Consider the following 71,475-nt stretch of genomic DNA (forward strand, 5'->3'; position numbering starts at 1 on the left):
TCAGAAAGGGAGACAGAACATGAAGACTCCTAACTCTGGGAAACGAACTAGGGGTGGTGGAAGGGGAGGAGGGCAGGGGGTGGGGGTGACTGGGTGGCAGGCACTGAGGGGGGCACTTGACGGGATGAGCACTGGGTGTTATTCTGTATGTTGGCAAATTGAACTCCAATAAAAAATAAATTTATTATTTAAAAAAAAAGGAGTGGTGAGAGGGAACACTTTGCCTTGTTCACGATCTGAGCAGGAAATTTTCTTATTTCTCACCAGTAAATATGATGTGAGCCATAGATGTTTTATTTTGTTGTTTATTTTTGGCTGAAATTGAGTTTATATTTTCAGTTTTATTTTTTTAATTTATTTTAATTAAAAATTTTTTTATTGGAGTTCAATTTGCCAACATTTAGCATAACACCCAGTGCTCATCCCACTAAGTGCCCCCGCTCAGTGCCCATCACCCAGTCAGCCCCACCCCCCACCCTTTCCACTACCCCTTGTTCGTTTCCCAGAGTTAGGAGTCTCTCATGTTTTGTCACCCTCACTGATATTTTCACTTATTTTCTCTCCTTTCCCTTTACTCTCTTTCACTAATTTTTATATTCCCCAAATGAATGAGACCATATAATGTTTGTCCTTTTCTGATTGACTTATTTCACTCAGCATAATATCCTCTAGTTCCATCCACGTCAAAGCAAATGGTGGGTATTTGTCGTTTCTAATGGCTGAGGAATATTCCATTGTATACATAGACCACATCTTCCTTATCCATTCATCTTTTGATGGACACTGAGGCTCCTTCAACAGTTTGGCTATTGTGGACATTGCTGCTATATAAACATTGGGGTGCAGGTGTCCCAGCGTTTCACTGTATCTGTATCTTTGGGATATATCCCCAACAGTGCAATTGCTGGGTCGTAGGGCAGATCTATTTTTAACTTTTTGAGGAACCTCCACACAGTTTTCCAGAGTGGCTGCACCAGTTCACATTCCCACCAACAGTGCAAGAGGGTTCCCTTTTCTCCGCATCCTCTCCAACATTTGTGGCTAGGAAGCAGGAGCCTTGTTAATTTTCCCCATTCTCACTGGTGTGAGGTGGTATCTCATTGTGGTTTTGATTTGTATTTCCCTGATGGCAAGTGATACGGAGCATTTTCTCATGTGCTTGTTGGCCATGTCTATGTCTTCCTCTGCCAGATTTCAGGTTGTACTACAAAGCTGTGGTCATCAAGACAGTGTGGTACTGGCACAAAAACAGACACATAGATCAATGGAACAGAATAGAGAACCCAGAAGTGGACCCTCAACTTTATGGCCAACTAATATTCGATAAAGGAGGAAAGACTATCCACTGGAAAAAAGACAGTCTCTTCAATAAATGGTGCTGGGAAAACTGGACATCCACATGCAGAAGAATGAAACTAGACCGTTCTCTTACACCTTACACAGAGACAAACTCAAAATGAATGAAAGATCTAAATGTGAGACAAGATTCTATCAAAATCCTAGAGGAGAACACAGGCAACACCCTTTTTGAACTCAGCCACAGCAACTTCTTGCAAGATACATCCATGAAGGCAAAAGAAACAAAAGCAAAAATGAACTATTGGGACTTCATCAAGATAAAAAGCTCCTGCACATCCAAAGAAACTGTCAACAAAACTCAAAGACAACCCACAGAATGGGAGAAGATATTTGCAAATGACGTATCAGATAAAGGGCTAGTATCCAAGATCTATAAAGAACTTATTAAACTCAACAGCAAAGAAACAAACAATCCAATCATGAAATGGGCAAAAGACATGAACAGAAATTTCACAGAGGAAGACATAGATGTGTTATAGATGTTCTTTATGAAGTTGACAAAATTTCCCCCATTCCTATTTTGCTGGAAGGTGTTTTCTCTTTCTTTTCTTTCTTTCTTCTTTTTCTTTCTCTTTTCTTTTACTTTTTAATCATGATGCATGTTAGAATTTGTCAAATACTTTATTAACATGATCATACAATTTTTCCTTAGTCTGTTGTGATAGATTGTATTAATTGACTTTTGGATGATGAACCAGCCTTGCACAACACTGGCTCAGGGTGTATAATTACTTTTATGGATTGTTGGATTTGATTTGCTAACATTTTGTTGAACATTTTTGCATCTATGCTCATGAGAGATATTCGTCTGTGGTTCCTTTGTAATGTCTTTGCTGGATTTGTATTAAGGTAATGCTGGCCTCATAGATGTGTTAGGAAGTGGGTGACATTACTATTCTGGGCAGTGTAATGAGGTAGGGCTGAGCATGTTCATGGCAGCAGGTCTTGAACTGTGGGCATCTAGGGTCAGGGTGTGAATTCACGAGGGCAGAGCACTTACTCTTCCAAACCCAGAGGTCAGAGTGCGCTTGGACAATATGCAATGATCTCCCTTCTCATGACCTAAACACTCCTGCCAGCACACAAAGTGCGGCTGCAGGTTCGGGCACCTCCCAATTTGGGTTTGTCTGGAGGGATAATACTGTTGCTACCCAGGGTATCTTGTTCCACTCCCCCAGCAATTTCTCCAGTTCCCTCTGTGACACCCTTTGTCAGGGCCATGTGCTGTGGGGTCAAGCCACTTGGGGGAGAAAGGTCGTCTGGGTTTAGCAGCCAGCCTCCGACTCCAGAAGGAGACCATTTTACTATGAGATGGGGCATAAATGGGTGGTTTTAGATCTGGACCCTGAGCAGCCTTTGCTCGTCCAGGCCCCAGTCTGGGACCTGAGACTCCTTCCCTTCTTTCCACACAGTCCTCCTTGCAGGCTCGCTCCTGCTGGTCACTTGGAATCTCACGTGCAGAGCGCGTGATACCTGCCAGTGGCGTCGGTGCCATTGTGGGGTTGCTCTGTGAGCCCTTGGAGCAATGCCACACAAGTGGCCAGATGTGTTCGATTAGTAGATGAAGCACTCACTCAGCACTTGGAGATGCTGCTGGAGCTTAGGCCTTCTACCTGTCCCCATCATCTCATTCCCCAGCAGCACCTCTCAGAGCTATTGCCACATCTGGAACCAGCATATTACATCCATTGGAAAACACAGCCTGAGGTCCCAAGAGTGACATCCAGGGGACGTCATGAGGCTGCACATTCCTTGCTCTCCCTTGTTAACCTTAAAAATAAAATTGTTACTTTGTGAGCAAAAATGGGTGTATTCAGGGATAAGAGAAGGGCAATTTTTTCAGGACAGTAATGGTTTCTCATTGGCTGGACTGCCGAGGTGGGGAATTTCTGATAGGAGCTGCAATGCACACCTTGTCTTTTTGGGGCCTGTAACTGATGCTCTTCTCTTGGGGTTTGTAATGATAGCTCTTCATGTGAGGGACGCCGAGTGGTAGGCATGCCCTTTTGACTGCCCCCACCCCTCCCAGGGCAAGTGCCCCAGTGCTTCAGAACAAGGGTCAGCCTCACTGACCTCCTGCACCAGCTGCATGGCCAGGCAAGGGGGAACAGCCACTGGGGGCGGGGGGGGGGGGGGCGGCCTGGGACAGTGGTGTTGGGCTGGTGGAGCACTTTCAGGAAAGCCTGTGAGGCCCTGACTGTTCCCCACATACAGCTGGGTTTCTGCATCCTACAACCAGATGATGGACACAAGGCCTTTGCTCCCGTTAGGAAAGATGCCCCTGCTGTAACTTTCCCACCTTCCAAGCAGAAGGGTCAGCTGAGGAAAGCAACTCACCTGTTCTTCAGCTCACACTTCTCTCCCTAGGATGAAAGGAAAAGGCAGAGGTGGGGACAGGAGATGCTGAGCAAAATCTAAAGGACCCTGAGGAACCTGGTGGGGGAAGGTGCCAGAGCTTCTCTGAGGTCCCGCTGCCTGCAGTTGTACGTGATGGGACGCCAACCATGCTTTGAGGACATGCCTGTCCACACCTGCAGGAGCTCCAGCACACAGGTCAGGCTGGCAGAGCAGTCTCCACACTCGTCACCCCCGGCTCCTGCAGCAGGAGGGTACAGGGGCTCCCGTCCCTGTACCACAGCCCTCCACTCCTGATAACTGAGAGCCTGGCCCCTGCGTAGCTCTCCAGGGCTGGGAGGAGCCCCTGGATCTGCAAGTCAGTACCTTCCCTGCTGAGGAAACCCAGGGAGGAGCCTGAGGGCCCTTCTGGGAAGCAGGACCACCCTTGCCTCCAACCCTGTGGCTTTTCATTTTCAAAATGAATCAAGGAAATTACCTCCTCAACAGGCTGACTGCTGTTCCAAGTTTCCAGATGGGTGCCAAAAGTCTGAAATATTATGTGGATGTGGAAATCAGTTGCAAATGTGAAAACTGACTACAATTTGTGTGTCTTTCAAGTTTTACTCCAACCTATAGCTAATAATTACACTGGCAGCAGTGAGAATGGAGGGGGTCCTCACAGGTGAGGCTGGTAGTCTTGCGCCAGGGTTGATGCCCTAACCTGCAGAGCTGCCTCCAAGAGAGCATTTTATCAAACTCCAAACCCAACCCAACCCAAAGCCCCAACCCTCACTGACTGCACAGCCAAGTGTTTCTGTGGTGTCTGAAAATGTCTCAAGCATGTTTGTATTTTCCTCTCCTAAAATTTCCATGCATGATAATTTGGAGCCTGTAGAGAAAATCATTTGTAGAAACCATCATCAGTCACCCTCCTCCCCTCTCCTAGCTCTAGGAGGAGACTATGTGCCATTACTGCATCTGTGAACCTGGGGATGGGGTGTGGGCCTCCTGGTGACGACCCTGGACTCAGCTGCAGTCACCTGCAGTACTGCCGTGCTGTTGGCCTCCTGGACAGAAGGCCAGGTATAGCCTCCTAAGGAACACACACCGCCTGTCCTACAGCTTGCATGCATAGAACGTGTCTAAAATTCAATTAGTTCAAAGAATAAAATCAAAACAAGAAAAACAGGGACGCCTGGGTGGCTCAGCAGTTGAGCATGTGCCTTTGGCTCAGGGTGTTATCCAGGGGTCCCGGGATCGAGTCCCATGTCAGGTTCCCTGCATGAAGCCTGCTTCTCCCTCTGCCTGTGTCTCTACCTGTGTGTCTCTCATGAATAAATAAAATTAACAAAAAGAAAACAAGAAAAACATTTCCTAACACATGAAATAAATGACACTCAAATGTCACAGGCAACTTTATCTGAAGACATCAAGTCCAGGCTGTGGTCTTGTAAACAGCACACCTCAGATGTTGCAACAGACATCATATGGTTCAAAACAGGAAGCAGTGAATTCTGGGCCTTTTATAGAAGTCCGCCCGTCCCTACCCGAAACAAACTGATTAACCTCAGGATTGTTTTGTCCTGATTGAAAAGCAGCAGTATCATGTCACCACAATGCTGATTTGTGCTGCTCTAAGATTCTTGCATTTTGTCCAGTTATGTTGAGTAAAACTGAATTCGAGACATTTTGTGTTTTAGGAAGCGCAAATACCTCACATGGTGACAACAGACTAACATAATCCAACCCCATCAGTGAAGAGCAAACAGATTTAGGGGCAGGAATAAAGCACATGGTGACCTCAGCCCCCACATGGACTGAACGGCAGTGTCAGAGGTCAAGGCCCATGTTAGGAAACTGAAACAGGAAGGAGGAGATGCCACAGGCTGCCTTCAAACAGCCAGCTGCTACTGACAACGGTTGCAGAATAGGGCCCCTGACACTGTCCAGATAATCTACTCACCTGATGCAGAAGAACCAGGCTCCAGCCATCCCACCACTGCTGGGGCCACCTGAGGAGCACAGGAGAGGTCACTAGCCTGACTACTCACCTACTTCCCCTGGTCCAGCATTCAGGAGAACTCAGTGTGCACTCCCAGTTACATTCTCTACAAGAGTCCAAAATGCAGAGGCAGAGCCCATCCACCCACACTAGGGAGTAGTACGAGGAGGAGTGAATACACAAAAGGGAAGAGTAGTAAGAGATACAGTTAGAGCACCTGGGGTGGGGAGCAGTGGGGGGTAGAGTTAGAGCACCTGGGGTGGGGAGCTGGAGGGGGTGACCTCAGGGCCCTCAGGGGATCAGAAAGGCATCAGCACCCTTGGGGATTCACAACAGCTTCAAGGGTGGGGCACGTTTGATTTCCCCTTGGCTGCTCAGGGCTCTCCACACAGGGATGTGGAGAGAAAGACAACGGGTCTGCGGCCCTCGCTTTGCCTGCTCCTTAGAAATACTTGAGAAGCATGTTTCCCATAGACTTTGAGGAGCCTGGGGTCAGTGTGTGTACACGCACGCATGCACGTACATGTGGGTAGGCACACGTGTGTGCATTTTCTGAGTCCCTAGTGTAAGGCCAGAGCACAGCTGTCACTCAGAACCATATGCTCCATGTCTGGGAATGTCACTCCTGGGGTGCTGTGACAAGTGGCAGCTTCTGGGCACACAGCCTGCCCACCTGCACTTGCCCTGGGCCCAGGGCACGGGCTGCCTTTCCTCCAGCATTCTTCCTCACTCCATAGGATACCATCCAGCCAACACCTCTGGGCAGTACATAACCTCTCAGTGACTGTGCTTGTTGACACATCTACACATCTGCTGTGCCCTCCCTGCCCTCTTCAGCACTGAGCATGAGCAGAAGAACTGCATGGGGCTCAGATCTCTGGAGTGGCTGTGAGCTCTGAAAGCTCCATCCTCATCCTGCCAGGAAAAGTCAGGAGCAACCACTCACACACCAGCATCAGTCAGAAACCTTGACGGGACAGGTGCAGCGGAGGTTGGGAAGTCCAGACCAAATAATGCAGCTAGAGACTAGGAACAGAATTCACCAAGAAGTGAAGAATTAGAAGACCCCTGTGAAGGATACTTTTTGGAAGTGCTACTTCTTGTGTCTTTTTTTTTTTAAAGATTCTAAAGATTTTAAATATTTTTTAAATATTTTGAAGATTTTATTTATTTATTCATGAGAGACACGAAGACAAGCAGAGACACAGGCAGAGGAACAAGCAGGCTGGAGGGAATACGGGACTTGATCCTGGAACCCCGGGATCATGACCTGAGCCAAAGGCAGGTGCTCAACCACTGGGCCATCCATATGCCCCTTCCTGTGTCTTCTCGAACAGGTCAGCTTCCAGAAGTCACAGCACTCCAAAATTCACATCCACACCACACCTCAGAAATGAGACCTTAGTGGAAATTGTCACACGATGCAAAGGCTGATCCTGGCTCAGGGCGAGCCAGATGTCCTTATGAGAAAAGGAGATTTGAGATGACCATGTGGTGACAGAGGTAGAGACTGGGGAGACATGGTCATGAGCCCAGAATGCCTGGGGCCCCTCCAGGTGGAGAGCACGGCCACGACACCTTGACTGCAGACTCCTGGGCTCCAGACCTGGGAGGGGACAGAGCTTGGTGTCCCGAGACCCTCATTTATGGTATTTCATTAGCATCCCTAGAAAACTAGCACTGTGCCTGCCCACTCACTCTTCAAACCGTCCAGGACCCAGAACGTCAGCACGGGGCCTGCCGTGCAGTCTGATAGGGACACCTTGGCAAGGCCTAAAGGCGTCTCTGTGCACAGCCCTCCTGGATGCTACTGCAAAGCAGTCTGCAGGTGGCCTATTTGGCTGTGATAGGGGAAGGGGTCTCCCACTTCTCCACTTTGGCCTCGTCCTTCCCTGAGGGGCCCTTTCACTAAAACCAAGTTTTAGTTTCACCAAAACTAAGCAAAAAGCAGCATGACTGCACATCTTCAAAATATATTCTAAACCATGATTTCTCTTTTGTTTCTGGATAGAAATAGAGCAGTTAAAGAAAAAAAAATCAACACTTTTTAAAAGAGGTGCAGTATGTATTATTTTCACACTTGGCTACAAACTGGACAAGAATATTCTAGGTGTTCACAGAAAGACCTACAGACGTACTGGAGGTCACAGTAAAGCAAAAGACATAGGCCCGTCTTCCAGAGAAGAATGGAACGAAGTGACATGAGAGGGGCCCATGCAGAGCAGCCCACAGAGGTGAGGCAGATTCAAAAATCAGCACATTTCTTTCACAGAGTTTTAAATTGCCCTTTTACACCTAGCAAGAACAGAGAAAGAATGAAAATTCAGCTAGTGGGGATGCTGGCCATGCAAAGCAGCCACTGGGTGCAGCCAGCTGTGCGGGTAAGAGCCTTCCTGTTACTGTGGACCCTCTGAAGGGCTCCAGTAGGAAGGGGGAGCCGAGGCCTGGGGGGAGCAGGGAACTGGGACCTGAGGGGAACGGGGGAGCAGGGGAGCTGGGGCCTGTGGGGAGTAGGGGAACAGGGGAGCAGGGACCTGGGGCCTGGGGGGAGTGGGGGAGCAGGGCCACCATGGCAGGGGCTTGGGGGACTTGCTGGATCTGCAGGCAGACCTCCCTCTCCTGGAGCTCCCCCTTCCCTGCATTATGGCAGGAATCACATCACAGCAGCCCTGCACCCTGAGGCAAGCCCACAGCTCCTGGCACAGGGCCTCCACCTACTAACTGGCCCCTGGGACGACTTCCCAGATTTTTATGTAGGAAGCATGCAAGTGTTGAGGACAAAGTCCTCAGGGAAGCCACTGTCATCAGAACCAGTCACCTCTCTGCTATCCAGTCCTAGGTCAGTTTCTTCGTACGTTGGTTATGCTTGTCAATGGTTAAGGTGGTCCGGTCAATGGCTGCGGTGATGCCGTCCAGGACGTCATCCTGCCTCTCCAGCTCCGTCTCAGTGTCCAGTGCGAGACTCTTCAGCTTCCTCAGGATCTGCAAGAGCAGCATACATGGCAGGAGGGGCTGCCTTCTCTTAAGCTCTCAAAAATAGACACTATTTCTTTCCATCACTTTTGCAGTACTTAGGAAATTCTGTGAGTCAGTGGGGATGACAAACCCTCTGCCCTCCAATCCCGGGTTTGGGTCTCAGCTCTGCTGCTGACCAGCACTGACCCCCAGGGCTGCGGAGCCTGCCCTCTGGCCAGCTCCAGCCCCCTCCCTCCTGACGATGCCCCGGGGCACTGCTGTTCCAGCCACATAGCAGGGGAGGGCTGGCTCAGGGCACAACCAGGCTCCGGCTCTGACCAACCACTGTCTCTATTACCTGTATGCACCCACTAAGCCAAATCCCTTTCTTCCTGTTTGAAACATTTCACAGATACATACAAATAGCCCGAGGCCTGGAGCAGCCTCAAAGCACAGTCCGTGGGGCCCCTGTAAAAAGAGGTGGGCTGGCCTGGAAGCATAGGCCCCAGGGCTCTGGGAGGCCAACATCTTTGGGACTCATGTCACATGTCAAAACGTCTCATACGCTGGTAAGAGCAGCCACTTTACTGCAATCCTACTGAGGCCACTTGCATTGAGAAATGTGCTTTAACTACATGCATGGTGAGCCTGCATTTAAAAATTTAGTATCCTCAAGGTAACAACAAAAAGGAAAGATTTTAAGAGAGATCTTAATGACCAACTACTTGCAATAAATGTTAATACCTCTTTTAGGGAAAGTTTCAGATCACTGGTTAGGTCAGGACAAAGGAACTGCAGAACATGAATCATCAGAGGAGCCCGGGGGCCTGTTCCCCATGTCAAAGGCCTCTGTCCCTTAGGGACGGATGTCAGTGTGGGCAGCCTGGGTGAGCATGAGAAGGGCCCCAGATCTAACTTTACTGGCACCACACCACGCCGCACACAGAGATCACTGTCGCAGGCACAGCCAGGGACACTGCAGCCTGAGACCTACTGTCATCATGGAGACCACACAGCACCCCAGGGGAAGGCGTGACACTCCCTGTGCATTCACACAAAGTGACCCTGTGCTGCCCACCCTGTGAGAGAGCTGCTTCATCGGATACAGGAGGAATGGAAGGGAGGAGGCAGGGAGGTGGCTTGGAGTGTAGTAAGATCAACTCCTTCCTCAGGAATGGTGAGGCTGCAATGAGCTCACAAATGTGAACAAGCTGTGAAAACTATAAAGTGGGATGTGAGGCGCCCCCGCCAAGTCCTGGAAGGGCTCCGCTGCAGGAGGGACCCGGTGGTGAGGAGCGCTAGGGCCATCTGCAGTCACAGGCGCTCCTGACAGAGGCAGGACTTACCCCCCATATCTCTGCACACAAGCATCATCCCTGGGAGCTCCGTCTAGGCGCGGAGGAACAAATCCTGACCCAAGGTCGCAGGCTCAGACACCAGCCTTTTGCACCCTCTGGGAGCCGCTGAGTCACTGGAAAAACTGGACGGAGCTCTGGAAAGTATACTGTGGGGTCAGTCAGCTCTGAGGGACGGGCTAGATGACCTAATACAGGAGGTCTTTTCCATCGCGTTCCTATGACCTCATATGGCTGAGGCCCAAACAGCATAATAAACAGTCGCTGCTCACCATCACCACCGTGTGAGGCAGGTCCTCGCGCTCCGTCTTCTCTGCTCAATGACCCCTCCCAGTTGGCCTGTACTTTCAGTGTTCTAATGAGGTTGCTCCAGCAGGTACATTCACATTATGGCCCTGAGGAGACTGGCCTTGGCCACATGTTTGGTTATACCTGACTTCACACTCAGGAGTGGTACCTCCACCCCCCTGCCTTGTGCTGGGCAATGAGGCCACATGCACTGTCCACCACCTCCATGTCCTTGTCAACCATGTAGTGTCCTTCAGAACCACCTGGCTCTGAACTGTGAGCAGTCACCACCATAGCTGTGTGGATGGCCGGGTGCAGCCTCACCACAAGGCAACAGATGCTTCCTTCAGAGCGGGGCATCCACTGTCCTGTCCTGTTCCAAGACTCACACCACAGATAGAAAATCAGGACATGGGGCCAGAGAAGAAAGTAAAACCTGTCCTGAGCCTAGATGACAAGCACCGCTGGTGATGCTGTGGCACCTGTGTGAATACCCATACCCATACGCTGGCCTGGGGACATGACACTGGGGGTAGAAGTGCATATCCACGCAGCTGTTTCCTGGTTTCTCATCCACAGTCATCCCTAATGAGGGCATGTAATGTCTCTGTGAACCCTTGCACTAACTGTTGCACACACGGGGCTGAGAGACATGTGCAAGACCCCGGGCTCTGCAGCGAGTGTGCACTGTGTGGCCCTGGTGTGATGAGCTCGTGGACGACAGGTGTCACAGTACCAGTGACACTGACAGGAACTCCACACATTCCTTAGAAAGGCAAAAGGGCCCTTGCCAGGGATCAGCAAGCCATTCAAAGAGCCGTGAGAGGAGGGCACCAGCCCCAGGCCTGCTCTTGGAGCCCTGAGACGCTATGGCAAAGGTCCCACATAAGGAGGGCCACACCTGTGACTTTAAATTTTTTAATGCTCACATTTTCAACAGTAGAAACAGTAAGCATTTTTTTATTTAAGTAATCTCTACATCCTGATATGTGGCTTGAATTCACGACCCCAAGATCAAGAGTCACAGGCTCCTCCAACTGAGCCATTCAGGTGCCCTATAAAAAATGGTGCTATTAATTTGAACGCATCCTGTTTAACTCAATTCAATAAAAATATTATCATTTCAACATAGAATCAATATAACGAATTATTAACAAGATATGGTCTTCTATTATGTGAAGTTGTAGCAAGCTGCTGAGTGGTATCCTCACAGCACATCTCCACACCCTCCCCCTGAGCACCGTCCCCCATGCCAGCCCCTGTGTGGGCATCTCCCCTCCCTATCATGGCAGCAGCAGCGGGAGGAGTCTGTGCCTCCTATGCAGAGATAACAGACACACAACTTACTTCGTGAGCAAGACCAACTGATGTGCCTATGCAAGTTGAGCATTTTATGGAGTCTATTGTGTAAACACGGGCTCGTTCCTGTTGAACTGTCTGATTCTGAAAATGTCTCACCGAGACCCCTCCTCTGTGGCCTGTGGAGAGCCCGGCTGACCCGCCAAAACTGCGCTTGAAATGAATACTACAAAAACACGTGTGATCTGCGTAGCTACCAAGTCTGCAAAGAAAATCACCGAGCAAGTCTTCAAAGTAGGAACCTCAAGTCCTGGTCCAGTGTTTTTCTCTTTAAGGAATGAATGAGAGAAATTAAATGCCATCATGTGCATGCCATATAACACGGGGTGGAAAGAATGGGGAACAGGAAGTCTGGCCAGACCTTCACACAGTTGTTACTTCTGCGGCCCAGGATGACAAGCTGTCTAGTCATCGGTGTGTCTTGCCGCCAGCCTCTGAACTATCAGCTGGCTGTCCCTGGGCTCTGCCTCAAGCCCCTGCCACACCAGTAAGTCAGCCCGGTGACCAGCCATCTCTGCAAGCACGTCCACCCGACACAGAAACTGTCCAACTGAGCTGAGGAGAAAGTGACTTTTATAAACTCCAAAGAAATACACAGGCACAGGTGAGACACAAATGTGTGCCGGCATGGTCCGGAATACTCAGCGATCTGCAGCCCGGAGGGGCAGAGGTGCTCAACTGTGTCTGCACAGCAAGCTCCGTTCTCCACGGGCAGGGTGCAGGTGTGTCCGTGACCCGGGCTGGCAGTAGGAGGCACCACGTGCTCCCCAGGACACAGCAGACATCACTACGTTCTCCTCTGCTCTGGCCACATGCCCTGACAGCTTCTACCTCCTGGCACCACAGATCTTGGGACAGCAGCACAGATACGAGCAGAGACGGACATGTTTCCACCTTGTTTATAAAAACGGAAAAACAGCTCATCCAGCAGAGGAGGTCCGCTGACCAAAGCAGATGCATCTCCATGTATGCACCTCACAGCAGCCATCAAGATGTGGGAAGCAGGGGGTCGGAGGCCCAGCTCTGCTGCGAGCTGTGCCACCAGGACCCCAGGGCGCCCAGCCTTGTGGAATCACTGCATAATGGCAGCAGGGGAGTGGCGGTGCACGGAAGCATGGGCCTTGATGTGTCCAAAACATCTTTTATGTACTGGTGGCCTCATGTAGGGTCTGAAAGAAAAGAATGTTTGGTTGTTCTTCATGATAAAGCTCCAGGATTCTGAGTATTACTGTATTAATACGAAGCACCTAAAGTGAGGTTAGTATTAGCTAGACTGTCTGCCCTGATCTTGTTATTAAGCTGACTCACTGAAAAACTGTGAATTTTCTTGCAGTGAGAAATTAGCAACCATTTAAGAACAGAGCTGGGATAAATCAAGCTGTCTGCAACTCCAAATAGTTCTTCCAGTTGGGGCCATTAATATGCTATAGAGAAGGTAAAGAGGGAAAAATTGGCTTCCAGCACAGCCACAGCTCTGGAGGCTGTAAAGAACATTCTAGGCTACAATCTGTCACATTCAGCACATACAGACCACCCCCACGTCCCACCCTGTCCCTTCTGCTGCATTCCTTGAGGCCCCAAGGGCTATCTGTGGATAGCAGCACAGGATTCTTTTCTAGGGAGGCCCCCACCACGGTCCCCACCTCAAGATCTGCAGCCTAACTGCGAGACCCTGAGAGCCCTCACTCACAGTTGGCTGATCAGCCTCCAGGGGCCTCTCTAACTCAAGGTCCAGTCAGGGCACATGCACGTGAGGACCCACAGTGCTGTAGGGGGACCCTGGAAACCAGCCCACTATCAGGTCACGATGGGATCCAAATAGGGCTCAGCCCAGAACACAAGCAAATAGAGGTAAAGGCCTAAAACCCACACATCGCATTGAAAGAAATTAAAGACAACCTAAATAATGAGGGATGTGCTGTGCTCCTGGATGGCAGGACAACAAGACGCCCCTAAGTTACCTACACATTCAATGCAGTATCAAATTTCCAGCAGCCTTTTATTCCCCCAGAAACAGAAAAACGGATGCTCAAATCCATATGGAATTGCATGGAGCCCTGAAGAGCCAGAGCAATCCTGAAAAAGAAGAATGAAGCTAGAGGACTCACTTCCCCACATCCGTGCCGTCAGGAGCATAAAATGGTATGGCCGTTATGGAAAAGAGTTTGGCAGCTCATCAAAAATCTACACCTAGAATTATCCCGTGACCGAGCAATTGCACGCCTAGCTAGCATATGCCCCCAAGGAGCAGACACAGACCCACACAGATTCTTGTGTGAATGTTCAGAGCAGCACCACGTACTGCAGGCACAGATGAATGGACACACAAACTGTCGGCCATCCACTCAGCTGTGAAAAGGAAACACAGATGAGCTCTGAAAACACAGTGCAAAGCGAGGGGGGCCAGCATGGAAGGACACACACATGACAGAGCAAGGACTGGAGGGGCCAGCACGGGGCTGGCGCTGCAGGGGACTGTCTGGGGGCAGTGGCACTGCAGGGCACTCTGCGCATGATCAGTGCCACTGAACTACACACTGAGAGTGGGCGAGATGGCAACGTTTACACCATATACATTCCCTACAATAAAAAACAGCCAGGCAACTCAGTAATAAACGACCAAACCCCCTAACACGGCAGGGGCACGTCTAGGCTGACTGAGAAGACGGGAAAGTGTCTGCCCCTGGCCCTGGTGCTCCTCTGTCTGCACAGCACAGCAGCTGCCCTGGGAGATGCTCACTCAGACGCTGGCACGTCAATGGACAAGACCCCGGGTTCCTTATCCGGCATTCCCGCCCTGTTCATGTTTCCGAGACAGCGGAGGGGGCAGAAAGCATCTGCACCGCCCAGGTCTGTCCTTTCTGAGTGCGGGTGAGGGGCCCTGCCAGCCCCACCTGAGCCACCACTGCCACAGACAGCATGGGCCAGCTCTTGACTGGGGCCACAGCCAACGTGTGAGAGCGCAATGGGCTGTCTAGGATCCCAGAGGAGAGCACGAAGGGCACGTGAAGCCACAGAGAGGCTGGGGAGGGGGTCCACAGTGGCAGCTCATGTTTGCCAGTGATGCAGTTCACCAGCAGAGTGTACAGAAAACCCATGGATAATACATAAGGTGGGGCATGACATTCTCCTGTGAGTCAGCTTTCCTGTCACTGTGCTCATTTGTGCAGCAGGTGGAGGGTTCTAGGGTCCCTCCTGCCCAGAGCCCTTGCTGTCCAGAGGCGGGGGCCAGGGCCAGGGCAGGCGTGCAGCCCACCCGGGACTGTGGGGCCAAGAGCAGGGCCGCACCAGTGCCAGGACCAGACGGCCCAGCTAGGGCAGGTCCCCTGATAGACGTTTGCTCCCCGAAATGTCACCTGCCATGGATGTGAGAAGTTACTCAGCACCTCTTTCCTGGTACCAAGTCCCTTCTGCTGGTTTAACAGATGACATAGGCTTGATGTATTCAGGAAGCTTTGTTAATAATTTACAAAGTAACAGATGCCCAACTGGGCCTAAGTGATGGCCAGTGTTTGCACTGGTATCAGGCCAGGAAAACAATAGCATATAACCCCCCCGCTGTGGGAACCCTGACCTGCACCCCAGTCCACACTCTGCACGCCCTGCTGTGGGAACTGTAACCTGTGCCCCAGTCCACACGGGGCACCCCCACTGTGGGAACCGTGACCTGTGCCCCAGTCCACACGGGGCACCCCCACTGTGGGAACCGTGACCTGCACCCCAGTCCACACAGGGTACTCCCACTGTGGGAACCGCGGTCCACATGCTGCACCCCCCTGCTGTGGGAACCGTGACCTAAGTCCCACCCAGTTCACACACTGCACCCCCTGCTGTGGGAACCGTGACCTGCGCCCCAGTCCACACGCCGCACCCCCACTATGGAAAAGGTCAGCAGCCCCTAAGGGGAGCCCCTTGGCAGTGCTCACTATTCATCCTGGTCTTGGGTGGGGAGAGGGGGGAAAGGTCAGGATGGACAGTCTGGGGAGCAGGGTGACTGACGGAACCTCAAACTGCATGGACCTGGCAGTGGACACAGATCTGGTGACAAACAAGCAGCAGCTCGAGCGAGCAGAGGTCAGCACCTCAGATGGGAGCCACGGTTCAGGGCGCTCTGCCAAACCTATCCCAGTGAATCTGCTTCCTGGCCTGGCTGCTGCCACCACAGGCCCTCCCCATGGACAGTGGACGCCGCAGTGAGGGCTGCTCCGGGGCCCACGTGCAGTGGTAGTTGGCACAGGGTGCAGAACCCTTCTGTCCTGGGGCAACCACACCAGCCGCGTCTCTCAGCATCCACTGTGGGCTAAGTCACCGAGACCCATTTCCACGTAAGGACGGTAATCGCATCTGCCACAGAAACCACAGCTGAACGGGAGGAGTGGTTCTCGCATTTCTGTTTTCCCCAGAAATTTACCTCATTCCTACTTACGCTGGGGCTTCAGCTACACAGCTAAGAATTCTCTAAATAGGAAACATGTGTTTTACCTCCAGAAAACGTTCTCTGGTGGACCCAGGGTGCCTGCAGGGAGGAGGACCGGTGGCTGGTGTGAAGCCCTGCTCTTCCGCAGCGGCTCTCCCCAGGCTCACCACTCAAGGGTCACCACGTCCCCACCCTGTGGCCAACGTCCTGACTCAGCACAGCAGCTGCTGTTCCCAGCACGGACACCACAGGGCTCACTAAGCTGCTGATGATGCTCAGGACCAACCCCACAGACATGCTCTCACGTGGAAGGTGGGTGAGGAAGCTCATTCCATTCCCAGCTGCTGGCATCTTCATCATGACCTCTACCATCTTGGCTTCTAGGGCAGAGGCTGCTGGTGTGAAACTGGAAGGGCCTTCTCACACTACATGGCCATCACCAGAATTAACATAAAATCCCTACATTTCCCATCAAAAAGCTGTGTCCCTGTCTTGGTCTTAACACAGCGGCAGGACAGCTTCACACGAGGGTGGGAGAAGGGTCTCAGATCCCAGCAGCCTGAGGTGTGTGGGCTCGCATCCATTCTCAAGAGAATGGGAGTGTTTCCTTATAGGATGGGGGTTTCTCAAGTCCTGAAGCCATATTCTGGAGTCAATATGTGCATCAAAAACCTCAGTCGGTAACCTGCAGCATTTGCTGGTCGCAGCTAGAAAGCAGCATTTCCGTGGTCATTACTCAAAGTGACTAAGTTAGACCCAGGGAAAGAGTGACAAATCATGCATATTTAAAATATCCCATAGCAAAGATGAGCACTTTTTTTCCAGAAAGGAAATGGCCAAGTTTAAAGGAGGCTATGCCTAGGCTGACATGTCAGTAAGCCTTTTTCTTTATTTTTTTTATTTTTTTATTTTTTTTAATTCTTTTTATTTTATTTTTTTAAATTTTTTTTTAAATTTTATTTATTATTTATGATAGTCACACACAGAGAGAGAGAGAGAGAGAGAGAGAGGCAAAGACATAGGCAGAGGGAGAAGCAGGCTCCATGCACCGGGAGCCCGACGTGGGATTCGATCCCGGGTCTCCAGGATCGCGCCCTGGGCCAAAGGCAGGCGCCAAACCGCTGCGCCACCCAGGGATCCCAGCCTTTTTCTTTAAAAACAGGTTTGAAAGACAAATGGTCTTCCTATGTGCCCTGGTGGAAGTGTGTGGTGCCAGGGATGACACAACCTCTTTAGACCAGAGCCTGGATATGACTAAACTTCGAGCTATGAACCAGGGAAACTGAGTCAGGAAGAAGCAAACCAAAATCTCCACAGAGAAACAACTGAGTTTTTGCTACAAAAAGACTGTGAAGGTAACGGAAAGGACAGAGGGAAGCTATGTAGTGAGAAGCACTTTGCTGAGCAGCTGGAACAGGCCTCATACGGTTGTGAGCTGAACACACACACACACACACACACACACACACACACATTCTCTCTCTCACAAACCAACAAGCACATCTCCCTGAATGAGACAATGGATTCTGACAAACCAAGGCTAGCGCAGCATAGCATGAGGGCTTTTAACAGCTTTTATGTTCTAAAGAAGTGCACTGAGATGCTGATGAACAAGGTGACACTCGGTATCTGCTTCAAAACTACTCAAAAATAAAAGGAAAAAACACTGTACTGTCCAGCAATAACACAGGAAGACAATTTAAAAGTATTTCTAGCAAATGTTGTTTAAATTTCTACTTCCCGGACAAAAAGTGGCAAGAATCTGGTGGCAAGCCCTTGAGAGCATTGGGATGAGTGAGTACTCTCAGTTGTATGTGCACCTGTGGAGTCATGCACACGCTGACATGTACAGACACACACAGACACACGCACACACAGCACACAGACACATGCCCAGGATGTGCACATGCAGACATGCACACACGCAGACATGCACACACAGCACATAGACACACGCACAGGACAGGCACACACAGAAATGCAGACACGCAAACACTGCACACAGACACACACATAGGACGTGCACACAGATGCATAGACATGTACACACAGCACACACATGCACAAGACACAGATGCAGGCATGCACAGACACATGCAAACAGCACACAAACATGCACAGGATATGCACACAGACATGCTCAGACAAGCACAGTACACACACGGCACACACAAACACAGTACATGCACACATGGCACATAGACACAACACACACACACACAGAAAAACATGCACACGTGGCACACACAACATACATACACACAGTACATGCACACACTGGGACACCCAGTACATTCACACACCAGCAGACACATAGATACATGCAGAATACACGCACACATGAAGACATAGATAAGCACACCAATAGCACACACGTGTATACATGGATGGTATCATAGCACACATGAACACACAGTACATGTACACAGAGCACATGTACATAAAATGCACTTATAAGTCACAACACACAAATGTACACAGATGGGTCTCATAGCACATACACAGTACATGTACATCTCATGTACACATCTCAGGCACAGTACATCTCATAACACATACAGGGCACCACACGCACAGCACACACATGTACACACGAGTACATGTACCACACATATGCACGCATGTATATGCACAGAAAGCCCATATGAGCTTGCATATCCTGCACACACACACAGCCCACATGTATACTTGCACGTGTACATGTACAACAGGCAGAGCAGCCAGCAGGCGGGCTGTGCGCACGGAGTGTCTGTGTGCCACGGAACACAGGGACTCAGAATGGGCACCGCTCTTTCCTTTCTCCAGCTACTGGAGCAGACAGAGCTGGGGGGCACAGTGACAGGCCCCTGCAGAAGAGAGGCCAGCATCACCCAGCGAGGAGCTATGGGCAGGCAGAGGAAGCATGTCACATGCAGGGACCACGTGGTGCCGGGAGTGCACATTACCTGTCTCAGTTCCTGGGCGTCCCCCTCAGAGACGAGCGGCTCGCTCCTCTGCAGCTGAAGTGACGGGCCCTCCTGGCTCCCTGAGCAGGGCTCGTGGGGCATGGCACGGTCCATCAGTCCAGACGCTGGAATGGAAAGTCAAACAGCAGTGACATCTTCCAGGAGGTGCGAACAACGCACGAACATGCAGAACCTCACAGGGAGTGATGTTTAAGACCATCAGCTCTCTCTGGGCTGGCAGCTGTGGTGGGTCCATCTTCCTGAGCTCTGCTGTGTGGAGCTGGGCTGGGGGCTGCCTGGGCTCACTGGGACCCTGGCCCAAGCTGCCTCCTTACCCTGCTCTGGTTAGAGAGTGCACCACTGACAATGTCCCAGGTCTGGCTGTGTATTTGGTCTCTCAGGAAAGGGCTACACATGGGGAGTATCCAACAGGCCACTTGCGGAACCTGGTGAAACGCACATAAAACATGGTCCTGGAAACTGCGGCACCATCTCGTCAGCCCACAGAGCGCTGCGGTTCCCCAGAGCACAGGAAATGGCCGGCTGGCTCGGCCAAGCAAAGCTGGTGGTGTGGCCACTTTGGGGTGGGGGTGGGGGGGTGAGTCAGAGTGCTAAACGTGGCTGGGCCCTGCTCAGGGGTGTTCCCAGCACCCGCACCTGGGCAGGCTCCTGGAAGAGCAGAAGGGCAGCCTGGAGATGCAGTGATATTCAAGAGGCCCTGCATGCCCCCCACTGCATGCCACCGTCCTTTATTTAGAGAGCTGACATTCACCAAACCCTGGCACCACAGGGTCCAGGGAAGGGCATCAGTTAGGTCTACTGCCTGTTCTTCCCCATATTACAAGGCCCCTCGGATACACAGCATGGTCACGTTCATGTATCAGGATGCTGGAAAGCAGACAGCATTTGGATGAGAATCCACTGTTTGGATGCCAGCACCAACTCCTCAGAACGCGTCTCCGCTTCTGTGGAACAGGAGGCACAGAAGGGCCAACAGGATCCTGGACGTGGGGACCCTGGAGGCGGTGAGCAGAGGCTCCTTCGAGCAGAGCAGCCTGATGAATGCACTGTCAGGAAGGGAAGGGGCCCAGCTAGCCATCCCCAGCATATACCAACTGCACAAGCCCCTCCTTCTGGGGCACAGACCAGCCACCTCCAACACATACAGAAATACCCTCTCTTCTCAGTCCTCGAAGTAATCCTTACGAAGTGATACTCCCCAAGGGGTGCCTGGCTAAGCAAAGGGAGCGTGGCCTCACCCAGGATAAACGCAGGCTGCTGTGGGGACGAGAGAGGCTTCTCAAGGTCCTGCAGAGGAGAGCATTCGGGAAGCAGTGGGCGGGCACCCACGCAGAGCGCCTGTGAGGACTGCACCCCACGGAGACCCGCCACACCCGCAGCTGCATCCAGGAGCCCTACCTGTCTTACCAAAGCCCTTACTGTATACCATGCACACAGATGTCTGCTTTTCTCGTTCATTCTTCAAAAACAATAAAAGCTGGTTGCAACCAATCAAACTGATCTCACAACCTGTGTTCTAAAATCTCCAAAGTCTCATCCTATTCCAGCTTCTAAGGGATTTAATTAGTAAGGAACTTTCCACAGCATGCAACTGTTTGGCCTTACGTGATCTAAAGTGTCACAACTAAAATGTTACATAAGGAAAGGTACCGCAGAAGTTCCGCCTGCAGTAGAAGCCGTCAGAGCTAGCTGGAAGCTATGACGGCAGAAATAGCAAACATGTGCCACCAGCTATTATTAGTCTTACAGGCCAATCCATGCACACGTTAGCAAGTCATTGGTGCTGATGTGATGACAAACAGTGGTCTCCTCACTCAGCCCAGAACCTCCTCCTTCCTTGGTGTCCACTCCACTCCACTGTCTCGTGGACTCCTGTTCTACCACCCTGGCACGCTGTCCCCAGCCAACTGGCTCTGCCCACTCTGCACCCCGCCCCCCGGAATACATCACATACACGGATGTCCTCCACTCTGCCATTCCATCAGCAGCAACTTTCGCTCACATGTCCTGGCATCATTTAGCTTGCACAGCTTTGGTATCAACGTGTTGCACCCCACAGCTTCTCTGACGCCAGCGCCCACCCTTGTGCTCCTTCAGCACCGCTCTGGTTTCCATTCCAATACCCCTATGTTCGGGAGGGACATACTGACATTTTTTAAATGTTAAACAAACGGGGTTTTACTTAACTAGAAAGCCAAAATAGCGAATTTCTCAGTACGGAACACACTAAGTCAGGGGTGTCGGTTATGACATGTTGCAGGGTCAGCAGGATCACGCCTAGCACAGAGCTCGGCACCCTGGGTGCTCTGTGTTGAGCCCTGACCCACTGACTCAGTTTCTTCAATGCCTTGAAATATCTTCGAAAAAGAATCAACTTCAGTATACAATGGTTCTGCCTCTAAAGTCATCACTTACCACAGTTAAACAAAATCAGCACAAATTGTTCCAGCTTCAAGGGAACTTAGGGATGATTTCACTTTCCAGGAACGACAGCTGGGCTGGTATGGGCAGCTGCGGACTCCAGCCCCCTGACGTACAGACGCAGACCCTGGCCTCAGATCCCGGCCTCACTGGGGATTCAGAGCAAGAACCACCGGCCCTGCCCCAAGAACAGAAGAACCCCTCCAAGCCCATCTGGCCACGGGCAGATTTTCCTCCTTGTCCCTGGGACCCAAAAGCCTCATCAGTGACACAGGGAAGGAAACACCTACTCTACACAGGGACAGCCCCAGAAGCATACACAACTGGGGTGGGAAGCCCTACAAACATCACAAAATGCCCACGCCCTTCACAGAGCTGAGAGCTGAAACGGAGAGCGAGTAAGCAATCCCAACTGCCTACAGCCAAAGCCACTTACTGGCAAATGTTCAAACCTACACAGTGCACAGCGTGGACCTGGGGCTCCTGGAAAGAGATCAAGTGTGTGAGAGCCACACAGCTCCCAGGGGGTCGGCTGGGGTCAAGGGGTGCCCATTTCTAAGTACCCAATGGAGGTCTGCGAGTGGTCAGCGTGGTGCCTGCGTCCTAGTGACCATGCGGGTGGGGGGTGTGCCTGTGGTCAGTGTGGTGCCACGTCCTGGCACTGAACTCCACTGTCTGAAGCCCAAGTCTTCAATGAGTAGTCCTGCACTGGGTATCAGTGCCCCAGACATGTATTACTGTCTCACAGACGTGTGGCCCTGGATGCCCGGGCCTCTTCTGGGTGCTGGAGACGTGGTCATGAAGAGACAACTTGTGTCTGGTGAGGACAGAGCGCATGCCCCAGTGTGAAAGCACAACAGCCAACCAGAGGGTAGCAGTGCCGAGAGCAAGTGTAGGGCAGGTAACTGGAGGTCTCTTAATCAGGGGGCCAGAGAAGGCTTCTCTCAGAATATGGCAGTCAGCAAACAACAGAGACAAAAATAAGTACCAAAAAGATAAAAGGCCACGCGTGGGCTATGCTCTGAAGTCATCTTCCTGAAACCCATTACCCCAGGACCCTGAGAAAACACGGGTGAAGCACAACTGGGAGACATAGGAAACCTCGGCAGCACTCCTACAGGCCGTCAAGACCGTCAGGGCCAGGGGGGCCCAGGGAGTCGCCCCCCAGCACGAGGGTTCCAGATGCGGTTCTGGACAGTGAGTGCGAGAGAACCTGGACAGAACTGAGACTTCACAGAGTGATGCTGTATGCACACATGCGTGTGCGCTGTGACGATGAGAATGGCAAGGCAGGGGAATATCGGGGTCTGTACCAGCCTCCTAGCTCCTCCTCATGTCTGAAATACTCCAGGACGTAAAGAGTCCTTTAAAGATGCTGTGTGAACACACATGGACTCTGCATGGCTTCGCCCCAGGGGGCATTCCCTGTGTCATTCCCCACCCCCGAAGCCCAGGAGACCGCTGTGGCTGGCTGCTGGCTGGGCCACCGGCACTTCACATGACTGTGGAGGTCTCTGGAAAGTTCTTCCAGACAGGGACTCCAGGCAAACATGGGTGCTGTGGTGACGCTGCCACCTGCTGGTCACCCGTTCTACCAACACTGCTCCTGGAGAAGAGGAGTACATTTCTGAGATGTCAAGTCATGGTTTCCACCTCCACTGCTTCTGTACTTTCCACCCTGGGACAGTGAAAACACAGGTGCTGGCAAACACCATCAGGGGCGACAGAGAGGGCTGCCCAGGCCTCCTGCAGAGGTCCCAGCAAGCCAGACATGGTGCTGCTCACAAGCCCACATGCTGGCCTCTTCCCCAGCTCCCCTCTGCATAAACTCCTTGGGATGGGGTGGCCTCACCACGGGAGGACGGCCCCTCTTGCTCCGTGCAGACGCAGACCTCCTGCGGGAACCCAGCCAGAGGCTGAAGTGGGCTGAGCGCAGGATGAAAACCCATATGTCATCCTGGTTGTGGTTCCACTCATTCCACACACACAGTCCCTGACTGTGACAGGCGAGGCCACACACCCCGTCATGCGAGCCACCCCGAATCTAGGTGTTGCTGGGAAGGTGTCTGCAGAGGTGGTGGAGGCCCAGCCCCAGCTGACTTTAGGTGAGGGAAACTGTCTGTGGCTTCCCTGAGGAAGAAGACATTCGGCCTGTGGTCAGCAGCCTTGGCCTGTACCCTTCCTGAGGGCGGGCCCTGCGGAGTCTGTACTCACCTAGCTTCCTGCAGCCAGACGACGGCCACAGAGGCCCTGGCATGCACCTCCTTTTCCCCTCCAGCCCTGTCTGCACCTGGACACGTGGGGTCAGGGCCCAGCAAGCCTCTTCTCCCCTGCACAGTGCCACACTCTGTGCCACGTGTGCTCACAGCTGCCCCCTACATGGGACATTCTGTGCCATGCCCCTTCTCTGAAACCACCAGGCGGAGCTCCATGAGAACAGGGACTGTGGGTGCCTGGCACTACGCCTGGCGCAGGGAGTTCTGGTTCAGCAGCAGCAGAAGCAATGGCTGGAGGCACTCTGCATTGGGACCCAGAAGCCCTGAGTCTCTTCCTCCCACTGCCTGGCCCCTCCCACAGGAAAACAGCAGTGTGGGGGCAAGGGGTGGCCAACGGCCTGACCTGCTCAGAGTCTTAGGCTCGTGGCATTGCCCACCCTTCTCAGTCCTGCCTTGAGAGAGGGGCCAAAGAAAAATCTGGAAATGCTAAGGAAATAAGTTTTTAAATGAAGTTTTTACATTTTGGTGCTTATGGGACCAGATCTATCTTCAGGTATATTTCTTTTGAAACTTGAAGCCATCTAGAAATGTTCATGTGTTAGGGAAACAGGTTACATATTAGTGCTGAAATCAATCACTTCAGAGCAAAAAGAAACCAGAACCGTAACAAACACTTCTCTAACTGTAACAGATGTCCGGCAATCAAAGTTAATAAGAAGAGACTACTAGGCTGTTAGAAAAATCATTATAATGCAGACACAGGTCACCTATAATGCTAGCATTAAGAAATATGGTATTTTATGACTTTGGGATTTCTTTAGCTGGGCTCTAAAACAAACTTAATAGGAAAAATGCTAGATTAGACCATAGCAAAATTAAGGATTTCTGTAACGGAGAATGACGGTCTGGCAGAGGTACTGGTAGCCTCTAGAGCCAAGAAAGGATGCAAACCTACATGTGAGGAGCTCCTACAAATCACAAAAAATAAACAGCACAGTGGAAAACAACAACAACAACAACAACAACAACAAAGCCACACAATCCACAGAGAAAAATGTGTGAAGCCAGAAAGCAAATAAGGAGCGTCAGATGTTCCACATCACAATCAATGATAGACATGAAAATAAAGGCACCAGCGAGATGCTACCTGACACCATCTGGATGGCAAACTGACAAGTCAGATGACCCCAGGCTGCCCCAGGCAAGGCTGGGGCTTGGACCTGGGACTCTCTCAACCTCCAGGGCCACGCCCAATGCCACACACTCCCCACTAGGGGAGGCCTGCAAACCTACAAAAACTATGCTGCAGTTCTCAGAGATTCTGATTTCTTAAACAGGTACCCAGAAGGCAGGCTGAGATGACCCTGATTGAGGCTGAGGTCAGGGGTGGAGGGACTGGATGCCTGCCAGGGCAGGCCGGTCACACAGAGGAAAGGGGGAAATGCCTAACTTGGAGCCTGCCTCTGATCTGAAAGGGCCATCAAGCCCTCCTGCCCTCCGGGGAAACCCACATAGCACTCAGTGGGTGATAAACCTGAGCTCTGGGATTTACACACTCTGAGATGGCAAGTACTAAGTTGTTTTCATTCACAAACACATGGACAGTCACTGCTGCAGAGAAATCAGCAGCTGCTCCAAGTGACACAAGTGAACAGTGTACCCCAGGCATGCTACGTTCTGACTGCAAGTTTGGAGAAGGAGGCACACTCCAAATGCCAACGCTCACTTACCCGCCTGCCAGACTGAGCAGCCCTTCTCTATTGGGGAAGACGATCTGGCACTTCTGGGCATCAAGGCATCTTCTAACAGCTCCATCTTCTTGCTGAACTGCACCTCCAAAATGGGGATAGCCTCTGACATCTTGGCAGATATCAGGCGATAAGCTATGTCTGGCCTCCCAATGAACCGCTGTCGGATGCTAATCTCATAAGGCGTGTGAACCTTAATGTCATCTATATCTTCTCTTTCGAATCTGTGCATGAGCAAAGAACAGGAGTCATGGATTTCCAACCCAGACACAAGGATGGTGAGACTTCCTGCTTTAACATGAGATGCATTCCCCTGGGAGATAACAGCAGGAATTCGGACCACTACCCCTTCTTCTCCAAGAACTTTGGGACTAGCCATTGAGGTGCTTTCCTTGGGGTTTGTTTCTGCTGGCATCTTCCAAAGCTTGGAACTAAATGGCCACCAAGAAGGGGACTCCAGCTCCGTCAGCAACCTAAAAGACCAAACGAAACACAGTTAACTGAGTTTGAATGTTTTCTTCAAAACTGCCTTAGGGTTCATAAAGCAGCTAACCATTTTATAGTGTTCTTTTCCACAAGCACACCATGAAGCAAAGAGCAGGAATTACTACCTGCGTGTTTTAGAAAAGAAAACTGAGGCTAAGAGCAGATCTCTTAGGCTTACAGACTACAAAGCCGTCAATAGTAAACACACAACAGAAACACACATCTTCTGACTAGAAATGTTGCCCTTTTCACCCTGGGCCCTAGCTAATTCTAACTCAAAATAAATCCTGACCTCAATCTGCAGGAATCTGTCCTGTCTAATGTGGTAACAAGCACATGTGGCTACTGGGTCCCTGGAGTGTGGCTGATATAATAAGGGACTGATTTTAAACTTAACTACATGTGGCTAGTGGCTACCACAGTGGATGGCAACACTATAAAATAACTGCAAATAACACCAAGAGATCTACCTTGTGCTGAAAAAAATGGAAGCAGGAAAGGAAAAGCAAAGGAAGAAGGACCAAATGATATAAACAAAAAATAAATATCAAGATGGTAGAGTTAGACTCAGCCATATTAGTAATTATACTAAACATAAATAGACTAAATCCTCTAATTTAAAGGTGTATTGTCATCCTGGATTAAAGACATAAACCAATAAACTACAGCTATATCTTGTTCACAAGAGACGCTGAAATATAAGGACACAGACACATCAAAAGCAAATGGATTGGGAAAAAGATAGATTGTGCCAAAAGTAAACTCTAAGATAAGGGGTGTTATCAGGAATAAAGACAGGCAATGCATAATAGTAAGAGAGTCAATTTGAAAAAAAAATACAATTCTAAAACATATATCTAACAAAATTTCAAAATTCATTAAGCAAAAATTAACAAAACTAAAAGGAGAAATAGATAATCACAGTTGTAGATTTTAATATGTTTTCCTCCATAATTAACACAGCAAGAAGACAAAAATGATTAATAAGAATATAAACACTATTTAATCCACTCAGCCTGACTGATATTTATTGAAACATCACCCAACTGCTGAATGTACACTCTTTTAAAGTGTACTCAGAAGATTAAGAAAAAGACCATAACACATCTCAATAAATTTCAAGTATTGAAATCCTACAGAGTGTACCCTCTGTCCCCAAAGAAATGAAATAACAGATTAGTAGAAAATCCTCAAATATTTGGAGATTAAGCACAATTCTAAATAAAGGGAATCAGAAAATATCTGAAATGAATAAAACCAAATAATACGCAGGAAATGGCTGGATGCAAATGGAGCAGTCTTGAGTAAAATTTATGGCTCTCAATGCACGCATTTGAAAACTTCTTAAGTGACTTAAGCTTCTGTTGCAAAAAGTTATAAATTAAACCCAAAGAAGAAGCAAAAGCAGAAATCAATGAAATTGAAAAAAGAAAAAATGAACAAAGCCAAAAGTTGGTTCTTTGAAGTAATTTTATTATTTTTTAAAGATTTTATTTATTCATGAGGGCAGCCTCGGTGGCTCAGCGGTTTAGCGCCACCTTCGGCCCAGGGCCTGGTCCTGGAGACCAAGGATCAAGTCCCAAGTCGCGCTCCCTGCATGGAGCCTGCTTCTCTGTCTCCTGTGTCTCTGTGTCTGTGTGTCTCTCATGCATAAATAAGTAAAATCTTAAAAAAAAAAAAAAAAGATTTTATTTGTTCATGAGAGACTCACAAAGAGAAGCAAGACACAGGCATAGGGAGAAGCAGGCTCCCTGCGGGGAGCCCGATGTGGGACTTGATCCCAGGACCCCAGTATAATGCCCTGAGCCAAAGGTAGATGCTCAATCACTGAGCCACCCAGGTGCCCCTCTTCGAAGTAATTAAAATAATTAAACCCTTACAAGAAATGATCAAGAAAAAAACAAAGAAAATGCATATTATCAATATTAGGAATAAAAACAGAGGTTTCACCATAGATACTTTAGCCCTTGAAAGGCTTCTAGGGAATATCATACCCAGCTTTACACTGATGATTGGGACAACAGTAAGTAGACAACATATTTAAAAGACCCAACCTTCTAAAATTGAAGCAAGAAGTAGTTTAAGAATATGAATACACAGGGTAGCTGGTGGTTCAGTTGGTTAAGCGCCTGCTTTTGGCTTAGGACATGATCCTAAGGTCCTGGGATTAAGCCCTGCACCTGGCTCTCTGCTCAGTGGGGAGTCTGCTTCTTCCTCTGCCCTCTGCTTCCCCCTGCTTGTGCTCATGCTGTCTCTCAGTTAAATAAATAAATCAAATCGTAAAAAAAGGAAAAAGAATATGAATACTCATAACAAACTGGCAGCAAGAGAAATTTGGCAAAATCCCATTTATGAATGTACCAAAAATAATAAATACCTTAGGGTTAAATTTAACCAAGGAAGTGAAACACTTGTACTCTGAAACCTATCAGATATTGATAAACTGAACATGACACAAACAAATGGAAATAAATACTATGCTCATGGATTGGAAGGATTAATATTGTTAAAATGTCCATACTACCTAACACAATCTACAGATTTAATGAAATTCCTTTCAAAATACCAAATGCATTTTTCACAGAGCTAGAAAAAGTAATTATAAAATTTGTATGGAACCACAAAAAACCTCAACTAGCCAAAGTGATCTTGAGAAATAAGAACAAAGCTGGAGGTATCATAATCCCAGATTTCAGGATATACTACAAAGCTGTAGTTATCAAACAGTACAGTACTGGCACAAAAACACACACAGATCAAAGGAAAAGAATTGAAAGCCCAGAAGCACATCCACACTTTCATGGTCAATCTATGACAAAAGAGGCAAGAATATACAACAGGGAAAGGACAGTCTTTTCAACAATGGTGTTGGTAAAACTAGACAGCCACATGCAAAAGAATGAAACAGGACTCTTTCTTACACCACACACAAAAATAAGCTCAAAATAGATTAATGGCTTAAATATGGGACTTGAATCCATAAAGCTCCTAAAAGAAAACGTATATAGTAATTGCCTGGACTTTAGCCTTAGTAACATACGGAACTGTCTCTTTAGGCAATGGAAACAAAAGTGAAAACAAACTGTTGGGACTACATCAAAATAAAAATCTTCTATACTGGGCACTTGGGTGGCTCAGCAGTTGAGCGTCTGCCTTTGACTCAGGTCGTGATCCTCGGGTCCTTGGATTGAGTCCCACATCGGGCTCCCCACAGGGAGCCTGCTTCTCCCTCTGTTTATGTTTCTGTCTCTCTCTCTCTGTCTCTCATTAATAAATAAATAAAATCTTAAAAAAAAAAAAAGCTTATGCACAGCAAAGGAAATCATCACTGACAAAACAAAAAGCCAACCTACTGAATGGAAAAAGATATTTGCAAATGATACATCTGATAAGGGATTAATATCCAAAATATATAAAGAACTTATACAATTAATCACCAAAACAAACAAGCAATTGAATTAAAAAATGGGCAGAGGATCTGAATAGGCATTTTTCCAAAGAAGACATCCATGTGGCCAAGAGACGTGAAAAGATCTAAACATCACTCACCATCAGGGAAATACAAACCAAAACCACAACACTCCTAACTCTGGGAAACGAACTAGGGGTGGTGGAAGGGGAGGAGGGCGGGGGGTGGGGGTGAATGGGTGACGGGCACTGAGGGGGCCACTTGACGGGATGAGCACTGGGTGTTATTCTGTATGTTGGCAAATTAAACACCAATAAAAAATAAATTTATTATATAAAAAAGAGAGATATCACCTCATACCTGTCAGAATGGCTAAAATTAACAACACAGAAACAACAGGTGTTGGTGAGGATGTGTTGAAAGGGGAACCCTCTTATACAGTTGGTGGGCAAACTGGTGCAGGCACTCTGGAAAACAGTATGGAGGGTCCTCAAAAATTAAAAATAGAATTGCCATATGATCCAATAATTCCACTACTGGGTATTTACCTAAAGAAAATAAAAACACTAGCGATAAAGATATATGCACCCCTATGTTTACTGTAGCCAAACTATGTAGCCAAACAACCCAAGGGTCTCCATACATGAATGAATAATGAAGCGCGCGCTCTCACACACACACACACAGGAATATTACTTAGTCACAAAAAAGAACGAAACCTTGCCATTTGTAACAATGTGGATGGAGCTAGAGTGTATTATGCTGAGTGAAATAAGACAGAAAGACAAACACTACATGACTTCACTTATATGTAGAATAAGCAAATAAATAAAACAAACAAAAAAGCAGAAACAGACCTGTAAATACAGAGAACTGTTGGCTGCTGAAGGGGATGGGGCCTGGGGAAGGGGTAAAATGGATGAAGGGGATGGGGTATTACCGGCTTCCAGTTATGGAATGAATAAGTCATGGGGACGAAAGGCACAGCATAGGGAATATGGTCAATGGTATTGTACTAGTGTCTCTGGTGACAGATGGTAGTTACATGTGTGGTGAGCATAGCATTAAGTATAAACTTGCCAAATCACTACAACATACATCTGAAATTAATGGAACATTGTCAACTAAACTTCAATGCAAAAAAGGGGGCATGGATGCCTTCCCCTAACTGGAACAGTGTCAGAAAAGGTACCTGAGCCACCTCGACATCCACCATTACCTGGCTGCACTAGGGTTCCTTCCCCTAAGTGGGATGGTGGTAGAGAACACCACATGAAAGGCCAGGGGCAACAAGGGAAACCTTACCAGTCCGTAGAGGGGGACGGTAACAAGACCTCCCTAATTCTCCCAGCTAGGGCACAGTGGTGAAGAAGCAAAAAATCCCACTCCCAGCCAGCAGCAACAGGTGTCTGTACCTACCCCAAGGCACGAACAAGGGCCAAATGGGGAAATGAGGGCTCTGACCCTCACATGGCAGTAAGAGGAATCAGTTTTTTTTTTTTTTTTTTTTTTTTTTTTTGAGAGAAAGACAGACAGTGGAGGAGGGAGGGAGAGAATCTCAAGCAGGCTCCACACTCACCATGGAGCTGAATGTGGGACTTGATCTCACAAGCCTGTGATCACAACCTGAGCCAAGATCAAGAGTTGGACACTTAATGGACGGAGTCACCCAGGCACCCCAAGAGGAATCAGCTTCTTACTCCTGGGATGCCATGTCAGGGAAAGCTCTGCAAAAACAGAAAAATAATATCCAGAGTCTTAATACCCAAAATGTCCAAGATACAATGAAGAATTACTTACAATGCCAAGAACCAGGAAAATCTCCACTGAGATTAAAAACGTAAGCAAATGCCAAAACTAGGATGAAACGATGGACTTACTCGACAAAGATTCTAAAGCACTGTCATAAAAGTATTTCCATAAGCTATTATGGACATGCTGGAAATAGATTAAGAACCAGAAAGTCTTAGCAGAGAAACAGAAGAAACAATAAAGTACCTGGGAATTTTTGAACTTAGAAATATAATAACTGATATAAAAAATGGGTAGATGTAAACTGCTGCATGAGATGATAAAAGAATCCATGAAATTAAAGATCAAAGAATAGAAATTACCCATGCGAACAACAGAGAGAAAAATACTAAAAACAATGACAACAAACCCAAAACTGAACATTCGTATCACCAGTACTCCAGCTGGAGGAGAGAGAGAGGGTAGGGCCAGAAAACCATTCAAACAAATCTGACCATTTCCCAAATCAAGCAAAAATATATAAGCCAATAGATTCAAAAAAATAAAACCTCATTAGACCCACATAGCATAAAATCAAAAAAATTACTGTGAACTGATGTTAAATAGACAAAAGATCTTGACAGCAGTAGGAGAGATTCACCTACAGGAGGAAACCAATTCCAATGATAACATGCTTGTCAGAAACCATGGAGGCTGGAAAGAAGTGGCACAATGGTTTTCAGTGCTCCAAGAAAAGAACTGTCACTTCAAAATTCCATATTGAGTGAAACTTTTCTTCAGGAATAAAGAGGAAATTTAATTATTCTCAGAGGAAGAAAACCCACAAAGAAACTGCTGCTAGTAGGTGTGCCCTAAAAGAATGTCTCAAAGAAATGGATGAATCAGAAAGGAATCACTGAGGGCAGGAATCCTGGAACATCAGGAAGGAGGGTAGAAAAACAGAGTAAAAATATAGGGAAATAAAACAGACTTTTTTTTTCCTCTTGAGCTGGCTAAAATATGTATGGCATTTGAAGTAAAAATTACAACACTGATGTGGTTCTCAAGTAGGCAAACGAAGTCAAGAGATAATTAACTTATACATCCTTTCTATGAATCAGGCAGGGTAAAGCGACATAAAGACATAAAGACAGGTTAGGTTTCTACATAGTCCTCAATCTGGTAAAATGCCAACCACCAGCACCCTGGAACCAATTATGCATATATAATGTAATACTGAGAGCGATGAAGATGAATAATCTATGTAAGGAGATAACATTCAAAACAGTGTAGGTAAGTCACAATGCAATCTGAAATAATATTCAGGTAACCTACAGGAGGCAGGGGGGAGAAAAGAAATGAACAGAGGGAATAAGTATCAAAAAATAAAATAGCAGATTTAAGTGTTTTTATACACTAATAATTACATTGCTAGGATGGCAAAACTGCTCCAGATTCTATCCAATTTCTATCAAAATCCCAGCTAGCTCTTGTGCAGAAACTAGCTAGTTGATCCTAAAATTCATACAGAAATGCAAGGGACCCAGAATAGCCAAAACAATCTTGAAAAAGATTGGTGGAGTTCCCACTACCTGAGTGCAAAGCTTACTATGAAGCTACAGAAATAAAGATGGTGTGGTACTGCCATAAGGTCACACACATGGATTATTGATAGAACTCAGTCCAGAAACAAACCTTTACATTAGGGTCAACTGGTCTCCAACAAGGATGACAAGACAATTCAATGGGGGAAACAGTGAGATATTGCTGAGACCACTGGATATCTACACACAAAGAAAAGAAGTTGGACCCATTTCTCATGCTATGAACTCCAAGTGGATCACAGACCTAAACAGAAAGGCTAAAAAAGAGTAAACCTCTATGACTTTGGACTAGGCAATGAATCATGTAGGACATCAAAGGCAAGTGACAAAAGAAAAACAGATACACTGGATCTCATCAGGCAGCCAGAGCAGGGCTACAGGCGCAGGAGGTGATGCAGTCAGGCCCTGGTGTCCCAGCATCCCAAGGAGGAGCTGAGGACGCAGCTACGAAGAGAGCCTGGGCACAAGAATGCCACAGTTTTCTGCCCTGGTCCCATGGTATGCTCCAGGGAGGGAAGTCCCCTTGGCAGTGTCTGAAGGTGGGAAACTGCAAAGCTCTGAAATGCTGATTTTTTGAATGGAAAAGATCAATGTTGGGATGCCTGGGGGGCTAAGCAGTTAAAGCATCTGCCTTCGGCTCAGGGCTTGATCCTGGAGTCCTGGGATCGAGTCTCATGTGCTCCCTGCATGCAGCCTGCTTCTCCCTCTGCCTGTGTGTCTGCCTCTCTCTCTCTCTCTCTCTCTCTCTCTCTCTCTCTCTCTCTCTGTGTGTGTCTCATGAATAAATAAATACAATCTTATAAAAAAAAAAAAGAAAAAGAAAAGGATATTTGGTACTAGTATGTTGAAACCAAAAATAAAAACAACAAAGGATTTTCTCTGGTCATTAAAACAGAGAAGCCAAAATAGGAAACAGACTTTGCTACATCTGTTGGGTTGGATAAGTTTTTCCCACCATGAACGCAGAAGAAAATGGATGAATTCTGTTTTTGAATATGTATAAATGATTCTCTTGCTGTAAGTTATTTTAAGAAGAAAAAATTAATTGAACAGTCATGAGCATTATAACATGTTTTGAGAATTGTTCTAAAGTACAAAGTGGGGCACCTGGATGGCTCAGTCTGCAGAGCATGTGACTCTTGATCCTGGGGTCTTGAGTTCAAATCCCATGTTTGGCATAGATATTACTTAAAAAAAAAAAAAAAAAAGGTTAAGCACAAAAAGTGTAAAGATTGTTATTTCCAAACTCGACTGTTCAACCAAATGACACAATCTGCACATCTTTTGTGAATATTATGAAGGTCACTGATGGGACTTAAAGTTGATAACATGAAGCCTGAGGAGAAAATATCTATTTGGGGGATGCCTGGGTGGCTCAGTGGCCTTTGGCTCAGGTCCTGATGCCGGGGTCCTGGGATCGAGTCCCACACAGGGCTCCCCACACAGAGCCTGCCTCTCCCTTTGCCTGTGTCTATCATGAATAAATAAGTAAAATCTTAAAAAAAAAAAAAAAAGAAAATATCTACTTGGAAAGTTTAAGACAAAACTTCTTTTATTCAATCTGTTCTATTTAGTTCTAAAATAAATTGTGTTTGATTCCTTGGAGAAAAAAAAATTAAAGTTCTCTGCTTCAAAAAATACCTTCAAGAAAGTAAAATGAAGGCACCTGGGTGGCAAAGTTAGTTAAATATCTGACTCTTGATTTCGGCTCAGGTCATGATCTCAGGGTTGTGAGATTGAGCCTCCTATCAGGCTCTGTGCTCAGCAGGGGTCTGCTTGAGATTCTCTCTTTCTCCCTCTGTCTCTCCCCCTCCCAAGACTAAAATAAATAAATCTTAAAAACAAAACAAAAAAAGGGGCAGCCCAGGTGGCTCAGCGGTTTAGCGCCGCCTTCAGTCCAGGGTGTGATCCTGGAGATCTGGGATGGAGTCCCATGCCAGGCTTCCTGCATGGAGCCTGCTTTTCCCTCTGCCTGTGTCTCTGCCTCTCTCTCTCTCTCTCTCTGTCTCTCATGAATAAAAAAAAAATAAAATAAAAATTAAAAAAAAAAAAGGTAAAACAATCCACAGAAAGGGAGCAAATACTTTCAAATCATATATACCATAAAGAGACTTCTATCCAGAATATATAAGGAATTCTTACCAACTCCATAATAAAAACACGACAACATAAAAAACACTCAAATAATCTGAAAACATATGGAAAAAAAGCACATGAAAAGATGCTCATTATCATTAGGAAAATGAAAATCAATACCCCAGTGAGATGCCACCTTGCACCCACTAGAAGAGTTATAATAAAAAAGGCTGGTGATAACAAGTGTTGATGAGGTTGTGGAGAAACTGGAGCCTTCCCAATACTGGCAGAGACATAAAATGGTGCAGCCACTTTGGAAAACAATTGGTCAGTTTCTCAAAATGTTAGAGACCCAGCAATTTCCCTCCCAAGGGAAATGAAAACAAATGTTCATACGAACACTTGTACACAAGTGTCCATAGCAGCACTATTCATAATAGCAGCAAAGCAGAAACAACAAAACATCCATCAAAATCGGTAATGGATAAACAAAATGTGATATGTTAATAGATAATACAATAGAATCTTAGTCAGAAATACAAAGCAACAAGGCACCTGGCTGATTCAGTCAGTAGAACATGTGACTCTTTGATCTCAGGGTTGTGAATTCAAGCCCATGTTGGGCATGGAGCCTACCTAAAAACAAAAGAAAGAAGAAAGAAGAAAGAAGAAGAAATATGAAGTAACAAAGTACTTCTTAAGTATATCCTTATATCCTACAACAAGGATGAACCCCCAAAAACATGGTATGTATGTTAACTCTCTAAAAAGGAGAAGACTACAGAGAAAGAGTAGATCAGTGGTGACCTGGGCAGGGTGAAAAGAGAATGACTGCCAAAGGGCTTGAGGCAACCTGTGGGAGTGACAGAAATGTCCTAAAATTGGACTATAGTGATATCTACACAACACTGTAAATTGAAGAAAAATCACTGAATTGTTCACATACAATGAGTAAATCATATGGTATGTAAATTAGAAGGCTATTTTAAAAAATCTAAGACACATCAGAATAAAACTTCAGAATATCTAGGATAGGGAGGAAAAAATAGCCACAATCCTACATGACTTAGCAATAGCATACAGCAGGAAGACAACGGAAAACATTGTCAAAATGCTGAGCTACATTAGGCTCAACTGTGAAGAGTCAACTGTCATTCCACAGTGCCATTTTCCAACATCTGAGCACTGAGGCCATACTCATAGATGCCAGTGAAAACACAACCAAACTAATTACCTCAACAACTAGATTCCAGCAAACTCCTGATATCAAAACCAACTTGTCTTCATTTCATTTAAAGAAAGATATAGAATACCAAGAAGTAGGAAGCATATAATCAGAATTTTAATATATGTAAACAAATTTGTTTTCTAGAAGTTCTATGGGGCCCTTTTGCTGCTTTTTATCATGGAGAGGCCAACACAGAGGTTTCAAACATCATGAACTGAAGCGGCTTTCCCGCCAGAGGGAACTCAAAGAGACAAGACGTATTTCCTTTTCCCTTGACAGGAGCCAGATATCTAAGATTTTTTTCAGTTCACTAGCTGAGCGGAGAGACAAGGCAAGAGAAACTTCAATGATCACACACAACAAAGAAGACATGGTTTGCAAAAATAGTTTGGAAAAGACACAAAGGTCAGCCCCAATCCTCAATAAGCAAAGACCACCAATCCCCAAGGTGTAGGAGAATTAGGTTTCCAGAGTGAGTCAGTCAGCTTGGGCTGCTATAACAAAAATACCACAAACTGGGGCACCTGGGTGGCTCAGTGGTTGATTGCCTTCAGCTCAGGCTGTGATCCCGGAGTCCTGGGATTGAGTCCTTCATCGGGCTCCCTGCACAGAGCCTGCTTCTCCCTCTGCCTGTGTCTCTGCCACTCTCTCTGTCTCTCATGAATAAATAAAATCTTAAAAAAAAAAAATAACAAACTGCATGGCCTGAGCAACAGACTGATTTCTCAGTTATAGAGACTGGGAAGCTTAAGATTAGGGTGCCAGCAGATCTGGTTTTGTGGGAGAGCTCTCTCCCTGGCTTGGAGATAGCTGCCTTCCCATGTCCTCACATAGCAAAGAAAGGTCTCTAGCTTCTTCCACTTATCCCATTGTGGGGGCTCCACTCTCATGACCTCATCTAAACCTAATCACCTCCGAAAGGCTCTGCTTCCTTACACCATCACAATGAGGGGTGACTTCAGTATATGATCAAGGAAACAAATACTTAGTCCATAACAGAGTTACCACAACCATAACAGAATGTATAGTTTCCAAGAAAAAAATTACACAACATACAAAGAAAGAAGTATGGCCATTCACAAGGCCTATTACCATTTCTGAGGAAACTCTAATATTTTGATTATTTGTCAAAGATGTTACACCAAAATCTTAAATATATTCAATGAGCTAAAGGAAACTATAACAAATAACTGAAAGGAATAAAAAAAAAAATGAACAAAACAAGAATATCAGTAAAAAGACAGAAATTATGAAAAGAAACCAAACAAATTCTAGAGCTGAAAAATACAATAACTGAAATGAAAAACTCACCAGAGGGATTCAACAGCAGATGTGGGCAGGGAGAACAGAGAATCAGCAAATTTGAAGGTAATATCTTTGAAATTACCCAGTCTGACAGGCAGAAAGAAAAAGAAAAATGAATACAGCTTAAACAATCTGTGGGACACTATCAAGCATCCACAAATGTATTACAGGAATCCCAGATAGACAAGAAAGGGGCAGAAAAGTAATCCGAGGAAACACTGGGCTGAAAACTTCCCAAATCTGATGAAAGATATGAACGTACACATTCAAGAAGCTCACCAAACACCCAGGAGGATAAACTTAAAAAGATCCACACTGAGATACATTATAAAGTGTTGAAACTCAAAGACGCAAAAAGAGTTTTGAAAGCAGGAAGAGAAAAGTGACCTGTCACATTCAGGAGAGTCACAATAAGTGGTCCAATGTAATCAAGCAGCCCCCAAGGAGCTGGCTCACCAGCCTGGAGAATGGAGCCATACTGGAGACTCAGCACTGGGGTCTCCAGATTAGGCGTGCAGCAGTGGCTGTGGCCAGGCTGGCCTTGGTGAGTTGAAGTCCACATTGCTGAGCCCCCTCATAACTTCCATCCCTGTTACCATGGCCACTTTGCTCATGGGCCCACTGGGTTAGGAGATGCTGGGGAAATAGGCTGACTGGTACCCAGAGAACAGGTCATCTTATCCACATGGTTATCACAGTCCTCCTCTGCTGAAGAGACTGGTGGAGCATTCACACAGGTTACATCTTTGCCTCTTGTCCCACTAGAGAAGTGTATCCACATACTTCTACTCTAGACCTCCTTGTCGTGAAGTTTCTAATTGTGTTTCCTCCATTCCCCAAACATCCAGCCAAACCACTGGCCACAGTCAAGCAGTATGCAGTTGACCTCTGGCCATTCCTCCTTCCAAGGAAATGGCTGAGCAGAGTACCACATAGTGGTCACCAGTCTTAGGAGAGGACTCTAAACACTTCTGCCCATAGCATCTTGGTACTGCATTTACCACAGAACACAACGTGGTCAATCACTGGATGGGGTAATACCTAACCCAGCTTTACTTACGTAGAGAAGAGACAGAACGAAATCAGTTCCAATATTAGGCAGTGGTCTCTCATGGCCAGCAGGTCCCCCGGCAGCTGACACAGGGCAACTGGCTTATACATATCCCTGTAATGCTGCAGTTCATGCCCCCTCCAACCCCCTGCAGTCTGAAATACGGAAAGCTGCGGGTGTGCCTGAGAGCCACTGACATGTATGCTTGTGTAGGACAAGAGTACCGGCTGAGCTTGTAACAGGGAAAGCTATTTCCCTACTAGGGGATAAACTGGCATAGGCTGTGTGTTCCAGCCCTAAGACCCATCCTCATGAGGCTGAGAGTGGGTCAGAAGACTGTATACACAAGACTACTCACCCAACACAATGATTTTCCAGGTGCATAGACTGAAGTTCTGCCCCCTGAAAGGATTTCCCTTCACCACTGTGGACTTCTGGGTGATGCCTCCATATTGCACAAAACCATCTGTACCAGGCTCCACTATCTTCCTCCTCAGAACTGGCTATGGGGGGCACTCCCCATGTAGGAAATGCACCATAGGGGCAGGCTCAGAGAATGCAGTGCAGCAGGAGTGGGGGCCGTGGCATTTGAGCTGACCTGTCATGTGACCTAGCCTGTGCTTTCAGAGCCTGCTTGAGCCTTATCTCCCATATCCCACTGTCATTGGATGATGGAGTGTCACTGTGCATGCCCCACTTTATAGTTGGTGGGTCACACAATATTCACTTCACGAAGAAAAGCTCAGATTGCATGATAACTGGTGGTCCATGGTCAAGCATTCAGTCTCTACAAAGGTCCAGTAGCAGGTCAAGAGCGGTTTCTCAAAAACAAAACAAAACAAAAACAAAACAAAACCAACCAACCAACCAACCAAACAAACAAACAAAAACAGTTATCCATAGAAGATGGTAGGACTTTGCTCCAAAATCCCACACACATGCACTGTGACTCCCTACAAAGGTCTGCCAAAGGCTCCAAAGGGCACCTCTGTCTACTGCAAACACTTTGAGTGCTATTGGATCATGTGGCCCAAGTGGCAACCTGGACCTGCTGCAGAGCCTTCTTGTTCTGGGCCCCACTCAAAGGTTTCAAGTCACTTTGTAAACTGGCTGGAGTATCACACCCAAATGAAGAGTATGTTGCTTCCAAAATGCTAAGGGGCTCACCAGGTACTGTGTGTGTCTCTCTCTCTCTGTTAGATTTTATTTATTTGAGAAAGAGAGAGAAAAAGCACGTGTGCACCTGTGTGTGCAAGCATGTGTGATGGGCGGAGGGGCAGAGTGGGAAGGGAGAAGGGAGAGAATCTCAAGCAGACTTCCCACTGGGTGTGCAGTCCAATATGGGGCTCATTCTCATGACCCTGAGATGGTGACCTGTGTTGAAACCAAGAGTCGGCCACTTAACTGACTGAGCCACTCAGGTGCTCCAACTGAAGAGCCAGGTGCAAAAACTCTTTCTTCACCTAGAGGAGATATTTCAGCAAGCCCTGCTCACTCCACTGGATTCCCAGAAATCTCAATGAGAAGGGAAGTCCCTAATTTTGTCAGGTTTCTTTCGTACCCTCTGACATGCAAACATCTTTCCAATGCATCTAGAGTAGCTGCTAATTCTTACTCGATCCAGTCTGCATGGTGTAAGCCATGTCATAGACCAGCACGCTATCCTGTGCAGTGAAAGCCAGTCAAGGGCCCTCGGACATACACTGTGACACAGGGCTGGAGAGCTGAAATATCCCTGATGTGGGATGACGCAGATGTCCTGCTAGATGTGCGGCTGAAAGTAATCTGACTTAGCTGTCCTGACAAACAGCACAGAAAGAGAACATTTGCCAGACCGACTGCAGCATTATCAGGCTCCAGAGAAGGTGTTGTTTGGCTCAGGCATTTGGAACAGCAACTACAGTTAGAGTACCAGCTGGTTAAGTTTAGGACAGTCCACTGTTTTTTCCCAAGATCTGTCTTTTTCTGCAAAGTCGAATAAGTGAGCTGATGGAGATGAAGTAGGGCTCACTATTCATGCACCCTTCAGGTCCTTGATGGGGTGCTGATCTCTTAAATCCCTCCAAGAATGGCTTACTCTTCTAGGTAGTCTGGAGGCTTCCACTTGGCCTCTGCCACCAGAATAGCCCTTGCTGCCCCGGTCAGGGAACCAGCATGGGGTTCTGCTAGCTGCTGAGTGTGTATATTCTAATTATGTGCTCCAGTACCAGGAAAATAGCCCTGGAGTGGGTTCAGGGCCTACTGGGCCCACTGTGAGGCAGACCTGAGCTAAAACTCCACTGATCTCTTGACCCCCCAGAAGCCCCTACTCTGAATGGTATGTTACAATCAGCAGCAGTTTCAGCATCTAGTAGTCTCAAAAAAACTGAGTCCTGCTCCCCAATGCACAGCCATCCTGCTTAAATGCCACAGGTCTCTGGGAGTCAGACTACTGAGATTGTTGCTTTGGCTCTTGTGCATGATGGTGACCATCCCCACTTGTCTTCAGTGACCAAGGGCCACCACCTGGCCCTGCCACCTCAGAATCTTGTTATCCCTGCTGTAGTCCCACCGTCCCTTCTGGCCTACAGACAAGAAAGGAGCCACCCAGAACCTCAAGGACACTGGGGCCCTTCACAAATGCATTTCTCACAGTCCTGGAGGAAAATGTGTCCTCTGGACCACACCAGGTGGGCGAGTGGGTCTAATGTGGTAAGTCCAGGCTACCATTCCAAAGTTCACGCAGTGTAGGCCACTCTTCAGTGTGCATGTCACCCACTGGCCAGAACCCTCTCCGACCCCAGGTGCTGTAGTACCAAATCTAGCATCTCTCCCATTCGTTTGGTCCTGTCCCCTGTTCGGTCCTGTTCCCTGCTGCCCCCTCCTGTGATAGCTATTCCCACACAAGTCCTGCAGACTTCTGTCTGTGTTTACTGGGAGCATCATGTGGTACTTCCACAGGGCTGCATGCCTCCTGCATGTGATCCATGCGCTCAAAGATGACACTCTAGATCTCATGTTCAGAGATCCTGGCCCTGCAAACAGGAGCTCAGGGTTTCTTTCAGAGTAGAGACAGAAATGGTCAGGACATTTATGGGGCACCCTGAACTCATCCGTTCCCTCTCCTACTTTGTGCAGGGGAGTTAGGAGCAGTGAGCAAGTCTCGTTACTATGGAGAAATGGTCACTCAGAACCTTACCTTTTAAAGTGAGTAGGGGTGTCCCATGGTGGCATTCAGGCATGTCTAGAGCCAAAGGCCATGCAGTAGTTCCCTCTACACCACTGGAAATAAGAGTCAGCAGCACCTTTAAATCTATTCAGGTTAGAAATCCCAGAAACTACAGAATATGTTCAGAAAACACCCATTAGACCTAGTACCAGATTCCATATTTATCAGGGTCCTCCAGAGACATATCATCTATACAGCAAACATAAATAACATCCACACATATGACACGCATGCACACACACGTGTGGAGAAGGGGGAGAGAGAAGGAGTGGGAGAAAGAGGAGGAGGGAGAGAGAAGGAGGGAGATAAAGAGTAGGAAGGTGAGAGGAAGAGGGAGAGAGAGGAGGAGAAAGAAAGGAGGAGGGAGAGAGAAAGAAGAGGGAGAGAGTGGAGGAGGGAGAGAGAGAGAGGAGAAAGGTGAGAGAGGAGGAGGGAGAGAGAGAGGAGGAGGAGGGAGAGCAGAGAGGAGGTATGTGGAGACAGGGAGGATCCCTCTTCCTGAAGAGCACCGAGGACACCCTGTGTTTCCAACCTGGGACTGTGGGGAAGGAGAGCACAGAGGTTTTCAGATGGAGTGCTGTGACCTGGTTACTGGCTGGGCTGCCGGGAGGCAAGGGAGGGGTGGGGTGGGGTGGGGTGGGGTGGGGAGGAGTTGGGGTGGGGAAGAATCCTAAGAGGAGAATAACAGATCTCAGCCATGAGAATGGAAGCCATGGCAGCAGGGGCTGAAGGTGCTGGCTCTGCGGGAGGGTCAGGGGAGGCCACGCTTCTGGCCCCATCAGGTGCTGCTGGCCCCAAGGACACCAGGATGGAGTGAGATGTGAAGGGGTGGCCCTTCTGAGACAATGGGCTCTCCTAGGCACTGGAGGTGTCCGACCCCACAGGGAAGTGGTAGGGCAGCCATCGGGGGTAGAAGGATCTGATTCTCTTCAATTCAACGGGAGCTTCTCTGGGTCACCATTTAAATTCTCAGGAAAAGCAACACAACACGTAAGACTAATGGCTCTGATACTTCAGGTTAGTTAGCAGTTACCCTCATTTCCCAGTGGGAACCCTAAGCAAACAGCAGGGGTTTGGGGGTTGTCACAGCAAATATGAGAGCAGCCTTGTATTACTCTTCCTAATTTCCCATTAAAGCATGGATCCAGGTATAGAAAACAGCCAAATGGTAAATCAAAAGAGACCACTTGGCCAAAGCTTGATCTATTGGACAGATGAAGCCATATGTCTGTTTTACCCAACTTGGAGTCTGGAGCCACCAGCCCCATGACCCCTGCAGACACCGTACATGCACCCTGCCACTTCTGTTTCATGGTGAGCTCTGATGAACATGGCAGGACCTGCAGTCCGTGGAGGGCTTTGCTGTGCTCCTGCTCCTCCACAGCTCGGCAAGCGGCAGAGCCCCAGCTCAGCACACTCATGTGGAAGCAGGTGCTCACTGACCTGCATCTAGGCTCCCATCCACTAGGGTGCGGGGCCATTGCCCAAGCGTGAGGACGGCATTTTACCCGCTGCATCTGCAGGGCGCCAGCGCTCCTCTGAACAACTGCAATAACTTAAAGAGAACACAGCCCAGAGCTAATCCTCAAAACATAGCAGTAGGAACTGAACACAGATACTATTCTAAATAAGTATACATTGGTCTGCTGAAAAAGATACTCCAGGATATGCTGTTTGGAAAAACAGAAGACTGGCTAAAAATGACCAATTCCAATTGTGTGTGGTTTTATCCCTACAGGAAGCCCTTCACTCACTCCTGACCACCTGCCCATCTGGGGACGGTACCAGACGCCACAGGTTCCCCCTCTTCCCCGAGACACCAGCTGCAAGTCCAGGGGTTGCCCCCACTGACCCCCCGGCTACAGACCAGAGGCTCCCACGGCTCCTCCTTGGGTCCCTGAACTTGCTTGAGTGGCTCAGATCTCAAAGAAACGTCCCATGTTACCAGCTTATTATCCAAGGCTGTGATCCGGGGCCAGCCCCGGGGCAGGTCACTCTCTCCAAGTCTCTATGTGCTCACAAGCCCCAAGCTCCCCAAGCCCATCCTCCCAGGTTTTCATGGGGCCTCATGACAAAGGCGTGATTGATTACATCACTGGGCATTGGTGACTGATCCCCTCTCCCCTCCCAGAGGTCGGGGCGGGGGGAGGGGACTGAAGTGTCCAACCCTCTGCTCCCAGGGTTGGGTCCCCTGGCCACCTGCCCCCATCCTGAGGGGCCACCCAAGGTCACCTCCTCCACACTCCCTCAGGGGCTCCTTATGAGCACCAGGACACCTCCATCGCTCTCCTCACTTGGGGAAACCCCAAGGGCCTTAGGCACTCTGTGCCAGGAGCCATGACAAAGACACACACGTACTTCGTGGTATAAACCACGCGATCAGAGAAGGCAAAGTAAACACACGTATTTTCCCTGGGGACAAAGAGAAGAGATAGGAGCAACAAAATTTTAGAACTTGGAAACCAGGCAGACTTTGCAAAACCAAGAAAGTAAGCTGTAAGGCCGCAGTGGCACAAGCCAAGAAATAAGCCAGGCTGCAGTGCAAACCCCCTATGGGGAAAAAGATCAGGGACCTCCAAAAGCTGGCGTGAAGTTGGGGCTCACAACCCAGCAGACTCAAAGTTCATTTAAGGAGAGCTTGGTGAGATTGCCGACCTCACGAACCCCGTGCTGCTGGGCCCCACTACCATCTGGCCACCACTTCCTGCTCTGCTGAAGCAGGTGTGGTGAGCTGAGAGCACGGAAATGGGAGGTACATCCCTGGCCCTCCCTGTAGGAGGTTTTCCAGCAAACTCTGAGAGGTAAGAGGACAGCAACCCAGAGAGAAACAACAGCTGCTACTAAAAGGAAGATTAAAAAAAAAATCTTTGGGGATCCCTGGGGTCGAGGCCCACATTGGGCTCCCTGCATGGAGCCTGCTTCTCCCTCTGCCTGTGTGTCTGCCTCTCTTTCTGTGTCTCTCATGAATAAATAAATACAATCTTAATATATAAAATTAAAAAAAATAAAAAATAAATCAATCAGAAATCAAAAATATCACAAAAATGGAAGGGTAGCAGGAAGATAAAACCTTAGAAACAAGAAAAAAACATGGAGAGAGGAAAATGAGAATGCTATGAGAAGCTCAGTACAGGACGCCTGATAACCAGACAATGGGAGTTCCAGAAGGAACACAGTTGACCACTGAGGGGAAGAGCCCCACGTCACAGACAAACCCGAAGGCTCACAGGGACCCACTTGAGGACCTGTGCCAGCAGGAGATCCCCCCCGCCCAGGGGTCCATCAGCTGGTCTGCGGAAGCTGTCCGTGGTGGCCGTGCACACCCCTCCAGCTTGGGCTTTCACACTTGGGTGCTCCTTGCATTTTCCTATACTGCTACTTTGCCTATTTAAAAGCTCCTATAAGTGGTGCTCTGTAGTACGCACTTGATTTTGTTTTGTTCCTGTTGCTTTCGGGGGGATCCAGGTGGGTCTGTGTGGATATGACCAGTCAGCCTGATAAAATCCGTGTACTGCATCACAGTCAGTAGGGACCACTTACCTGCCCAGCCCCCTGAGGAGCAGCCACCACAGCTGTTCATGACCATCAGAGCTCGTCCACACAGTGGGCTTGGTCACAGGGTCTGCACATCCTTGGCCTGGCTAGGTCCTGCCAGTGGCCGAGCCAAGTCACATCCATGACAGCAGCAGGAGACTTCTTGTCCTGACCCACACGCTGACTGGCCGTCAGTGTTGTTTCATCTATCAGGGGTGCCAGCCTCCCTGTCATGGGCCTGCGTCATTTGCTTCAAGACAAGAGCATGTGCCCTGGCCTCCCTGTGCACATCCCACCCCTACTGGCTTGGAAGACGGATGGCAGCAGCTTTGGACGCAGCCACGGGGCCCAGCGCATTACCTAAAGCCTTCTACTTCTATCTGCCTGGGACACCGACAGACGCTTATCCTACTCTCCAATCAACGGCCACAGCCCATTTTTCTGTCGAATTGGCTTATTCCCATTTTGTCATATGAGTTCTTTACCTGGTTGGGTGTGAATCCTTTGGTGGGAATAGGGGCGGATGTTATAAGCATTTTCTCCTATTCTCAGGTTCATCTTCCCCTGTCCTTTGTTAAAAGAACATTTCTAAATTGCCAGATTGTTCTCCGAAAGGATTACACCAACAGACATTCCCAATAGCAGTGTGTGAAAATGCTTATTCACTGTCCTCTAGCCGGTACTGTGTACCCTTCCTTTAATTCTTATTAATGTCATCACCGAAACCTGAATTTCTGTTATTCCAATGCTGATGTAGAACCCCTGTGGAGGGCTGGGGTCAGATCTGCTCTGGGGTGCCACCTGGCAACCCACACTCCATCCAACTCATGTCTGTGTACTTTGCCCCGGGCCCCCGAGTCCAGGGGAGGATTCTCTGTGTGCCACTTCCAGGTGAGGGGAAGACAACACTGGAGATTGGGTGGCAGGCTTTCAGGGACCAGGCGTGGAAGTGACTCACATCACTCCTGCCCACAACTTGGTCCCATGACCCCGGGGTGGCATAAAAGGCAGAAACTGCCCAACTGTGTTCCCAGGAGGAAAGCTCACAAAGGGTTCATGACCTCCCACTTCATCCACCACAAGCACCCCTCCTTAGGTTAAGCACCATGGTACTGCCTGGCTTTTCACGCGCTCTCTCCCTTGGGCACATGGAGAGCCCAGAGGCCCCAGGACATAGGATAACACGGCAGGCAGACTGTAGACACAGGCAGGAGGACTTGGCAGTCTTCTATGAAGCCCTTCTGTAAAGGGATGTGTAGAAATCTTAAAGGTGCTACTCTTCCCACTAACACATCTACTTTATAAATGCTATTTTTCATTGACAGTTATTTCTATAACTAGATCATGGGTTCATCATTGCATTTCTTAGACGAACAAATCATCTTTTCTTAGTTTCTTAGTTTTCAAAAAATGCAGGAACATTGGCACACATCATACACAAAAACAAAAGCTCCTTGGGGTCCCTAACCCCAATCCCCCCAAAAGAGTGGGGGGTCTCTGAGGTAGAAGATTGGGAGTGGCTGGTGTGGCAGCAAAAGTGGCAGCTCCTGGAGCCAAAGTGAGTCAGCTCAAACCTTGAGGCTACATGGCCACGCAAAATAACAAACTTAGTATGCATGACACTGAAGAAATCACCAGCCTCTGGGCCCATTTCCCCCACATGATTAAATGCGGTAATCTTCCTTAATCACATAAAACTGAAGCTCTGCACCTGGCACACAGTGTGCCCCCCACCAACGCCTAATCGGTGTAACCGTGCACAGCATGACCCGTATGTCTGAGACACTCCCTATACCTGTCAGCCATGTCCAGGTCCGATTCCATCTTGTCCAGGCCTCTGGTGATGCTGTCCAGCTGTTCGCCCTGATGGTGGAGGACTCGGGCTGTCTCTTCTAGGCGCTTCTGAGAACAGGCCATCAGACCTGTCAGCTGCTTCCCCTTGGTCACAGGGAGCGCTGCCTCTGGTGGAGACAGCAGCAACTCTCTCCAGAAATGCTCAATGATGCTGAAGACTGCATTCCGACTGGGCTGCAAGGAGCTGAACCAGTGCTTGAGGCCGCTGTTCTCCAGGATGGTGATGGAACTGAAGACAAAGTGAGAAGCTTCCTTCTTTATCTCAACCACACTAGACAGCGGGAAGCTGACCAAGGTCTCCCCGGTTTTATCAGTCATAAATCTCAGGGAGCGAGAAGTTAATGAAAGCTTTCCAGGAACCCATCGCTTCTCTGGTTCTAAGTAGTAGGAACAAGGCCAAGAGTGCACGCAGATCTCTCTGCTCATCTGGCTCCCAAGGTGGTCTGTCCTACGGCTCGGCGTCAGCCACTCCGTCTCTGGAGGAGAGGGACAAGTTAGTGGGTGGGAGAGTCTAATGAGCGTCAGCACAGTTGGCCTACAGACACTAGGACAGTGGTGGCGAGGCTGTGCTTGGGCTGCTGAGCACACTGGGGACTCCTACCACCCAGACATGCAGGACGGAAGCCCACGTCACCCAAACCAGGGCCCACAGCCCGATGCCACTGCAACCCCAGGATCCTTCACAAGAACACTGTTTTGGCTGTGACAATCTCACCAATACACACTCCTCACACATTCCTTTTTTTTTTTTTTTAAGATTTATTTATTTATGAGAGACATAGGGAGAAAGAGGCAGAGACATAGGCAGAGGGAGAAGCAGACTCCATGCAGAGAGCCCAACATGGGACTCGATCCTGGGACTCAGGGATCACGCCTGAGCCAAAGGCAGACGCCCAACTGCTGAACTACCTGGAAGTCCCTCCTCACACATTCCTACACTAACATTCTCCTCTTGAAATTTTTATCATAAAGGAAATAATGAAGGGAAAGTCTACACAAAGGCTTTTCCCTTCTTGCATGGCCCACAAATTCCATAAAGTTCTACGTAATTATCTAGCTCTACCTTCAGTTTTATACAGTTGTACATAGTGAACATATACCATCCACATCTAGTTTGCACTTTTTAAAAAAGATTTTATTTATTTATCCATGAGAGACACAGAGAGAGAGAGGCAGAGGGAGAACCAGGCTCCACGCAGGGAGCCTGATGTGGGACTCGATCCTGAGACTCTGGGATCACACCCTGGGTCGAAGGCAGATGCTCAACTGCTGAGCCACCCAAGCATTCCTACAGTTTTCATTTGTTAATGAAATATGGAAACCCAGGAATGACGGAGTAAGACAATCGTTATAGAACACTATGTCTGTCCCTCTCACTTAACCAGATGAGCCAACAAAGCTAGGAAAGGAAGAGGACCTCGTACAAGGTCAAACCACAAGTACAGGGTGTGGAATTGGCTACAACTAGGCTTGGAAATACCTTGTGCACCTCACATCTGGGCAGGGGGCCACCTATACTGGGGCCTGTCTTCCACTCTCCCGCATCCCCTGCTGCATACATGCAGTTACGGCACAACCTACTTACAAAAATGAGAGAATGAATCGCTGATGTTATCTTTTACAATACTAAGAAATGTGGGCCTTTGCAGCATGGCCAGAGCCTCAGGGAGTCTCTGAATCGTGGCCACAGGTGCCAGGCCCCACATGCCACGTGGGGCAGCTGGCAGGCAGGACTTGACTCTGACATCATCCCTGGCTCCTGGAGCTCAGCATCTACTGAAACCCTATGAATTTGTCCACAGAGTTATACTTTTAAAGACCGAGACCTCTAGTGACGGCATCAAACAAGAAAAGCTAGGCAAAACACAAAAGAGCTTGCATGGTATGGAGCTTCCTCATTATACAGAATCCGAGAGACTAGAGAGTTGGCAATGCATCGCAACACTACCGATGCGCCTAGTAGATGGCAAGCTCACAGCTCACAGTGTGAGCTTAGGGGCCTCTGCAAAGAGTCCACAAACCCACACACCAGACCTTCGGAATGGAATACCGAGTCACCTTCCTACAGGGCATGACCTGTGGGCTCTCACAGGAGTCTTCTGGCCATGCTGGGACGGTGTGCAAGTCTACCATCTGGGGCAGTGTGGCTGCCTTTCCGCTGTGACCATGTCTCTCACTGGACAGAGGGAACTGGAAAGCAAACGTGTCTTGGTCAGACTTCTCCCCCCACCTGACATTGAAGCAAATCCAGACTACAGAGTGCTGCCAGCCCGGGGCCTCTGACAGCACAGACCTGCAAGGTCCCTCGCATGAGACCTGCCAGTGCTGTTGGGCCACCAGGCCACAGGCAGTCATTCAGACTGTCAGAACCAGGGACGACTATTCAGTTTTGGGTGTTTCCCAGTTCAAGACCAAGGTCGGAGGCTGGATGCCTGGGCCCCACCACCTGAAGATGGCCTGACCCCGGTCCTCCCGGCTGAAGGGAGCCTCCTGCCATTCAGCCACCTGACCCCCACACAAGTCTCCAACCCGCAGAGAGAGTCGGGGCATCGAGTGGTTGGGGGCCTGCTGCAGCATGGAGGCTGAGTCCCTACCTCCAAGAGTCTGTGCCCCTCGGGGCACTTTGGAGCACGGCAGGGTCCGAGGACCCCAGTCTGCCACATATGTTACCATTGTGGAAAGTCACTTCACCCTCTGGGCCTGTTTACCCACCACTAAAAACCGAAAAGGCAAGGATAACATCAGCTCTAAAATGCACTAGGATTCAAAGAGGAGGAGAAATGAAACTTCTCACTATGGATTCCAGGAAAAAGCAACAGGAGAAAGCTGTGGACAGCACTCTGCCTCCCACACATTTCCATGGCGTCTTCCTAAACAGACGGAGTAAACAAGGGTGAAGTGGAGAGCCAAAGCAAGAACAACATTCCCACACCCTCCCTCTCCCTGAGCTGCAGACTCACCTGCCACACCTGTCCCCAGATGTCCTGCCTGCCCTTGCCTGCCCTCTGTTCCCCACTACCCACTGCGGGAAACAGGGCCCCACTGCATACGAGGCCGCGCCTGGTCCTGTGCCCTTGATCACGACCCCTTCCAGCAACATCAACCTCTCCGTTCTTCCGACACTAGGGCACACTATTTTTCCAAAGGCCAGACGGTATCTTAGGTGTTGTGGGCATGTGGGCCCTGCTGCCAGGGCGCAGCTCTGCCGCTGGACAGTGGAAGCGGCAAGGGACAGCGCAGAGACAGAGGGCTATGTGTGGCCATCCTTGTTCACAAAACTGAATTCACAGCCGCACATTTGCCCTCCTTGTCCTGACCCTCTCATCAGTTTGCACAGATGCTTTAAGGTCTCCATCTTAGAAGAGACCAGCGCCGCCCCCCCACCCCCTTGCCACAGCCCTCTCTGGCTACCGCTCCTCCAAGAGACACCCACTGCGGCTCCCACCACCAGGCCTCCCACCCCCAGACAGGCTGCTCCCCACTGCTTACTGATGCTGCTCTGCCCAGGCCTCCCCAGGCCTGCAGGTGGCCAAATGCAATGCCCACATGTGTTCTAACCCCTGTCCGACACAGCTGCCCTTCTGGAGACAGCGGGCTCCTTCTCTGGTCTCCCACCCTCCCCACCCCATGGCCAGCTCCAGGGGAGCCCCCTCACTCCCATAGCAGATCCTTCCTTGACCACGCAGCACTTGCCACAACCTCCAGGAGCCTGGGCATGTTCCTACATGGTGACAGGCTCAGTGTACACGTCAGGAGGACGGTGCCTTGGGCACAATGCCAGCACACCATGGGCACCCAGTAAACACTCACTGACTGAACCACCTAGTGACATCACACGGAAACACTGACTGTGTTCACCGTGGATGGCTTTCTTCCTTAAGTGTGCTGACCTGGGTCTTTGATCCATGGTGTATTCCTGGAGGCCTTGTTCAGTCCTTGCCTATTATAACCTGGAACCCACATCGACCTGCACTGACCTAGGGCCTGAACTAGGGCATGGAGCTGAAGTAGGATGGGAAGATCTTGGTGCAGGACTCTGAGGGATGCTCAAGGGGAGACACGAACCGGCACGTGGATGGAGTGTGCGGCATCCGGCATTTTGAACCACATACTATTGTACACGGATGTCTCCTAGTGCTTGCACCGGCCTGTGCCCTGGGTGAGACTCAGCATCAAATAAACACCCTATTTTTAGTCAGTTTCTAAAGTAACAGAACCAGCGACATTTTACACAAGTTCCAAGGACTTCTGAACACAAGGAGGTCTGGAGGCAGAACAGTGGCAGCAGTGTCTCCTGGTGCCGGCAGCCACCGTTTCCATTACCTCCATCTCCTGCTCCTCAGAAGCTCCCACTTACAACCCGGGAGGTGCCAGTGTGCTGCTGGGGTGTTTCAGGGCCACACTGTGGCCGAGTCACATGACACACACCAACCTCCTCACTCCTTGGAGAGAAGGAGCAGTCTTCCTTCCTGCTGAGGGCTGACTGTGCAAGCCCCCTTCTGCCTCCATGTTCTGACTCCATAGGTCCGAGCGGGGCCCGGAAAATGTGCATTTCTCATAGTTCCCAGGCAATGCCAGGGCTGCTTTCCAGGCGCCTTTGAGAGCCACAGCCCCATCTGTGCAGTGCTGGTGACACGTCTAGAACCAGAGGGCCACCGTGTGGACACAGCACGAAACACGGGGTCTCATTTCCTACCCTGGCTTGGCTGCCTCCACCATTCTGGGGAGCAAGTGGACCTGGTGGCCCAAAGCCTCCTGTTTCTGAGGTAACTTAGTCTCAATGACCAAGCCTCAGGAGCCAGAATCCAGGATTCTTCCCAGGAGACACCTATCTGAATTCCGTGTTTCTCCCAAGAGGCAAACTTTAAACCACATTTTCTAAATCTTCAGACAGTTATAAACGCTCTGCTTCCCAAGCTTTTCCTAACTGCCTCCTGGTGATCTGCATTCAGCACAACTGAAACCCAATAATTAAGGAAGATCTAGTCAATCCACGGTAAGATGTGGACAGTATTGGCTCAATTTTTTTTTTAAAAAAGATTAAAAACAGCAAAAGCTTACATACATGTTTCCATACGTAAGAAATAGGCGGGAGGGGGTGTGTACGATGGGGGGAGAAAGGAGTGGAAAATACGAACGAATGCACAAATGCCTGGGAGGACAACTGTATCTCAAAGTCCCATCTAGGGAGGACTATGGGGGTCCCTCTCCCCACACACTGCCGTCGTGTTCTCCTAGATGGGCACCTGCTGGTCCCTGAGGAATTCTGCCTGGGAAGCAGCCTTTCCTGCGGCTCCACTGCCCCCCTGTCTGGCATTCTCAGCTCCCACCGTGGACCCTCTTCGCCCTGATGTCAGACGCTCCCAAACTCATTCTCCTGGTCCCTCCCTCCTCTCTGCCTCTCCCTCCTCGTGGTCCACCCTGTTCTTCAGGGGCAAGAGTCCCACTCAAGCCCTGCAAAGCTCAGAGTCCCAACACCCCCAGGCCTTCCTTATCACACCTGCGAAGGTAAACACAGTGGTATCTTCCTCGTCTAATAAAGGGGCGTCCTCTGCCCCCCCTTTCACTCAGAGGGTCCCTTTGTTCAGGAATGATGTAAGCCCACATCCATATTTTACAAGGCACAGTCACCAACTGCCACCTCAGAGCTCTAACACATTCCTACAGAACTGAGTCAGGAGTGTCTCACCAGGTGCAAGATGACACAGGCGCATCTGCTTTTCCCTCAAGGACCTGAGTGCTTTACCAGGTGTGAGGTGTGTGAAGGCCTGCCCACTCTGCGTGCCTATCATCTGCAGAGCCCTCACAGTAAGCAGCCCGCCTTCTTTCCTTCCCTCCCAACGGGGTTAGGCTGTGTTCCCAGGACACTTTCTCTTACGCGCTCAGACCCTTGCTGGTCACCCCCACCCAGGCCCCCCCATTCCAATCCTGCTGGAGTGCAGCCTCAGAGCCTCACCTTTGCTCCCCCAAACTCGCGTTTCAGGCCTCTATTCCCCACCAGCCACTCATCATCTCCTTAGGTCGCAAACATCTCTTCCAGGTCCCCAGCATCCCCTTGGGTCCCCCCACATCCCCTCTGGGTCCTTACCATCCCTCTGGCTCCCCAGCATCCCCTCAGATACTCCGTATTCCACCGTATTCCGGCCTCCAAGCCCCGCAAAACCTCCTCTGCACCCCCCCAGCCCCCCAGCCCCCTCTCCAGCCTCCCCGCCCACGCCCACGCCCCACACCGGCACCCCCCCCCGCCCCGTCCACCGCCACCTCGGCAGCCCCTCCAAGCGCCGCCCTTTGCCCTGCCCCCGGGACCCCGCTGTCAGCCCGGCGCACGTCCCACGAGCTCCCCCAGCCTGGGGCGCGCTGGCAGCAGAAGGGGCTGTCCCCGAGGCAGCAGCGGTAGGCAGGGCGGACCCAAGGGACGGCCACAGACTCCGGGAGCCGCTTACCTGAATCACCGCAGGTGCGAACGCGGCGAGACTCGGGCCCGACGCCGCCTGACGGAGGGCTGCGGACCGCTCTCGCGCCCGAGCAGAAAGAGGTCCGCGGGCTGCTGTGCGCGTGCGCCCAGGGCCCGCCGCGCCGGGATCCCTGCTCCGGCCGGAACTGGGGCCGCGGTGGGTGGGTTCTGCTCGGCCGCGCTGGGCCGACCGCGGGCTCCGAGCTCCTGTGCCGCTCGGCTTTCGCTCCGGCTGGCACCGAGGCTGTGAGCTTCCGGTCTCCGCACTAGCCTCTACTCCGGAAGTAGTTTTAGCAAGTACTTCCTTTCCCCGCCCGGCTTAAGGAGCCGGGAGCCGGGAGCCGGGAGGCGGGAGGCGGGAGGCGGGTGGCGCGTTCCCGGCCCGTGCCCCTCGCTGGGTCGCGGGGGCCCAGAAGCCGGGGCCCTCGCCGCTCTCCCGCCCCGCGCGGGATGGACCGGGAGACACGCGTGTTCGCCGAGAGCCACTTCCGAGGCCTCCGGGGGCGCCCAGCAGGCGGGGTGGGCGCGTCCCCGGGCCGCGTGGACTTCATCGAGGGGCCTGACTCCTTCTCCTACGCCGACTTTTTCAAGGGCTACCTGCTGCCCAACGTGCCGTGCGTCTTCTCCAGCGCGTTCACCGAGGGCTGGGGCAGCCGCAGGCACTGGGTGACCGCCACGGGGAAGCCCGACTTCGAGCACCTGCTCCGCCAGTATGGTAGGGGCGGGGCGCGCGGACGCTTGGGCGGGGGCGTGTGGCCCCTCGGGGAGGGGCGGGAGGGGCGGGGTGGGGGCGGGGGTGCGTCCGTAGGGCTCACGCCTCCGCGGGCAGTGGCCTTACCCTCCGGCCTTGCCCCTGGCCGCAGGAGAAGTGGTGGTCCCCGTGGCCAACTGCGGGGTGCGGGAGTACAACTCCAACCCCAAGGAGCAGATGCTCCTCCGCGACTACATCAGCTACTGGAAGGACTACATCCAGGGGGGCTACTCCTCTCCGCGCGGCTGCCTCTACCTCAAGGACTGGCACCTGTGCAGGTAAAGGCCGGATGCTGCTTCTGTACCTCACACTGAGCCTTGGATGCGCCCAGCTTGCCCCCTGGGAGGTGTGCAGTCCTGGCTCCTCCAGCGTAGCGTCCGATCGCAGGGCCCCCAGCTGGGAGCCCCGGTGGGCCGAGGGGACCACCTCTCCCGGCCTGTGTGCCAGACTTGTGCTGGCCACCCCAGGCCTCTGATTGGCGGTGGCAGCGGCACCCTTCTTGTCGGGTGCTGCGCTTGTCCGCTCAGCTTAGGCCGGTTCTCACACCCTGGCTGCCGCCCGTCCTGCACAGCCTTGCTTTGCATACTCAGGTTCTTTCAGCCACTGTTTCAGCAAGGCGGTACCCAGCCTGGGGAGACTCTCCATCAGTGAACAGTGACTCACTGACTTTAAGGAAGCTTTCCTTCTTGTGCTTGGTCCCCACCTACTCACCCTGCTCCCGCGCCAGGGGGTCCCATGATGGGGGCTCTGGGACACATGTCACACCCTCATGCAGCCTCACCCATTGGCTGCATTCCTGCTCTCAGAGGGGGTCCTTGGGTTTTGTGCCCATTCCCCTACCCAGGGCTGTGCTGGCCACCCCAGCCAGCTGGCACAGGACACACAGTAAACGCTCAATTCGTGTTGTATAAATGAGCCAACAATTGAATATTTATTTTTCTGATGTGGAAACTAAGGCTCAGCATGCTAAAGGGAGTCTGGGTTCACTTCCTTATGATTCTCTGGATCCATCCAAGAGTGCACCTCACAGATGCTCCCTGCCACGCTGCATGTTTGGCATGGAGAGCTGGCCAAGGGACAGTGGTCTTGGCCCTCAGGGACTCCTATTCTAGCACACATAGGGACTCCTAGACCCAGATGCTCCTGCATGGTGGTTTTGGGTTTCCAATAAACAAGAAGTGGGTATTTGTGTGTAACTGTCTTTTAGGTTTTGCATGGGACATGGTTGTCCTTGAAACTTATCCACTGTTTATTTGAAGGTCAGTTTTGATTGAGTATCCTGTATTTTCTCTGGAAACCCTAGAATACACAGCAGAGGAAGGCTGAGTCAGGCAGGCAGAGGTGGCTCTGGGAGTTTTGAAGGATAAGCAGAAGTGTAACCAAGGCATGGAACAGAGAGATCGGCATGGTGTTTTGGGGATCTCCCCTGTCATGACCTCTGGCCATGAGGATGTGTGAGCTACTCCAGAGCCTGTTCCAACATGTCACTGGGAGAGCTATGCTCTCCCTTGGGCTGATGAGCTCCTGTGTCTGGAGGCCCGTTGGTTTGGTTGTGGGGATCAGGCTCTTGGACCAGAGGAGTAGGGAGTTGAGGGGTACGGGAGAGGGACCTCGATGGATGGACATGGGCCGATGGATGGACATGGGCCGTACTGCCTGGGCCACGGGTCGTGCATCCACTTGATAAGATTCGAGGGCACTGGCGGGGTGAGAGTATAGATGAGGCCACAGGTTCTGGAAAACAGCAAAATGCAGATGAGGCACTTAAAGCCCCAGCTCAACCAGAGGCTGAAATCCTGGGAATGTTGCAAGAGTGGTCTGGAATAATTGGGTTATGGGGTGCTGCCTGCATGGGTCACCCAAGCTGCGTCACAGCACCGGCAAAGCTGGCTCATGTGTTTATGACTGTGGTTCGTTCTTTGGATGGGGCTTAGGTGGGGTCACGGGCTGTAGTGGCTGTGGTCTGAGATGGCCCCACTCAGCCTTACTGCAGGCACCGGCTCCAGAAGGCACCTCAGAGTCATTCACTCGCTCTGAAACTTGCTCTCCCGTGTGTTGGGGGCACAGGTGTGGGGAGGTGAGCACTCCTGCCAGAGCCTTGTGTCACTCCATCCAGGGACTCCTTGGCAGAGGATGTGTTCACCCTGCCCATGTACTTCTCATCTGACTGGCTCAATGAGTACTGGGACATCCTGGACGTGGATGACTACCGCTTCATCTACATGGGGCCTGCCGGCACCTGGTACCATTTGTGCGCCACCCTCCTTCCTGTGCCTCGTCCCTGCCTGCCTCTCCTCCACACCCTCCCCTACCCCGTCGACTCCGGGAGAGCCTCTCTAAGATGCCCAGTCCGTGGAATAGGCTGCCAGGTGTTCCAGTCCCCAGCCTCCTTACTCACTGCCCCTGGAGCCTCTGCTTAGAGCCCTTGTGTTCTCAAGTGGGGGAGGTAGGACCCTGGGGCCCATGTCCGTGGCCAGCCTGTGCTGAAGAAGCAGATCGCCTCTGAGCCAAGAGGCACCAACAGGAGGTTTCACACAGGTCACCGTTCCATGCCGACATCTTCCGCTCCTTCAGCTGGTCTGTCAACATTTGTGGGAGGAAAAAGTGGTTCTTCTTCCCTCCGGGGCAGGAAGAAGCCCTGCGCGATTGCCACGGTGGCCTGCCCTACGATGTGACCTCCCCTGCACTCCTTGACAGCCAGCTGTACCCCATGCGCGAGCACTGCAGCCCACCCCTGGAGGTCACGCAGGAGGCGGGCGAGATGGTCTTTGTGCCCAGCGGGTGGCACCACCAAGTCCACAACCTGGTAGGGTGGGCACACCCCACCGCATGTGACTGCAGCGTGGCCCAGACAGGTCAGGGAGATGCCCTGGGGCCCCACTGGTCTGACCCCCACCCCAGAGTGTCGTCTGCCCCTTGGCCTGCCCGGTAGCCCTTCTCACCCTTGGCACGTCTCAGATGCCTTTCCAGAGAGAGGGCCAGGCCCACCCCCTCCTGATCCCACAGCAGACAAGCTACCCTCTAGGAGAGCCTGGGTATGGGACGGACAGGCTATGGGCAAGGGCCCCCGTCCCAGCCTCTGTTTCTTCCCCTCCCTTCCATATTTCTTCCTGGGCAGCAGTGGGTAGTTACCAGCCCCCTGGGATCCCTGCTTTGGGTCAGCTATGGACTCAGGAGACACCAGCCCCCTCTTCATGCTAGCATCCACTGGGAGACAGTCGGAAGGACCTCTGGACAGTGGTGGGCATGGTCTGGTATGGACTTATGGGGACACCCATGCCCCACCTTTTTCAGGATGACACTATTTCCATCAACCACAACTGGGTCAACGGTTGTAACTTGGCCAATATGTGGCACTTCCTGCAGCAAGAGCTCCGTGCTGTGCAGCAGGAGGTCAGTGAGTGGAGGGACACGATGCCTGACTGGCACCAACACTGCCAGGTAGGGTAGCCTGGAGGGGCTCTCCAGAGCTGCAGTGGAGGAGGGGGGAGAAGGGGAGGCTCAGCAGGACCAGGGCTCGGGGGGCAGGGGGGGTAGGGGGAGGCTCAGCAGGATCAGGGCTGCAATGGGAGTGGGGGGAAGCTCAGCAGGACCAGGGCTGTCCCCACCATCAGGGATGGACCACTCTTTTTTTTTTTTATTATTATTATATCACCATTAATTTATTGGTTTTGTACATTTACTGTGGTTATATCAGATTTTTTTTAATAAATTTATTTTTTATTGGTGTTCAATTTACCAACATACAGAATAACACCCAGTGCTCATCCCGTCAAGTGCCCCCCTCAGTGCCCGTCACCCAGTCACCCCCACCCCCCGCCCTCCTCCCCTTCCACCACCCCTAGTTCATTTCCCAGAGTTAGGGGTCTTTATGTTCTGTCTCCCTTTCTGATATTTCCCACACATTTCTTCTCCCTTCCCTTCTATTCCCTTTCACTATTATTTATATTCCCCAAATGAATGAGAACATATACTGTTTGTCCTTCTAGGATTGACTTACTTCACTCAGCGTAATACCCTCTAGTTCCATCCACTTTGAAGCAAATGGTGGGTATTTGTCATTTCTAATGGCTGAGTAATATTCCATTGTATACATAAACCACATCTTCTTTATCCATTCATTCGATGGACACCGAGGCTCCTTCCACAGTTTGGCTATTGTGGACATTGCTGCTAGAAACATCGGGGTGCAGGTGGGATGGACCACTCTTAAGATAGTTTGCAGTCTGGGCCCTACCCATAGTCAGCAGATACTGCTCATGCTCTGCTCTCCTCTGGCCAGGTCATCATGCGATCCTGCTCTGGGATCAATTTTGAAGAATTTTACCACTTCCTCAAGATCATCGCTGAAAGGAGGCTCCTCCTCTTGGCCAAAGGGATGGGCTATGGTGAAGTGGAGGACAGTCAGGACACTCGGCTGGGCCGCCAGCAGGCTGCTTTTGATGTCAGCCGGATTGCAGAGGTGCTGGCATCTGTGGTGGCCCACCCCGACTTCCAGAGACTGGACACTAGCATGTTCTCTCTGCAGCCAGAGGAGCTCTTGCAGCAGCTGGAAGAGGTCATGGTCACCACCGCCTCTCTTTAGCGAATGCAGCCTGGATCAGGCGGAACCCTGAGGCACCAGCCTGGGAGGCAGGCAGTCTGTTCTAGTGTCGCTTCCAGAAATAAAGCTCAGTGCTTCTGTGTGGGCTCGGACATGTCACCTTCCTGCTGAACCATTGTTGTCTCAAGTGTCTCTTAAAGGTCTAGTACTATCCTGCCTGTCTTTTGGCATCCCTCGGACTGTGATGCCTGTGCAGAAGATTCCGCTTCTTGTCTTCATGAGGCTCAGCCAGAGTGCCTTGGATCCAGTGAGGGGGGTGGAAGGTAATGCCAAATGAGATTTGCAGCACAGAGGCCTGGAGTGTGCTGGGGACTCCGGAATGGGGGCGGCATGTGGCTGGGATAGTTGATGCCCCCAGCCTTCTCTGAGCAGAGGCCAGCATCCGAGCCAGTAGGCTTCCCATCCATGGCGGGGTGAGGCAGCTGGCCTGCCTGGCAGGGCCCCCTCTGCAATGGGACCACATTTGTGCTTGCCTACATCTTCCCCTGGAGCAAGCTTCTCCGTGTAGGGTGTAGACTTGGGCCCAGGGCAACCCCTAGACCAGGGCCTCTGTCTGTATCCTAGAAGAACCACTATTTATGTAGAGCCTGCCTTCCCTCTACTGGCCTGTGCCTCCCCTGCCCCCTTGTCCCCTGCCCAGGGCCCTAAGCCAAAGAGGTCTCTTTGGTCAGGGCACCAAGCCAAGCTTCGTACCTCGTCCCTCAGGCGGTCCCCGGGCATCATGGGTCTGTCATTTTCAGGTGCCACTTGGGGTCTGCTGGCACCAGGGATGCCATCTCCCTCTTGCATGTGACAGTACTGCCTTTGTCAATCTGGCTCTGAGTCCACCCTCATGGCTGGGGACCCAGCAAGGGCCAGGACCTTGCCCAAGGTGTTCAAGGCTCCCTGCAGGCCCCCTCCCACCCTTCACATGGTCTGGCCATGTTAGGTGACCAGCAAGTTCAAAACCACTCTGCACACATTGGCCCTACCCAGCTTCCTCTGCTAGGAGAAAAGGCACCATTGCACTCTGGTCCAGTTTTTGAAGGGCATACTTACCTGCAGCATTCAGCTTCCACTCCTCGCACACCCATGTGCCACTCAACAGTGACAGTAGTAGGGCTCTTCAGAGACATGGTACCCCCAAGATATATCTAGAGTGAGAGAGTGGGGTCTGGTGAGTGAGATCTGTGAGGCAGGCCACAGGCTAAGGACCCAGGGGAGAATGGATGTCGTGGTCTTGGCCCAAAGCCTGGAAACCCAGGCAGCGTCTGTGCGTTGTGGTCTGGAAGCAGAATTGCTTCCTTGGGAGACCTCTGCCCTTGCCTAAAGGCCCCCCACTGATAGGATGAGGCCCACCCAAAGTGTAGAGGGGAATCTGCTTTATCAAGCTGTGTGGAGTTCAGAGCTAACCACCTCTGAAGGATGGGGTCACGGCTGCATGGAGACTGGCATTTGAGTGACTGGCGTAGCACTGGTCTGGCCAAGCGGGTGTGTAGAGCTGACTGACAGTCACTCCCAGCACGTGCTGGAACTCGGCAGGTGTGCTGCTCTGCTCCATGCTGCCTCGACACCCAGCAACCACTCCTTGCACAGCAGCCATGGACAGTCCCAAGGCCGCCCTGCTCTTTGCACTTGCCCCAGACAGTTGTGTCTGGACATGTGCCTGTGTGTGGCTCATGTTCACCCCTTGCTCACATGTTCTGTCCCATCAGCCTCCACCACTGGCAGTCCCACTGCCATACAGTCGCTTCTGCACTCGCTGTGTGTCACTCAAAGGTGGGTGCTCATGCTACTCTCCAGTCAGCTGCATGGTTTGCATGGCCATTGTTTGTCATCCTTTTACATACAACAATCCAAGCCTGTGTGTCCCCCGTTCCCCAGCATGCCTCCCCCTGTGCTCACTTTCAGGCTTTTGGTTTGAGCACGCCCACTTTGTGCCATCAGACCATGTCTCACTGCACACTACACACTGGACCCTGGCGGACCAGGTTGTTGACTCGTGGTGTGCCATTAGATGGTGCTGTACACTCACTGTGCAAGCCTCTGACCGCTGCACACACAATTTGTCAGTGTTCCTCGCATGTCCCTTCTATACCATCCAGCCCACTATGCCACCAAGAACTGCCACGTGTGGTTCCATGGGTGCTTGCTCCATGTTGCTCTATCTTATGTCCACCTATTGCACACGCACCTGCATTCCACAGCCTGCAGTCACTGACCCTGGTGGGTGTGAGCCGTGCTGTGTTCCGGTAACACTCGCAGCCATTGGGCAGGAGGGCCTAACCCCTCATTCACCCAGCTCTTAACTCTGTAGGCTGCGTATTCAGGGGATGATGTTGGCAATATGTGATGAGCACACTGGTGGTTCCCTCGCTGGCCTGGTGTAGCCCTTCAGCTCATTCTGGGAAAGGCCATGGGAGGGCACTCTGGTCAGCTCAGGGCTGCCCAAGGGTCGTCGCTTCAGCTGGTACCCATCTCTGGTCAGGCCGCATCTTTCAGCCTCCTCACCCCCATGACGTAACCAGACACAGCATCAGGCCTCAGCCAGAGAGGAGTGACCATAGTGGACCCAGGGGGTGGGGGGTGGGGGCCATCTCTGTGGCGAGCAGTTGTGCAAGGCATTGCAGGGATGCTGCAGGTCCTTGTGTACAGGAAGCAGGAATGCTTATGGAATGGGATGCAGCTGTAGCTCTAAACTCTGCATCACAAATCTTTCTCCTATATGAGAAGCCAGCGGGAAAAGGAGTTCTGAGATCAGAGAAAGAACCCCAGGAGGATTTACATCTAGGTAAGGGCCCTTGGGGAGGGTTTGCAGAGGCAAAGTCCTGCCTGCCCTTAGCCAGTTCACTGATAACCTTCCTCTGGCCTTGTCCTTTCCACATTGTGCATTCTCACCTGTTTCATTTTTGTTTTGTTTTTGTTTTTGTATGATTTTCCCCACTTGGGGCTGATAAAGTTCCAAAGTTGGACCTTGAAAACTATAATTTCTCAATTGGTGGTCAGAAGAAATCTCAGCAAGAGAAGGAGAGTATGTTCCCTCTTCCTCCAAATTGTAGCAATGCAGCTACTGTCCTGGGATAGGAAAATGGTCCTGGCAGTCTCTATTTTTAAGGGCTCCCAAATTTTAGTGGTTGCCTGCATGTGAAAGGACCTTCAATCTCTAAATGCCATGATTCTGTGGGGCCATCTCTGCTCTCATCCAGGGTCCCAATACTGACGTGTTCCCCAAGCAAGGGGCATCTGGGTGTTTCTCAGAGAAGCCAGAGAAATGTGGCTGGTCCCCCTTGCTTCTCTCACCTAAAAAAGACTAATGACCCTGCAAGACTTCCTATTGAAGGAGGAGTCTGTTTCATTTAAATGCTGGAAGTGAAAGAAGTGAAAGAACAAAATCACAACTCCCAGCTATAGTAGAAAGAGTATTCAAGTGTGGCTTTTGCTATTTATGACCAATATTGTCCAAATAAATATACCTTTTTTTAACCTGCTGTACAAAAATTAAATTACCCTCTCACCTCTTCTGATATTGTCCCTTCCCACTGACCCCATCCCCTATGGTCTCAAATCCCCTAGTGCCTGGCATTTGCAGCATTACCAGGGGATATGAGTGGAACTCAGCTGCCCCTCTCACCTGGCAAAGAGTGAGGTATGTGAAGGGGGTCTCTCCTGTCTTCAGGGAGTGGTGGGGTATGGAAGGGGGGGGCAGGACTCTCATTCACCATTGGCCTTGAGGGTGGAACCTGAGATTCCACCTACCCTGAGAAAGGTTGGAGCAGTGGGAAGCAGAGCCAGGACCCTTGGGAGGGTCATGTGCAGATGTTGTAGACATGAGGAGAGAACTGTAATCATCAGACCCAGTGTGTGAGAGTGAGTGCTCTGCAGTGGCAGTGACCCATACCTGTAAAGGGGTGAGGGGAATGCCTGGTTGCCAGCAGGGCCCTATGCCCATTAGCGGTGCTCCTTGGCCAGGGTCAGCTAGTCCTCAGACTCCCAGAGAGCAGAAGTTACCTAGGGCAGCAGGTGGTTCACAGGGTTCCAGGCTGGCCTCTCGATGGTCAGGTATCATGCCCAGCCATAGAAGAGATTCAGCAATGAGACCGGAGTCATGGTGACCTGGGCCACTCTAGTCTGTGAGTGTTCAGCTACCTGGTCAGCCATAACCTAGAGACAGTGATCCTGAGGCTGGCATTGCCAGAGGTCAGTTAGAAGATTCACTTTGTGAACTAGAAAAAAAGCAAAGTAAACATTAAAAAAAATGTTAGAGCAGAGAGTAATGTAATTGAGAGCAGAAAAGCAGTAAAGAAAATCAGCAAAAATTGTTTTTCTGAAGAAATGAAAAAAATTCTCAAATGTTTAGCTAGATTGACTAAGAGAAATTTAGACAGGACTCAAAATCAGAAACAAAGTTACAACACTACCAACCCTACATAAGTAAAAGGGTTTATTATAAGAGACTATGAACAATTAAATCGGATAATCTAGATGAATTTCACAAATTCCTAGAAGCACACAAACTACAGAACATTCTACAGTTGAATCTTATTAAACATTTAGAGAAAAATTAACACCAATTCTTCTCATCCAGCAAATAGAAGGGGAGGGAACTCTTCTAATTTCTGCAAGGCTAACACCACACTCATACCAAAACTAAAGACCTCACAAAAAAACTACAGACCAATATCCCCTATGCTGTACATGCAGAACCCCCCCCCAATAAATAATAGCAGACATAATCCAGCAGCAACTTAAAAGATTTGTACATCATGACGAAGTGGGTTTTATCCCAGAGATTAAAGGGTTCCACCTATGAAGAGCAACCTATACCAGATTAGTAGAATGAAGGGGAAAAAAATTCACACCATCATCTCCACTGCTGCAGAAAAAGTATTGTATAAAGCCCAACATTCTTTCACGATAAGAGAACTCAATAAAGTAGAAATTAAAGGGAATGTCCTCAACATGATAGAGGACATGTATGAAAAACCTACAGGTAGCATCATGCTCAGCAGACAAAGCTTTCACCCTAAGATCAGGAACAAGGCAAAGACACACACTTTCATGACTCCTACTCAATATTTCACTGGAAGGTCTGGACAGAGCAAGTAAGCAAGAAACAGAAAACCATCCAAATTGGAAAGCAGGAGGTAAAACTGTCTATTTATAGATGACAAGATCTTATATGTAGAAGATCCTAAAGAATAGCCACATACATACATTCAACTGTTGAAGATAATGCAAACTGGTGCAGCCACTCTGGAAAATAGTATGGAGGTTCCTCAAGAAGTTACAAATAGAGCTACCCTATGACCCAGCAATTGCACTACTGGAGATTTACCCCAAAGATGTAGATGTAGTGAAATGCCGAGACACCTGCACCCTAGTGTTTATAGCAGCAGTGTCCACAATAGCCAAGCTGTGGGAGGAGCCATGATGTCCTTCGACAGATGAATGGATAAAGAAGATGTGGTCTATATATACAACGGAATATTAGCCATCAGAAAGGATGAATACCCATTATTTGCTTTGATGTGGATGAAACTGGAGGGCATTATGCTGAGTGAAGTCAATCAATTGGAGAAGGACAATCATATGATTTCACTCATATGTGGAATATAAGAAATAGTGAAAGGCATTACAAGTGAAAGGAGAGAAAATGGCTAGGAAAAATTAGAGAGGGTGACAAACCATGACTCTAGGAAGCAAACTGAGGGGTAGTGGAAGGGGAGGTGGGCAGGGGGTTGGGGGTAACTGGGTGACGGGCACTGAGGAGGGCACATGATGGGATGAGCACTGGGTGTTATACTATATGTTGGCAAATTGAATTTAAATTTTTAAAAAAAGTAAAATAAGCCAAAGAGAAGTAATTTTGGGGGAGTCTTAGCATGTTCACTAATTTTTCTGTATAAATTAATGGTAATTGCTTATTTAGATCATTTCTGCTTACAAAAGATTTCATAGGAACACTGCACTTTCAAATAGCAGGGGAAGCTGTACCCCAACACGCAGAATTAGCTTTAGTCTCCGTGCTGCACAGAAGATTCCATAAGTTATGGATTTTATCACTCAAACATTGCACCTTTGATGACCTTCACCCATTTCCCTTGATCCCCAAATCTGGCAACTACCAATCTGTTCTCAGTATCGATGGGTTCAGTATTTTTTTTCCCCCATTTGATATATACATGGGATCACCTGGTATTTGTCTCTTTGCATCTGGTTTACCTAGCATAAGGCCTTCAAGGTCTATGTTTCTATGAGTTGCTTATTGTGAATAATGCTGCAGGAAACCTGCAAGTGTATCTATCTTTTTGAAGTAGTGTTTCTGTGTTCTCCAAATACTCAGTAAAGGAATTATTGAGTCATGTTGTAGTTGTATTTTATTTTTTTCCAAGAACCTCCATATCATTTGTCACAGTGGCTGCACCCATTTACCTTCCCACCAACATTGCCCAGGGTTCCCTGTCTACACATCCTTGACCACATCTGTTGTATGTCTCTGTGACAATTACCATTCCAACAGTTGTGAAGTGATACCTGACTATGGTTTTGACCTACATTTCCCTGATGATGATTAGTGATGTTGAACAACTTTTTGTGTGCCTATTAGCCTCCTGGATGCCATTTTTGGAAAGTATCTATTCACATATTCTGTCCATTAAAAATATTTTATTTATTTATTCATGACAGACACAGAGAAAGAAGCAGACACAGGCTGAGGAAGAAGCAGGCTCCCTGTGGGGAGCCTGATGTGGGACTCGATCTCAGGACCCCAGGGTCACTCCCTGAGCCAAAGGCAGATGCTTAATCGCTGAGCCACCCAGGCACCCTGTCCATTTTTTTATACAGAGGTTTTTGTTTTGCTTTGTTTTGATTTATATGACTGTTTTGTATGTTTTGGATATTAGCCTCTTCTCAGACATACGATTTGCAGTCATTCTCTCTCATTAGGTAGGTTGTCTTTTAATTTTTTCATGGCTTCCTTTGCTGTGCAGAAGATTGTAGTTTGATGTGGTCTTGTTTATTTTTTTGTTGTTGCCTTTGCTTTTGATGTCTGATCTAAAGATTCTTCACTTGGGGCAGCCCGGGTAGTTCAGTGGTTTAACGCCGCCTTCAGCCCAGGGCCTGATCCTGGAGACCCGGTATCGAGTCCCATGTTGGGCTCCCTGCATGGAGCCTGCTTCTGTCTCTGTCTCTGTCTCTGTCTCTGTCTCTGTCTCTCTCTCTCTCTCGTGTCTCATGAATAAATAAATGAAAAATTTTTTGAAAAAAAGACTCTTCACCAAAACCAATGTCAAGAAACTTGCTGTCTGTTTTCCTCTCAGAGGTATATGGATTCTTATGTCCAAGTTGTTCATTCATTTACAATTTTTGTGTACAGTGTAATAAAATGATCCAGTTTCATTCTTCTGCATTTAGTTTCCAGTTTTCTCAGTATGATTAACTGAAGAGACAGTCCTTACCCCTTGTATATTTTCTGCTCCTGTGTTGTAAGTTAAGACCACATATGTGTGGGTTAGTTTCTGAGTTTTGTATTCTGTTCCATTGACCCATGTGTCTGTTTTTATACCACACTGTTTCCATGCCTACAGCTTTATAATCTAACCTAAAATCCAGTAGTGTGGTGACTCCAGCTTTCTTTTTCCAGATTGCTTTGGCTATTTGCAGTCTTTTGCAATTCCATACAAATTTTTGGGCTGACTTCTCTTTTTTTGAATAATGCCATTGGAATTCAGATATTTTCATCACATCTGCAGTTGCTTTGGGTACTATGACCATGTTAACATTAACTCTTCCAGTTATTGAGTATAATGTATATTTACCTTTATCAACCCCCACCCCCACATACACAAATATTTCCCTTTTTTCCCCACCATGTTTTCAGTGTACCAGGTCTTTCACACTCTTAGTTTTATTCCTAGATTTTTTTCTTGGTGCAATTGTAAATGGCATTGCTTTCTTAATTTCTCTTTGTGAAAGTTTGTCATGAGTATATAGAAATGCAACAGGGCTCTATATATTGACTTTGTATCTTGCAGCTCTACTGAATTTGTTTACAAATTCTAAGTTTTTTGGTGGAAGTTTTAAGGTTTTCTATATACAGTATAGCGTCATATGCAAATAGTGACAGTTTTCTTTTCCTATTTGGATGTCATTCCTTCCTTCCTTCCTTCCTTCCTTCCTTCCTTCCTTCCTTCCTTCCTTCCTTCCTTCCTTCCTTCCTTCTTTTGTCTAAATGCTTTGGCTAGGACTTTAAATATTATGTTGAATTAAGATTTTTTAAAAATTTATTTATTTGTGAGAGACACAGAGAAAGGCAGAGACATAAGCAGAGGTAGAAGCAGGCTCCTCGCAGGAAACCTGATGCAGGACTTGATCCCAGGACCCTGGGATTACATCAAAGCCAAAGGCAGGTGCTTAACCACTGAACCACCCAGGCGCCCCTAAATACTATGCTGAATTAAAGTGGTGAGGGTGGGCATTTTTGTCCTGTTCTTTTTTTTTTTAAGATTTTATTTATTTATTTATGAGAGACACAGAGAGAATGAGAGGCAGAGATACAGGCAGAGGGAGAAGCAGGCTCCATGCAAGGAACCCAATGTGGGACTCCATCCTGGGTCTCCAGGATCATGCCGTGGGCTAAACGTGGGTGGTGCTAAACCGCTGAGCCACCTGGGCTGCCCTGTCTTGTTCTTTTTTAAAGATTATTTATTTATTTACTTGAGAGACAAAGAAAGAGATAGTGAGAGAGAGCATGAATGGGGAGGAGAGGGAGAAGCAGACTCGCCACTGTGTAGGAGGCCCAATGCTGGGCTCGATCCCAGGACCCTGGGATCATGACCTGAGCTGAAGGCAGATGCTTGACTGACTGAGCCACCCAGGAGGCCCCTTTGTCTTGTTCTTGATCTTAGTGGAAGACTTTTCTTTTTTTTTATAAATTTATTTTTTATTGGTGTTCAATTTGTCAACATATAGAATAACACCCAGTGCTCTTCCCGTCAAGTGCCCACCTCAAGTGGAAGACTTTTCAGTGTTTCATTCTTGGCATATGATATCAACTGTGTGATTTTCATATATGGCCTTTGTTGTGGTGAGGTACATTCCCTGTATACCCCAGATTGTTTCGGGTTTGTATGATGAGTGTATGTTGAATCTTGTCAAATGTTCTTTCTGCACCTATTGTAAAAATCATAATGATTTTTATCTTTTATTTTATTTTAATTTTTTTTTTTTTTTTTTTTTTTTTTATCTTTTATTTTATTAAGGTGGTTTGTTCCAATGGTTGATGTGCAGATGTTGAGTCATCCTTGCAACCCTGGAATAAAGCCTACTTGATCATGTTGTATGATTCTCTTGACATATTCTGTTTGCTGATATTTTGTTGAGTATTTCTGCATCTATGCTCATGAAGGATATTGGCCTATGAGTTTCTTTTCTTGTAGTGTCCTGTCCTGTTTTGGTAGTAGGGTAATGCCAGTTTCATAAAATGAGTTTGGAGGTTTGTCTTCCTCTCCTATTTCATAAAGAGTTTGAGAAGGGTTGGTGTTAATTCTCCTTTTACTGTCTGGTTGAACACCTCAATGAAATTGTCTGGCCTTGGACATTTTTTTGTTGGGAGATTTTTCATTATCAGATCAATCATTTTACTAGTAATCAGTCTGTTCAGATTTATTTTCCTTCAGGATTCAATCTTTCTATGTTGTTGTTCAGAACTTACCATTTCTTCTAGGTTATCCAATGTGTTGACATATAACTGTCCATAGTAGTCTCTTAATGATCCTTTGTAGCTTCATGGTATTTGTTGTATTGGCTCCTCTTTCTTTTCTGATTCATTTGAGTCCTCTCTCTTTCTTCATTGGTCTAGATTAAAGTTTGTTGATTTGGTTTATCTTTCTAAAAAAAAAAGCAGCTGTTGTTTTCATTCATCTTTTCTATTGTCTTTTTAGTCTCCATTGGATTTATTTTCACATTCCTTTTTGTTATTTCATTATTTCTACCGTACTGTTCTCCTTTGCTTGTATTTCTTTCTATTTCCTTGCCATGGAAAATTAGGTTGTTTACTCAAGAGATTTCTCATGGATTGATGAAGGCCTGAATTTCTATGAACTTCCTTCTGAGAAGTACTTCTGCTGTATCCCATAAATTTTTGAAGGTTCTCTTTTTCATTTGTCTCAGATAGTTTAAAATTTTCTTTTGATTTTTTTCTTTGACTATTGGTTATTTAGTAGCATGTTGTTAAACCTCCACATATTCTTTAAAAAAAAATTTTTTTTTACATTTTTATTTATTTATGATAGTCACAGAGAGAGAGAGAGAAAGAGAGAGAGAGAGAGAGAGAGAGAGAGGCAGAGACACAGGCAGAGGGAGAAGCAGGCTCCATGTATTGGGAGCCTGACATGGGATTCGATCCCGGATCTCCAGGATCGCGCCCTGGGCCAAAGGCAGGCGCCAAACCACTGCGCCACCCAGGGATCCCTATATTCTTGAATGTCACATTTTCTTGTGACTGATTTCTAGTTTCATTCCATTGTGGTTGGACAAGATTTGAACAAGAAGGTGAAAGGAGCATTCAGATGAAAGGTTTGTCTCCTGAGGGTTTTTTTTTCCTGAGGGCATATCATGAGTTCTGCAGGGCACAGAGGAAGTTACAATGAGATGGGGGGTCAACCCTTGTTAGGATTGCTAACTATTACCATCTAGGCTATGCACTGCACACCTTTGGGGACTTTTCACACTGTAGTCCTGATAGACTTGTATTTTATTAGAAATATTTTCTAGGAGGTGCTGGGCTGGCCTTCTGTAACTCTCAGAAAGGTGCCATGTGGGCTCTTGGCTTGGCCCCAGATTGGAAACCAGGATGTATGTATCATATTGTGGGGGATCAGAGTCACTCCAACTCTGTGAAAAATGTCCATGGTATTTTGATAGGAGTTGCATGTGTATATTGCTCTGGGTGGGAGACTTCAACACTCCACTCAGAGCAATGGACAGATCTAAGCAAAAGATCAACAAGGAAATAAGGGCTTTGAATGACCTGGTGGACCAGAGGGATTTTGGAGATATATACAAACATTCCATCCTAGAGAAACAGAATACACATAATTCTCAAGGGCACATGGAACATTCTCCAGAACAGATGACATATGAGGTCACAAATCAGGTCTCAACCAACCCCAAAAGATTGGGATCATTCCCTGCATATTCTCAGACCACAATGATTTGAAACTTGAACTCAATCACAGGAGGAAATTTGAAAGAGGTTAAACACTTGGAGGTTACAGAGCATCCTACTAAACAATGATTGGGTCGACCAGGATATTAGAGGAAAATTAAAAAGATTCATGCCGGGTTTTGGAATTAAGGTGATGCTGGCCTCATAGAACGAGTTTGGAATTATTCCATCTCTTTTTATCTTTCCGAACAGCTTTAGTAGAAAGGTATTGTTTCTTCTTTAAACGTTTGATAGAATTCCCCTGGGAAGCCATCTGGCCCTGGACTTTTGTGTCTTGGGAGATTTTTGATGACTGCTTCAATTTCCTCCCTGGTTATTGGTATGTTCAGGTTTTCTATTTCTTCCTGTTCCAGTTTTGGTAGTTTGTGGTTTTCCAGAAATGCGTCCACCAAAAAGGAGAATTATAGACCAATATCCCTAATGATCATGGGTGCAAAAATTCTCAATAAGATACTAGCCAATAGGATCCAACAATACATTAAGAAGATTATTTACCATGACCAAGTAGGATTTATCACCAGGATGCAAGGCTAGTTCAACACTCCTAAAGCAATCAGTGTGATTGATCATATCAGCAAGAGAAAAAAACAATAACCATAGTATCCTCTCAATAGATGCAGAGGTAGCATTTGACAAAACACAGCATCCATTCCTGATCAAAACTCTACAGACTGTAGGGATAGAGAGAACATTCCTCAGCATCTTAAAAGCCATCTACGAAAAGCCCACAACAAATATCATTCCCATTGGGCAAACACTGGGAGCCTTTCCCCTAAGATCAGGAACCAGACAGATATGTCCACTCTCACCACTGCTATTCACCATAGTACTAGAAGTCCTAGCCTCAGCAATCAGGCAACAAAAATAAACAAAAGGCATTCAAATTGGCAAAGATACAGATGCAATGAAAGGCTGGGACACCTGCACCCCGATGTTTCTAGCAGCAATGTCCATAATAGCCAAACTGTGGAAGGCGCCTCGGTGTCCATCGAAAGATGAATGGATCAAGAAGATGAGGTTTATGTATACAATGGAATATTACTCAGCCTTTAGAAATGACAAATACCCACCATTTGCTTCGACAAAACATTATATGGTCTCATTCATTTGGGGAATATAAAAAATAGTGAAAGGGAATAGAGGGGAAGGGAGAGAAAATGGGTAGGAAATATCAAAAAGGGAGACAGAACATGAAGACTCCTAACTCTGGGAAACGAACTAGGGATGGTGGAAAGGGAGGTGGGTGGGTGGTGGGGGTGACTCAGTGATGGGCACTGAGTGGGGCACTTGATGGGACGAGCACTGGATGTTATGCTATATGTTGGCAAATTGAACTCCAATAAAAAGAAATAAAAAAAAGAAATCTAGAAAACAAAAATCAAACTTCATAGATACACTGAATAGATTGATGGTTGCTAGTGGTGAGTGAAGGGGGTCAAAAGATGCACACTTCCAATTTTAAGATAAAAAAAAGAATATTTTATTGTAGAGTTAAAAATAGATCTGCCGTACAACCCAGCAATTGCAGTGCTGGGGATTTACCCCAAAG

The 71,475-nt window shown here is 48.8% G+C and overlaps 2 protein-coding genes across 5 annotated transcripts; one reads left to right on the forward strand and one right to left on the reverse strand.

Annotated features, from left to right (window-relative positions):
* Positions 1-7,742: 7,742 nt before the first annotated feature.
* On the reverse strand, positions 7,743-53,626 carry SNAP47 (synaptosome associated protein 47). 4 transcript variants are annotated; one of them, XM_049093451.1, is made up of 6 exons: positions 53,353-53,626; positions 46,851-47,385; positions 25,406-25,896; positions 19,018-19,142; positions 8,517-8,680; positions 7,743-7,993 (listed from the first exon to the last, which is right to left on the reverse strand). In XM_049093451.1, exons 2-5 carry the CDS (start codon positions 47,333-47,335, stop codon positions 8,534-8,536), a joined length of 1,248 nt encoding a protein of 415 aa, XP_048949408.1. In that variant the 5' UTR covers positions 47,336-47,385; positions 53,353-53,626; the 3' UTR covers positions 7,743-7,993; positions 8,517-8,533. The 4 variants fall into 4 exon arrangements, with proteins under 4 accessions (XP_048949408.1, XP_035554416.1, XP_025310695.1 ...); XM_035698523.1 differs by lacking the exon at positions 53,353-53,626 and adding exons at positions 37,269-37,349; positions 48,968-49,099 and having other exon boundaries at positions 7,743-8,680; XM_025454910.3 differs by having other exon boundaries at positions 7,743-8,680.
* A 55-nt stretch (positions 53,627-53,681) lies between these two features.
* JMJD4 (jumonji domain containing 4) lies at positions 53,682-58,809 on the forward strand. The gene is made up of 6 exons (XM_025454909.3): positions 53,682-54,078; positions 54,227-54,392; positions 56,231-56,356; positions 56,653-56,920; positions 57,409-57,555; positions 58,397-58,809. Exons 1-6 carry the CDS (start codon positions 53,814-53,816, stop codon positions 58,697-58,699), a joined length of 1,275 nt encoding a protein of 424 aa, XP_025310694.1. The 5' UTR covers positions 53,682-53,813; the 3' UTR covers positions 58,700-58,809.
* Positions 58,810-71,475: the final 12,666 nt, after the last annotated feature.

This window comes from Canis lupus, chromosome 14 (genome assembly GCF_003254725.2).
Source record: "Canis lupus dingo isolate Sandy chromosome 14, ASM325472v2, whole genome shotgun sequence".
NCBI classification, from domain to species: domain Eukaryota; kingdom Metazoa; phylum Chordata; class Mammalia; order Carnivora; family Canidae; genus Canis; species Canis lupus.

Coding starts and splice junctions, on each gene's coding strand:
- SNAP47 (XM_035698523.1), bottom strand. CDS start 47,335: ATGAGCAGAGAGATCTGCGTGCACTCTTGGCCTTGTTCCTACTACTTA. Junction 25,897..37,268: donor TCTGCTGTTGAATCCCTCTG/GTGAGTTTTTCA, acceptor TTGGTCTTTTAG/GTTGCTGACGGAGCTGGAGT. Junction 8,681..19,017: donor ACGCCCAGGAACTGAGACAG/GTAATGTGCACT, acceptor CTGCTCTTGCAG/ATCCTGAGGAAGCTGAAGAG.
- JMJD4 (XM_025454909.3), top strand. CDS start 53,814: ATGGACCGGGAGACACGCGTGTTCGCCGAGAGCCACTTCCGAGGCCTC. Junction 54,079..54,226: donor GCACCTGCTCCGCCAGTATG/GTAGGGGCGGGG, acceptor CCCTGGCCGCAG/GAGAAGTGGTGGTCCCCGTG. Junction 56,921..57,408: donor ACCACCAAGTCCACAACCTG/GTAGGGTGGGCA, acceptor CACCTTTTTCAG/GATGACACTATTTCCATCAA.